Raw genomic sequence first — 72,089 nt, 5'->3', positions numbered from 1 at the left:
AAAAATCCTATAAAATCTATAGAAAAAAAACTATTAAAAATGCTCTGGACCCCCGACGAAATATTTCGGTACACCCAGCAAAATGTCAGGAAAGAACCTTTCTTTCATGTAGCCAAATTTCAGTCTTGCCGAAGGAGCTATTAGACTGTGGCAAACAAGCTCGCACTTTTTTGTGTTTGGCAGTTTGCCAAACACGCAAACTCGCAAACAAAGCCAAATGTAGGTATGCAGGCTGACGTTTCTGCGAACAAATGCAGTCAAACAAACAGAGCAGGCAAACAGCAAAACTGTCAAAAAGTTTTGTTGTTTGTGAGTTTATTTTTTTTTGTTTGTCATAGTCTAATACTTCCTTGAAGGAGCACACGACTTTGAATAACACTGTATCAATAACCACAAACGTGCATGGAGCGGCCGTGGCTGACTGGTTACGGTATTCGCTTTGTAAGCGAATGGTCCTGGGTTCGATTTCCATCTGCTCCCAACCTGAAAGTATAGGAAATATAAATCTTGAAACTCTGAACATGAATGAAAAATCAAAGTCACTCGAGTCGGGGTTCGATCCCCCATCCTTTGGATTGGAAAGCAAAAATGTTAACCACTAGGCCATCGCGACTTGGTGAGCCATGACTGGAATTAGGAATACTGTTACTATCAACTATATACGCGCTGGGTCCTTGTCCATAGGGACGTGGCGTTACATCGTGCTGCCACCTGGTTTTTTTAAGCGCAAGAGTGTAAATGTGCTGAGTCATCGTCTAAAAATAGACGGCGTCCTATCTCGCCCAGCAAAATGAAGTCGATAAAGTAGTCGGTTTCGATGAGAAAAAGTGGAAAACGTGGTCTAAAAATAGCGACGCCATCCCCCTATTTGACAAGGGTTCGGAAGTTCTAAATAACGTTTGAATCCGATTGGTGCAAACGTTCTTCAGGGCGGGGCTTGTCGATAAAGCCGAAGTACCTCGCGCTCGGCTAGCCAGCGTAGAAGTGGGTCACCGAAGCTCGGCAGAGCTAACACCTTCCAAATGCCTATGCGAGTTATTTGCATGTATAGAATGTAGATCTAAAAATACATGGAAACAACTCAATTTGTAAGAAGCGGCCGCGTGGTCCCGTTTGGTTGGTTGCACACACACACATCAATAACCACAAACGTGCACAGGGTGGGGAAACATGGTGCAGTTGCCCCACCATTCTCAGAAATTTGTTCTAAAGTGGCTTGGGGCCGCAATAAACGACTAAATTTTCAAAACGCTCATATTGTTGTCCCACCTTCCTTGAAAATCGTATCTGGGCACGCTAGTGTCAATAACAAAAGTGATGAAAAGCATATGGTATATTTATGCGAACATGGGCAGTATAGAGCATTTTACCAAAATTTTGTTGCATGTTTATTTTTAAATTCTGGCGTTTTTTTTTTTGAAAAGGTCCAATAAACCAAATTTTCAGTTTTTGGTTTTTGGGTGTTTTTAGAACCGCCTTGAGTCAGGGGTATTAAAAACACCAAAAAGCAAAAACTGAAAATTTGGTTTAGGCTGGTACAAATATTTTTAAAAGTTTTGTCCCCCCTTCAAAATTGGCCCGAAAAATCAGGGGGCAAAAAAATTTTACAATAAACTTCAAAATTTCAATGAAAATTCAAGTGCAACCAGCTGAAATCAAATTAAAATACATTCTTCTGCGTTTAAAATCATTTTTAGCATGTTTGGGTTTATTAAAAATCTTAAGATTTTTGAAAATTTTCGATGCAAAATCTTTTTTCGATACAATTTTTGTTTTTGTCAGATCTTAGATTTTTGAAAACTAATGATGGCAAAACAACTGAACTAGTGTAAAATGCATTTTAAAACACTTTTTTCATTTAAATGTGAAGACTATGGCTTGTTATTTAAATTTTTATATTTTTTTTATTTTTGCCCCCCCCCCCCCTTGACCTCGGCCAGGGCCGAGGGACAAAAACTTTTTTAAATATTTGCATCGGCCTTATTGGTTCTTTTTTTAAAAAAAACTCTAGAATTAAACTTTGTGTATCGATTCTTGTTGTCAAACGACTATTAGGAGTGGCAAGCAAAAATGCTTGTCACTTAACCGTGGAGAATTAGTAGCTTGAGGAGGACTGAGATCGATATAGTTGAATCCAAGAATCGTACTAAGAATCAAATTGAATGCAAGTTGAATATCAGAACCCAAACAAGATTGCATGCAAGATTGCAAGCGCAGTTGAAATTGAATCTAAAAATACCTCGCTAAAATAGCCTGGGCGACTGATAGAATTCATCCAATAAGAGATGAGAAGAATTGAAAGCTTTCCCATTATAAATGAGAACACACGAAGAATTCGAACAACAATGCAAAAACGGTCGTTACCACTCGCCTAGGGTGGCTCCTCAGACCATTCACCTTCCCAAAAACCGTCCAACTCCAAGCGAAACTTACTTGATACCGTGGAGATTTTCCCTTAATACTATGAAAAAAGTGGAGCATCCCAATTCTCGATTCCTAGGTAACTTGGGCTTAGACAATCATCACATCACATGGTGAAAATCCAGTCTGCAATCCGCTAAAATCACAAAAAGTGCTTTGAGAATATTCGGAAGCAGGAATAAAGATCATAATCCATGATCTGACTACAACTCATGTCAAACTTTCATAATTTGTGTAAAGTTTTGATAATTATCTCAGGTATAAAATTAAGTTTTGATGATCTGTGAAGGTAAAAAATTATGCTTAAAATACACGTGTGACAAGATAGCACAAGATAAATCGAGTAAAAACACTCAAATACACTAGATTCGCCACAAAACAAGAACAAAATAATTGTTATAAACTCTGTCAGTGATGTACAGTGCGTTTTTATTTCATTTTATAAATTGCGGTCGATACCATCCGGATAACTAAAGATATTGATTTGTTTCAACTGCGCCTTGTTGTAACACCCATCCCATCGAGTTCTAGTACCTACTGACTGTGTATAGCGTGCTAACTGCCAAAATGGTTTCAGGCTGCATTTGACGCCAAAATCCCAGTAAGTGAGCAACAAAAAAAAAGAACTAAGATGCTGTCGGTCACGCCTTGCTATCCAAACTATACCACTGCATTAAACTATTTTCTTGGCAACAGTCGCTCTAGAGCAGCATGATGGTCGTGGTTCCTGCATTTACTGCAGAAATCCAAAACATGTAATAACTTTTAAAATTGGAAGCGTTACAAAAATATTAAAATTACAATGCAGTACTTCTATGCTGACGTTTCATCTAATCAGAGTGGCGCAGGAAAAAAAACCCCGAGCACCTCGAGGGGATGAAAAAAAAGTGCTGTACATAAAAGTACACATACAGACATTGCCTGAATTACGCTGAAAGCCTTAAAACAAGTTGAAATTATATATCTTAGATTTTTACAGCCATCCAAGGTAGTAGAAAATATAATAAAAATACAAGTAAAAAAGTAGTTGCCGTAGTATGGGGCGCCGAGGATATTATTATCTGCTTATGTACAGAATGCAGAGGGAGCTCCTAGTTTATTTTAGATTTTATTTCGCTATTCCGCACAAAATTGAAAAAAAAACTTGAAAAGGACGAAATGAATATCGCGTGCGCTAACAAGTGGATGATGCGAAATCACGGGAAGCGAAAAGTGTGGTTTTTATTTTCCACATGCTTTACATCGCCCCCTCCTGAGCTGAACCCTGAATGCCGACCCAAAAGTACACGACGAAGTCGACGACGATGACGACGACTACGACAACGACGCCACCAGGAGATGCCTTTTCAATCCACCCACAATCCATCCCCCTTCGCGTTGGTCCGTGCAGCATCAGAACGTACCGACCGTACACGTGAGACTGCCGATGCTGGCGGCAAAACAGCGGTAATGGGATGTTCGTAAATGGTGTAGCAATTTGTGACGTTATTTGGTGAGGCGCTGGTTTATCAATCAGTGAGTTATGAGTTCAAATCCTGAGAAGGATTAAAGTATGCAATAGACAACAATTTTCGCATTGATCAGTTTGAAAATATCTCAATAAGACACACTTTACTGATCCAAAAATAATCGTCATCCTTAAATCGTTCCAACGTCATTCCTGAACGCACCATAAGGTCCTTTCCCGTTCCACCAAACTCACCACAAGAGCTAGCAAGGCGGCGGTGGTGGTTCAACGAGGGTGCCTTTTCCACCCAGCCAGCAGCTAGAGGATAATAACATTTAGATGTATTTGTGAACCACCTTACGCACTATCGCAAAAAAAACTCATCTTCTGCATTTCATGCGACGATTTTTCACGATGATCATTAAAATGATGTATATAGCGGGGTTGGAAGTACATAGGGTAGTGCGGGCAATTATCGTTTGCCGTGTTTTGGATTACGTAGAACATTTATGATATTATGAAAAACTTCAAAAGAAAGAACTGTTGATATTTTTGACTGTATCTTTTTTTTAGCTGAAGATGCAGTTTGGTTCTCCTTAAAAAAAAAATTCCAGTGTTTCGTTCCAGAATTTTTTCGAGAAAGCTTTTACAGATCAATTTAAAGCATTTTAATTTATTTTAAAATGACAGTTGTTGGGGCTACTTCCAGGAACGGTATTTTTAGAAACTAATTAGGGTTGGACAAGTAATGAAGCCGACAGCTCTAAAGTCAACTTCGTTTTTTAATATTTAATAGTTTAACTCCTAGAGTTTTTTTCAAGGGGTTAGACACTGAGTGATATTGTGAAATTTTGAATCAATTTGAGTAAAATTGAGCCACATTGAGTCACTCGCGTTTCTCAAAATTTCTCAATCTTCACAAATGACGCAACGAATTTTGACAGTATGACCTCGCACCGAGAACTGTCATATGCAACTGACAGTTCTAGCAAACAAATTAGGCGAGCAGTTTATTTTGAGGAAAATTTATTTTTCAATCAAAAAAGTTAGTTGAATACTAGCGAAATGGACTTAGGTACTAATCACATTAGCCTTGCCAGAACTCACTTTCCGAGAGTGGTGCTGAAGTTGCTAGGTAGTCGTCACGACGGAAAAAAATCTCTGCTTTCACGAAGCGCCTGTAGCACGATCAAGCGCAAGATCGCAATCTGTGGCGAGTTCGGAGAAGTTTCCGATTACGATTCCGGGTAAGCAGGATGTGGAGCAGCGGCTAAGAGATCCAGCAGGTTGGTCATTCCGGAACGGGACGGTTGGATACGGCGTGGGACAAGGAGGTGAATGAGGAGCAGCCGGAACTAAAAGTGACAGTGGTGGCGGCGCAGATCAAACAAGGCCACGGAAAGGCAAAGGCTGACGCGAAGAAAGCAGAAGAGGAAGTGGAAAAACCGTGGCGTCATTGGCATTGGACCATCAATCAACACGTTTTCCAATATTTTCTTTCAGATGCAGCTGAGGCTGTTTCAATGAGAGGGATTGAGATTGGGATGGAGATCGTGTTTGCGGACGAGAGAGGTTCTTGGAGGTTTCAAGGATTGCATCGACATCTCAGTTTGGACGATCAAAACTAGAACAAGTCGAACACGTCGCGGTTCAGTTCGCGGTTGAGACGACGAGCAAGAGCTACCTTCTGCATCAGTCGACGGGACTCAAACAGCACCATGTCGGCGATCCTGCTGCCTTGAGTATCTTTTCAATGGAACCGTAACCTCTTTTAGCAAGAATCGCTGCCATTCGAACTGCTGCCAGAGTACAGATCCTGCCGAGGTTGCTAGCCTCGGTGCGACGCATAAAAAGTGCCACATTGGAAACGACCTGCAGTCCAGCGTCAATCTCCAACCTTCAAGCGCTAACTCATCCAAACAGCGTCAAAGTCATCGGCGGCAAAACGCTGCGCAACCCGCAGATGGTGGCGGTGAAGACGAAGACGACGGAATCGACCGGCTTTGCGGAGGCGTTAGCAAGGACGAAAGTATCGGCGTCCTAGATCCACGTTATCGGCATCACCACCACCACCATGATCATCGACATCTCCCCGGTGGCAGCGCTGGCAGTCGACAAGTATCGCAGCAGTCGATGACGCAGGATGCGGACGACCCCGGCGCCAAATTAGATACGGACCTAGCGGTGGTGTCGCTGGATTTTCTGGTGTGGACGCAAACAACGATCGATCGCAGATACGGCACGACGCAGATAAAGCATTTTTCTAAAGCCTATGTAATTTTGCGAAAAACAGGGGGGATTTGGTTTTAAGGCTCTTGTTTGTTGTGTATAATTGATAAATATAATTTCAAAATATAAATAAAACAATGTTGAATCTATTTTTTCTGGTTGAATTTAAAGCTACAGTCGGAACGCGCCCCGTAATGCTGCGCCGTGGCCAATTTCGCTTGCTCCGGGAACAATATCTCTAACGGATTCGAAAACTCCGTCTTGAGGTGGCGCCAATTGCTTCTTTGAAACGCCCTCCGATGACACCAATTTTGGCCTCCAAACAATGTCACGGAGCCACCCATCCACATTGTTTAGAACCTGTTGCAAGGTTGGACGTCAGCCTGACTGACAGCCTCATCAAGTTGTTTCCGCAAAAGTTCGCCGCCGCTGAGGGTGAGGAGCCTGCTGCAGTGATTGTTCGGGTGGCTGTGGCCGAGATGCCGGCTGCTGAAGATCATGCTATAGGTGGCCATGTTGCACAAGCTAGGACACCATCCGGGTCGGTTGGCCCCACAGTCCGTGTCCAACCAAGAGAATCAGGAGTTTCCAAAGAAGTCTGCCGATGACGGCAGACACGGATGACTAGTCAGCCGTGGAAATCGCAGCGATTGTGTAGCGATCCCGTGAATTGAGGTCAGCGGCCGGATGTCCTGGTAATAATTTCCAGAATTTCTTTCAAGTAGGTAGTTTTCGTTTGTAAACATAAACATCTTTCGAAACGAAAAAAAAACAACCATTCAAATATTCCGTAACCTGGCTTCGAATTACTCAGGAGAAAAAAAGAGTAACATTGAGTGAGATTGAGTAACTTTGAGAAAATGAGTCACTCAGTTTTTCTCTGTCCTACCCCTTGGTTTTTTTTTTGTAAAGGTTTAATGAACTTTTTTTATTTTTTGCTTTTTGGGTCTTTTTAAAACCGCCTTGATTCGGGGACACGTTGCTCCAAGTTCCAACTAATTTGGTTACACCAGTTAAAAGATACAGTAAATTATGTTAACAAAAATCTGAAAATCACGTGTCACAAGTGTGTTTCGAAAGTAAAATTGTACTAAGTGTCACAACTGTGCACTGAAATCCCATACACACTAAAAAAAGGCCTAAATCAATAGTTCAACCGACTTAATCAGTGTATTTTCAAAAACAAAAGATTGCATTGCCTTTAGAAAGTGTGTAACTGCATAAATTTGTGAAAAAGTGTAGTGTTTGTTAAGTATAGCAAAACGTCATCATTAACTCGTTATCGACCAAAATGGTCTATGTCACAATATAGCACACAGCAGACGATATGTACCCAGTTTGGTGTTATTTTTGAAATTGCAAGTTTTTTTTGTATTGCATACAAAATCGAAGTTGACTTTATAGCTGTCAGCCATCATTGCTAGTACCAACCACTAGTTTCTTCCTTTTAACTACAAGGACTTCGCCGCCCTGGGCTCCTAAGTGTTTGAGTATGGCACGGAGCGACGGCGCTGGATACACATATTTACACTTAGAATTTTGAGAGCGCCCGCCGCGGGATTCGAACCAGCAACCTATGGATTGTGAGTTCAGTGCGCGGTCCGATTGATCCACACGGGCGGGATGGCATATGCCAGAGGTAAAATAACACCTTATCAGAGGTAAAATTAAAGTTTTTTTTTTCTGGCTTAAAAGATGTACTCCTTTAAAGATGTTATATTACCATGATTTTTTTTACTGTGTTTATAAAACCTTTGTTAAAACCCAGTCAGGAGTTACGGAAAAATGAGAATTATACGTCTTCAAACGTCTTATGCCAAATAGGTTTTATTCTGGCAAAAAATAAGTCATCGTCTTGCCAAATGATATAATGGAGATGGTTTGCAAAAATGGCGATGATAAAATAATATGTTTTGGAGGTAATTAAAATAATACGAAAGATTATTTTTCGCAGTTGATGGTTTAATTTCAGCTGCGGTTAAAATTGTATCGATAAATGTGGAGAATCACATTATTTAAATTTTTAATTAAAAAAATACGATTTTTGCATTTTTTAAGAAAAACAATTTTAATATATTTTTAAACTTCGATAGTTATGCTAGTTATGTTAGAAATTCACCAATAATGTGTGTTTTCTTGAAATTTTAATCAAAATTATTTGTTTTTCTATCAAGATGGCGGCCAATCACATTCAATCAGACCACGCGTTTAGCGCCATATTTATGCATTGGCCACGTTAAATGCTATTTTAATGAGCTTATGGTTTTAAGTAAGCTTTTAGTATGCCTAATGGCACTTGACAGCTAAAACAATGTTGGTTTTCAAGAAGCATGCAATAAAACCGTTTGGCATGATATTGCCATCGGGTTTTCGAGACTCTCTTAAAACTTTCATTAAACCTTATTGAAAGCCATTTGGTTTTTATTGGCACCAGGTTCGAGGCATACAACCTTCTTACCAGCATAAAACATATCAGCAATCAAGATGCTATAATAAATTCTCAATAAAACTAGATGGTTGCTAGTTGTTTTAAAATTGTTACTTGGGTTTTCAACCAAGTTTATACACTTAAAAAAATATATCAACATATATCATTGTCGTACATCGATACTTTCGACTATGCTTTGAACACCTTAACTGTGACCCTCAAGGTCGTACAACAAATTTAGAGATTGTTTTGAAAAGGTCCTACAAGCTATGGAATTCCTTATGTTTATAGGTCATTTTCAAATAATATTTTAGAAGTGGTCTTAGACTTCAAAATCCAGTCCCATTCATTCGCCAATATTCATAATGAATGAAAGGCAATGCAGCTTCCCCTTTCACAAACCGATCTGATCTGTGTAGTGCGGCAATTTCCGTCCGCACCCTAATACGTGTAAAAGTGTCTTTTTTCCTCGCATCAGCAGCCGTTCGCTATTCAATTTCAAAAGGGAAAACAGTGTAATAGGATGAAAAGCGCTCACTCGCTGGCGCTGGATGGTGGTAAGCAAGGGTGATACAATTTTAAATAGTGGGATGATGATGCTGCTACCACGGTAAGGAAGGACGCGCGCGAGCTTATGAACGCGCGAAACAGAGTGAGTGAGAGAGCTATAGAGAGAAAAGGAAAGGGGAAGAGTAAAAAAAAATAAAAAGAGTGAGCAGCAAATAGCAGCATAAAATAAAAAAGGACCCACTTTGCGAGTGCGGTAAGGTGGGATGAGCCACGTGCGCGGCGCGCGGGGTGGTTTCGTGAAAATTATGTGTATAGTTACTAAATATTAACAATAATATGAATTTACGAACACAGAGAGGAAAAAAGCACTGCTCTGTTGCTGTAATGTTCTATCGCTCTATTTTTTTTTAGAAGAAGAAAGGGGGGCGCTCGGGAAAGGAGTATGTATACGATCAAATGTAAAATTGCGAATAATGCAGGGGTTGTTTTTTTGTGTGTTTGAAAAATATTAAAATGTAGGTAAGAGTTATGACGCGATGGGTGGGTGGTTGAATGGGTGGAATGGTATAGGCTGATGGTTGAGGTGGAACGCTTTTTCTATACACATTCAAGGCACATATAAACCATAAAAAATCCGCGCACCGAGAAAGTTTTACAGGACTTCTTGTTCGCGTGTAGGCGGTGTTAGAAATAATAGCGAGCGTCTCTCTAATGTACAAGGCACTAATACTTCCGTTACTAGCAGCGCAGCGACCATACACACAGTCACTTGTACGTACACGTACATTGTTTTAGGGGTCATCCATAAACCAGGTGGTCCCAAAGGGGGTGGTGAGGAGAAGAAGGAGTTAGCCTTAAGGTAACAAATAACCACTAGCGTGCCCAGAGAGTTGGGGCAACTATATGTATGAGCATTTTGAAAATTCCATCGTTTATGGACACCCCCTGACCAATTTTAGAACAAATCTCTGATGATAGTGCAAATAACCCAAAGTGGCAGGAGGTAATTTTATAGTAAATGTTTAGGATTTTTGTAATTTTCTATCTTGCAAAATAAGCAAGTAAGGGACCATCCATAAACCACGTGGTCACTTTTTTCCTGATCTCAGACCTCGTGAACAATTATCCATACAAAAAAAAGTTTTCTTATGGAACGTGGAAAATAATGGATCCGAACATTGTTTACATACAGATCAGTAAGATCCGACTTAAAGAAAAATACATAATTACAGCTTAAAAGCGAGTCCACGAACAGGGCATACCCCTTCGTATGGAACGTCGTTTGGACCTCACCAATCTGCCGGAAATTTGCAGGGGTTGTTTGTACATATAAAATATCAACTCGATTCGACTAGCAGCTTGAAGGCTTATCGAGTCAAGCTGCGCTTTAAAAAAATAAATTTGAAAAAAAACCTTCGAATCACAAATATTGAAAATCAAGTTTGTTTCCAAGGATACTAGATGTCTCCAGAAAAAAACAGCTTCCTATTTTTTTTAACTTTTTTTAAAGGGTTAAAATTGATCAAAATAAACATGTTTATGCATGTTTCTATTGTGAAATTGACTCAGGAACACGAATATCCCCGAGCAAAAATTTACATCCAAAAATCACTAAAAGAAAAAGTGTCTATTTAATATGTGAAGCTGCCTTACTCAAAGCGTTCTCAGTCTCAGATGGTAGTCCCAGATGTCCCCTGCAAGCTGCAGGTCGAATCGAATTGATATCTGGATGGAAGTTTTTTTATTTGAGTTTGAAAATTGTGCTGTTTATTCACTAAAATGCCAATATTCATCCCGCATTTTGTTGCATTTTTTAAGCCCTATCAGATGCATTTTGAGTTTTGAAATTTAATTGATTTTTGACTAATTTTCAACATTTTTAAGATTTTTGACGTTTTTGAACCATAAAACATTGTGTCTCAATTTGTCCCATTTCCCGTTGACTTAGAGTGCTCATATTTTGGCCAGTTGCTAGTTTTATATGTTCAAACAACCCCTGAAAATTTCAGGCAGATTGGTAAGGTCGATACGAGATGGGTCGTGGACTCGCTCTTAAGTGGTCATTACATTAGCCAGGGTTTATTATCTTCAAGAAAATATTAGCGATCTATCGGACACCACACCGGATCGAATAAAACCTCCTGATCTTAAAGCGGACCTCGGAGTGCTGAAAAAACTTGACAAGAATTTTGAGCTCCATGAAAATCCACACGCGCCTGTACACTAGTGTGCTCAGAAAAAATGATCTCCTGCTCCACAACCGTAAAACGGTTTTTTGGGTTATTTTAAGCATCTGTGCAAATTTTGAGCGAAATTGGTTGAGATTAACCCGAGCCTGAAGTTGATTTTTCATGCAAAAATGTCATTTTTGAATCGCTTATAACTTTTCATAATCGAGTTTTACAGCTTTGGTATGTTCTACAAAAGCTGTAGAGCCTTAAATTTTCAATGAGAATCTCACTTTTTGGTATATTCGGATGGAAATAGCGCTCTGTGCAGACCAAACAGTAAGACTTCTCCCATACAAACTTTACCCTCAAACTGTAAATGTTGACTGATTTTGCTCATAATTGGGCCAGAGTCCCAAAACAGCTCAAGGAACAATAATCAGTTTGTGGAGCGAGATTTTGAAAAAAAAGTCATATATTCTGGGCACCCTAATGTACACACACATACAGTATGTAAGAAAGTATTTACAACCCTTGGGCTCTATGCACATTTTGTGAAGAATCATGCAAACAATTCATAGTTTGACAGAAACCTAGTACTTTGTTTAGTTCAAAAACTCATGCCGAACCTTTTGCTATAAAAAGCTCACGAAATGATGATTTCTATAATTTCTATAACAAATACTATTTAAAAATAAAAAAGACGAACAAAAAAGTTTGTACACCTTTTGAAATATTAACATGAATCAAGTTATTTGTTGATAAATCCAGTAGTGTCCCAACTCCAAATAGGCATCATTGACTAATTAAAAAAATAATTTGGATTGAATGCAAAGTTTTTATAATTGCTTAGTATAATAGTATGTATATAAAACTCTGGAAATTCTATATAAAACATATTTAAACTTAATTTTGCAAACTTTTAATCCAACTAACTGTCTATTTACTATCATAGAATTGCTAAATAAACATTTTAGAGTGGATAAAACACCGTTTTGAGGATTTTTGTACCAATATAATTGATTTTTCATTCGAATTATACAGAATTTCCAGAGTTATATTATTATTTTTTTTTTGTAATAAGTAAATTGAATATATCCAAATTATTTTTTAATCAATCAAGAACGCCTATTTGGGGTTTTGGGCACTGGATTGTGGTGATAATAAATTATTTCAATTGATCGATGCCTCTGTGCTCTCTTGTACTAAAATTGCTGGTTTTCTTATCTTGTTAGCATAAGAGAGCACAGAGGCATCGTAATATGACCTCCAGGCCGATCAAAATCTACAAAACCTGCCTCTTAAGCAAACAAGTGTTTTGATAGTGGAAAATTACAAAAATGATGAAAATTGACCGGAAAGCTTAGTTTAACGAAAATGGTTACATTTCCCCTAGTTTACTTTGTTGCAGTCTTTTTTGGGTGCAGAATAATGTAATTGTTTGACTATAGGGAAATAAATTAAAAATAATATAATTGATTGAATTTGATTCAATATTCATTTGAATAATTGTTATGGGTCCTTTAGAACAAACCTAAATTTCAATATTTCGAAGCACCCAGTCATCCATACAAACGTCTGTAAAGTGCTACTCGGCTACTTGAAAACAAAATGAGGTGATTCTAGGGCCCCCAAATCACATGTTTCCTCATGACTCACACAATGTTGCCTATTTGTTGCAAGGTGTAACAATAGGCTAAAGGAACAAAAAGGAACGATGCTGTTGTAAATTTACCGCGCTGTTTACGGACAACCCCTTTGGACCGCTGATGGTGGTGTTGTTGATGAGGTAAAGAGAGGGAAAAGCAGCGATGAGCAAATAAAAAGAAGAAGAAGGAGAGTCGCATCTAACTAGGCGCATGATGTCCTTACAGTTGTAAAACGATTCCACAACAGGGGACAAGACTGGAATAAAAAGAGGCTAGAGATCACTGAGCTGGGGTTAGCCTACTCTAATCCGATGCTATTCGGGTAAAGACTGCGTGCGTGCATCAAAACAATAGCTAACGGTTAGAGGAGAGGGGTAGGGGGAGGTTGCACCCTTTGGATGATCCTTGTTGCTTCTCCTCACCGCCAACTTTGTGCTCGCTGCAAGGACCATCGCGACCGCGACTGCTGAACTGCTCCGCGACATCTAAGATGTATTCGTGGGGGGCTGTTTAGTGATGAAAGATCCGAAAAAATATAATTTTTGATACATATAGAGAGGCATCACCCACCACCCTCCTAACCCGAGCCGAGGCCGCGACGCCCGCGTCTCACACCATTGTCATCATCGTCGTCGACGTCGTCGTCGTCGTCGTGTTTGCTATTTGGAATCCACTCCATTTATTCGCACAGCAGAGCACCAGAAGCCGAATGCTGTGTATCTGTGTGACTCTTTTTTTTCTCCCGCTATGTTCGTATTTTTATTTTTATTTTTCGTCGTTGTAGAAAAACTGGGTGGATTTGTATTAGTGCCTGGTGTAAGGTCGGATGTTGATGGTTTGGGAAAAACATTGGGAAAAGCGGAAAGGAAAAGAAGTAGATTTTTTATGTAGCTCCGCGCGCGCTGATGTTGGTGGTGGGTTTCCCTCGCTCCTCGCTCGCGCGGATGCTGCTACTCTCCGGTACTTCGGGGGAAAACTGAGCCTTGCCTGCCTGTATATAGAGCACACACAGCGATATTAGTAATAATGTATATACATAAGGAAAAACAACACATTATTATATACAATTTTCGTTTTTCCAATAGAGAAAAAATTGGTGTAGCAAATCAGCAAAAGATTTCTAACCGCCAAACTGAACATACACGCAATTACATCCGCGGTCTTAGTTCGTTAAGTTTTTAGTTCTTCGGCAACAGTTTCCTTAGAAAAATTCGCCAAGTTCTCGGAAAACTTCCCCAAAAAAACGCATCTTACAAAATTTACGGATTATCAAGATTGGGGCTCAAAACAAGAAAAAAGCAAGGAATTTTCGGTTAAAAATCACATTTCATTCGATGTGCGACTAATCTAACCAACTACAAGTATCAGTGCAATCGACGTGGCCATGCCAAATTCAAATTCTTCAAAGTGTGTGCTGCGGGAATCGTACTAGAGTCAATGGCGACTAGGATCGCGCTAGTCTAAGCGCGAACGCGCAAATATTGATAACGACGAGGAAAAAAATTAAAGTAATTAGCTGGGCGCGCGCTCTCTCACCGAAAAATTTCGGCAAAGAGAATCATCAGAGCTGTTTATATATGTGATATTTCCCCGAGAGGAGACGACGGTGGTAAACGCGAAAAAAACTATATACATTAAAAAGGCAACTACACCATTCGCAAAATGTGAAAAAGTAAAAACGATTTTTTCGTCTTGACTGTGTGAACGTTTTCTATCCTTTTTTATTACTGCAGTACATGCTCTATTTTTCGCATTTTCGTACCACACTGGTTACAATATTTAGTTTGTGCTCTACTGTGTGTCGGCATCAGCAGGCCGAAGAGTTGATGCAAGAAGGAAAAATGGCACTCCGTAATACCTCATTTTCTGCATTTTCAAGTGACTGTGTTAATTTTCAGAGCAATTGATTTTCTTCAAACTATAATAAGTGATACTATTGGTTAGTTTTCGTGTGTGATAAGAAGAAGAAAATAGTTAAAACAAAAAATCAAGCAGGCAAATTTCCACAAATAAAAAAAAAGAAAAAATACAAACGTGCTCAAAATGATTCGCCAACATGAATTCAAATCGGTTCGTGCCATCGTGGATGGGCTCTTAAAACATTGTTGAAAAGTTTTGAAAACATTACAAAGCCGAATTTTCTACAAAGTGTGCCATGCAAGTGCCAAACGTTGCCGTTGTATAACGACCATCAACCCGTTGGATATTACGCGAAAAACTTGCCCCGATAAACGCCAATCTTTGGAGTACGATAATTCCGTACTTCACAGGTAAGAGCGCGCCTGACTAGCATGTGGTCGTTATCTGTTCAAGCTGTATTTTTTTTCTTCTGGTATAGTTTGCTTGTCCCTATTTTGCTCAGCCCCGAAACTGCGATACTGCGCTCTTTATCATGGTTCCTTATCATTTTCGGCAATGTATGGTGTATTGTGTGTGTGAACCCGGGCAAAAAATGTTCGGCAACTATGTACATACAACTGTTCTTCAATGGCACCCGACACACATTCAGAACAAATGCATGAAAGTTATTGTACTCTCGTCAGAGCTTGTGTCTGATAATTTAGGTGCCTCATTTCCGAACCAATTTGATTACCTATTACCAACAAAGCGCAACACAACAACTCTGGATTAAAGTTGTGTCTGTTGTCGTTGTTCTGTATATGTTTTCTTTTGCCAAAGTGCACTTTAAACAAAAATTTCGGGCCCTGTTATCAGGGCCCCTAAAAACGATGGTGATTAAGTGAGGCATCAAAAGGCGGTACGTACACTATAGTACATTGCCAAAACTGATAAGATTAAAACCGTTTGTGCTTCAAAATGTAGAAACTTTGCCAAAGAAGTTGCCAAAAAGTCTAACTACAAACTAAATGACTTTGTGGAATGTTGAATCAAATTCGGTTCGCAATTTCTATTTGAAATTATAAATCTTGTATACGTAGTTTGCTGATATTTCAAAATTGTACAGTATGTAAAAAAAGTATTTACACCCCTTGGGCACTATGCACATTTTGTGATGAAACATGTAAAAAATTTAAAGTTTGACAGGAACCTAGTACTACGTTTTGTTCAGAAACTCATGCCAAACATTTTGCTACAAAAAGCTCATGAAAAGATGATTTCTATAAAAAGTTATATAACGAATACTATTACGAAAATAAAAAAGGTGCAAAAAAAGTATGTACACCTTTCGTAAAATTAACATAAATAATGTTATTTGTTGACAAATCACCATAAATCCAGTCTCCCAACTCCAAATAGGCATCCTTGACTGATTAAAAAAAGAATTTGGATTGAATATAAAGTTTACTAACTATACCTGGGCAAAAAGTAAGTTTGATCCACGAGAACAAAAATTACAAAATTCCATACATTTTTGGCAGGTTGCTCAAACGAAACCATAACAACGTTTTTGCTTAGGTATTTAAAAACGTAGGTTTTAAAGAAAACCTAGATGTTTGGGTATCAAAAGATCGGAAATTTTATGCCCTTTCCGATTCCACATAGGTTGACTTGTGAATCGTGGACCGGTTCGGATGCCGGCGGATTTTCCTACGACGTAATTCCGGGTTGGTACGAAATTTCAACGAAAAATCTATTCTATCGATACAAATACCCCCAAAACGGTGTTATACCCACTCCAAAATGTTTATTTAGCAATTATATGGTAATATATTGACATTTAGTTGAATTAAAAGTTTGCAAAATTAAGTTTAGATAAGTTTTATATAGAATTTCCAGAGTTATATAAACTTTTATACTAAGTAGTTAGTAAACTTTATATTCAATCCAAATTCTTTTTTTAATCAGTCAAGGATGCCTATTTGGAGTTGGGAGACTGGATTCATGGTGATTTGTCAACAAATAACATTATTTATGTTAATTTTTCGAAAGGTGTACAAACTTTTTTTGCACCTTTTTTATTTTCGTAATAGTATATGTTATATAACTTTTTATAGAAATCATCTTTTCATGAGCTTTTTGTAGCAAAATGTTTGGCATGAGTTTCTGAACAAAACGTAGTACTAGGTTCCTGTCAAACTTTAAATTTTTTACATGTTTCATCACAAAATGTGCATAGTGCCCAAGGGGTGTAAATACTTTTTTTACATACTGTATAACGGAAATTTGACGATTACGCATTTTAGTATTTTGAGTATTGAGTATTTTTACATCAAAGTTTGACTATTTTTAAGATTTGATTGTTGCAGGTCCGTAAGTTTACCAATTTCATGAAAAGAATACAACTTCCTAGTTTGCTGTGCACCCAAGGCATTTTTTTTCATGCGGTTACGTGTATTTTTTTTCGCGAAAACCCTAGATTTCTTCCAGTTGAGTACTGCATTTTTTCATTTGAGTGAAAGTAACATTGTATAGAATTGATTAATTAAATCAAAAGTGATGAAAATGCATATATGACCTTTATGCAACCATGAGCAAAAAGAAATACTCAAAAAGTATGCTAGATGTATGGTTATCTCTCAACGAATTATGTGTAAGTGTTGTTAGTGAGCAACAAACTAAGACAGATATTGTCGTTTTCATGTAAGAACTTATATCGAATTCTTCATAGTATTTTTTCGTTTATTCAGTGACAAATGCCAAATTTAATAAGATGTTATCAATACCTACCCCATTTTATTTTTAGTTTTTTAAGCTTGTTACTGGAATTGAATTTACTAGGCAGGATTTTCTTAAAGTTTCGTGCTACCGTCAGTGGAGGTGACATTTGGTCTGGGGGGTAGGATTGGGCCATTGTTTGGGTTGGGTGATTTTTCACGGCTTTTAACATTTCTCAGGTTCTTCTCAATTACACTGAATTCTGTTAAAATGGTTGTGTAGGGGACATCTTAAGATGACTTAGCTGAAAAAATCTTGTTCCTAGAACAAATCCCGTCATTTTGACACCTGTCTAAAATTGAGGTAGGTTTTTGGCCAAAAAATATCTCTCGAAAAATCATCTTTTTTTACATTTTTGCTGAAATTGCTCGAAAAATACCCAAATGTTTGAAAATCTCTACTCAAATTTCTTTTTGATCTAATGCCACCCCCTCTAAAGGGTGAGATTGGGACAATTTTCGAACAATTACCATTTAAGGGAGAGTTCATCGAATTCCACTATATTTTGGAAAAATGTCAGTAAACTATCTAAGAACAATTCTACGTTGTAAGATTTTTAATTTTATTTAAATTGTTTTTGTTATTGCTCATTCATAAATTACGAGAGATGTATCGTTTTTTCACCCATAGTCACCCCACTGATGGTAGTTGTTGTTGTTGTTAATTCATTTATTTCTGACAGCTTTAACCTTCCCAACCTTTATTCGCTGTAGTAATTACATTGCTCTACACTGCCCCTGATCGCATAAATGTCCAATATGCATTTTCATCGTTTTTGAGTTATTAATGCAGTTTGGTTTAAAATCGTGTGTTCTTTCAGAAAAGCCCACAAAATCCAGTACTTTGTTCTAGAAATCAGAGTTTATTTGCGAAAATCCAGTTTATTTGCGAATACTTAACTCGTGTGTGTGACAAACTTCGAATGCGTTTTTCTCAGTGTGCTGTTTTTGCATATGGGACATTTATGCGAACATGTGCAGTATAGAACATGTGCAATCGAGACTCGACTATCCGAGGTGACGATTGTACAAAGGTTCTAATAGAACTTCGTATAATCGAATCGGGAGAATCACTGAAGTGAGAGGCAATCACGCTTACCACTACACTACTGGAATTTTTCGAAAACTGGAATGCAAAAATGGAAGGCATCTTTTTTTTAATTTAAATGAATTCAAATTGAATTCAGTTTATTTAATTAAAATTGGTATTTATTTCAATTGGAATAAAAAAAATTAAAGGCATAGAGTATCGATTTTTTTTCAAATAAATTATTGTGTGCTTTCTTTAATAATTGTGATAAGAGTCCCTGCAAACATAATACATAGCCACTGCCGCCCCCTTTGATTCTGGATTCTGTGCAGAATTGCAAAATTCTGCGGTACGGGAATAGACCTATTGTTTTTTTTTTAATTCTGTAAAAAATCTTACTTTCCTGCCCTTCTGGAGTGTATTATCGTGTTAGAAATTTTTTGATTACGGTATTTGTAAATGACCCCCACATTTTACAGCGCTGTGTGATAAATTTAATCTAAATTCCTTTCGGCATTATAAGCATTTATAAAACTTATGTAAATGTTACGCTAAATGGCTCAATGTAAAAAGGGAAAAGTCATCGAAATTTCTACAATGTTTACTTATATTTGTTACGGAATCAGCAATCCGTTGTTGAACATAATCATAGCATTTTCCATTTTACTAACGTGTTTTTTTAAGGAATTTACGCACAACAACAAAAACTTCACAGAATTTTTACATTTATTTTTTAAAGCTCCAAAGTTTTTTATTGTTGAAAAAATAAACAAACAAAAATCATGGGAATGCATTGCAAACAGATTTTTAATAAGATTTTACAATATAAAAATCGCAAACAAAAATATTATTATTAAGGATGCAAAAAAAATAGGTAAATTTCAGAGCATGATCCTCTGGGTGTACTGAGCTCGAATCCCATATATGAGCTTGATTGGTCATGACAGGACCTGGCACTTCGACTTTGAAGTTTAAATGAGATTTGACCTGCAACCCTTAACCATTATTGCATTTTTCAAAACCCTCATGAGCTCATAGTTTGTGTTCCAGGGAAGAACTCCGTGAATGATTCGTCAAATATCAAAATGTTACAGAATTGATAACACCGCCGCAACTTTTTCTTCACTTTTCTGGCACTACTTTTAAAATCTCTGTAGAAACTTAAAATATGCGCAATGAAAATAAAGCACCCGATAAACACGAAAACCGTAGAAACCCCTAAAATTTCGTCCTCGTGCTGAATTTTATCACAAATCGTTCTGAATTACAACCCTTATCCATATCCAATATTTGAGGGGGAATTTTAAATTTTCTTGTCTATTTCTGGGAATTGAAAGGACTTGAAAAAGTAATTTAAACATATTAATATTCGGTTTTAGTAACAATAGTAAAATTGTAGTTTATTCAACAAGTAACAAACGTTTGTTTCCCAAATTGAAAGTTATTTGCCGTCAAGATTAATGTAATACTTTTCGATACAAGTTGCTGCAAAGTTCCATTTGAGTGCTGAAAAGTACTTTGAAGCACTGTTATTTTTGGTGATGAAAAGCAGGCTGTTTTGTCATTCGAACATGACAGGAAAACAACGTCCTCAAAATATTTGAACTTGCAGAACCACGACTCAGACGGAAAAAAAAGGAAAATCTAATGCGCGATGCAGATTTCAGTCATGGCACGCAACCAAGTCCACACTAAGTCTTTAGTCGCATCATCTACAGTCGTAGTACACACACTTGGCATCTAGGAGCTCAGCACAGACGGACGGAATGCAAATAACCAAACCCGTGTGTGTAGTACCAGCCAGTGTAGTGAGTGAACTAGAGAGAGAGTCGATGTGTATATATAAAATACCGTCTGCATGCATATGTGAAAAAAAAGAAAAGGCAATCGACCGTTTGTCCGACACTGTCACTGGGTTAAGGTGAAGGTCACATAGTCTCTCTATGCTTGTTAGCAGCGCGTTCTTGCTTGCTTCTAGCGCTGAACCAAGCTGAGCCGAGCTTGAGCTTATTCTGTTCTGTTGGTGTGCCTCTGTTAGAGGCAGACGAGGACTATGTATGTTTTTGCTATTTTGATTTGAGCAGAATTTGTTGTGTGCATGCACCACACTCTGGAACCGTCGTCACATCGTGGAGCATAGAATAGACACAACGCAAACAGCATATGTATGTTATAGTTTTTTTTTTGTATATATGAGCTGCAAAGTAGTATCTACTAGAGCACGTTGTACTTGGAGCATAGTAGTTTTTAATATACGCAATGTTTACATCATCGCAAGATCGGTTCAACTGTACAATATTTTAAACTTTAAGCAAATAATGCTTTGGAAAATATGATTCAATCGATAACTAGTCCAACGATTATTTTCTATGACAAACCGATACTAATGGCGGAAGTTTGATGTTGATGTGAAAAACGCGCAATCATACATTGGCAGCATTCTTCTTGGCACTATTACAATGCAATGATCTTTTAAAAATTACCAATATTGCGTGGCCGGCTCGAAGGGGCAACATAACAACCGCACTGGCAGGTAGGCAGGCAGGCAAGCAAGCACGCACTTGCATTTAAATATTATTTTTTCTAGGTAGTCCCTTAGAGCCGTCTGCGCAGAATTGGTCATTTTCAGAAGCTAATAACTTTTCAGCGAAATATCCGGAAAATGTGGTGTCTTTGGGAAAGTTGTTCTCAATTTAATGAAGGTTCTACATCTGAGAATTGATAAAGATTGACGACTATTGCGCCCTCCACAGCCAAAAACTGAAACAGTTGCTTTTCTCCATACATTTTGACGATTTTTCCCATATAAACTTCAAGCGATTAGAAGGAGGGGTTCCCGTGGTCAGAATGAGCTGAAATTTGGAATTTAGCATAGTGATGGGTCAATCATTGATTTCAAGGGGTAGCCCCGAGAAAGTCCGTATTTGGACCACCCTATTGTCCATGGCTGAAATGAACTTTCCTTCAAAATATCGACTATAATTAGCATTCAAAACTGTGCTTACAAATTTATTGATTTTCACTAAAAACCAAAGATGCATTTTGAAAATTTTACGAATTCTTTTGCATTTGTGCTTCATAGCCCTTCGACCAAATCCCAGGTCGTCCTTTGGAGCCCAGCAGCGACCAAAGAAGTCGGTGAACCGCGTGCACTCATAGATCGAGAGAGACCATTGCAACAAGCATGTGCTGCTATATATACAGCCAGCAACGATAGCAAACGATGAAGGCAAAAAGCTCGTATGCTTGCCTGCCACTTTGGGACTCATTCGTCGTTGGAGGGAAAAGAGGGGAGGGGGGGGGGGGGGTGTGAGGTTGGAAAAGCTCTCTCGCTCACATATGTTGGTCGTCCTCAGACGGCATGTTTGCTTCCTGTGCACTGTGCATTGGCACACACCACACAAAGAGCGAACCTCGGAGAAGGATATTCATGCATACACAAAACATACACATGAGCCAAGCCAGCACAAGTCGGTCGGTCCGGGTATGTGCTATGATTATTTTGCATCACACATCAAACCACCAACCACCACCACCCTCGGGGCACAAACTAACACTAGAACACACGCTGAGAAATAGTTTTCACTTTCTACTTGTTGACTTGTTGTTGTCGGTCACCGGCACACGAACCAACCAACCGCCCGGCCAAGCCCAGACCGGCAGCCGGTGTTGGGGGTGTGTGTGTGTGTTTGTAGGAATGTTTTCACTTTCCATTTCAATTCTTGCCTTCAATTTTCCGCTTTCTGAAGTTTACGGGTATTTCTGAATTTATAAATAGATCCTCCTCTATTTTTGCGCGCACGCTTTAAGCTGGTTAGAATGGTTTCACTTGTGGGATAGATGTAGAGGATGCACTTTGCTTTTAATACTACTTCGCTCTCGTTCAAGGTCTCATCACACTTTCAAGGTGCTTCCGATGAGTGTAGGTTTTGATGGTTGTAGCGATCAAGAAAACAGAACACATGTTTTGGGCTGTAGACAAAAATGACTGGAGCTCTTCATTCAAATAAAAACTACTGACCGAAAATGTTCGGTTTCATTCAGTAAAAAATAAGCTAACATGCGTCTGCATCAATTCATTGCAATACTTCATCAGTCTCTGATTTTAAGAAACTCTTATGACATATTTTGTAGCATTATACGTTACACACAGTAAAAAATTTCTGTGTAAAATCGCATGCAAAAGCATGCACATCACCTTTGTGAGCAAAAGCATGTAATATTGTATGAGAAAACGTGTACACAAAAAGCATGTACAAAAGAAAAATAAATAAATTTTGCAAACCCAAAAAATAACATCAATCTGTTGAGAGTAATATCCAGATTACCAAGTCCGCGCCCCAACCATCTCGGCTATCTCGCCGCTGTGCTTTTAGCTGGATCAACACCGATGTAGCTGTACGTTCCCCATAAATCGTATACAGTTAATTCAGTATACGACGTACGGGAAACCAACTGGTACATCGGCGTTGGACACAACATTTACAAGACGGTGAGATAGCCAGGACGGTTAAGGCGCGGACTTGGTAATCAGGATATGGCTCTCAACAGATTGTTGTTAGTTTTGGGGTGTGCAAAATTTATTTATTTTTCTTTTGTACGTGCTTTTTGTGCACACGTTTTCTCATACAATATTATATGCTTTTGCTCACAAAGGTGATGTGCATGCTTTTGCATGCGATTTTACCATCGGATTTTTTGCTGTGCAGAAATCTCTAATGCTAACTAAATATGAAAACCACCAAGCATAGTGGAAGAGAGCACAGAGGCATCGAAATATTAAAAGAAACTTGAAACGTAAAACATGACAAAAATTTGGCATTATGATGCTACGATTACACAGAAAAAAATAATGTAAATTTGGAAGCTTTAATTTTGGAAGGTTGAATATTACCTCTTTTATGATGTAATTTTACCTCAATTTAGACTGAAAAAGTGACATTATACCAGAAAAGTGGTAAAATTACACATTTCCAGAGGTAAAATTACACCTTTTTTCTGACATAAAAGATGTACCCCTTCCCAGATGTAATATTACCATGATTTTTTTTCTGTGTACTTTTGATACTTTTTGCCTTCCTTACCTTACTGAGGAAATGCTATAAAATCACTCGAAAAATGAGCTTCTGGATTGGACTTCTTAGATTCACCTTCACATACACATATCAACTCAGTATCAAAAACTGAACAAATGTCTGTGTGTGTGTGTTCGAATGTGGATGTGTGCACTGGCAAATTGTCACTCAGTTTTCTCGGCACTGCACAGAAAAAAATAATGTAAATTTGGAAGCTTTAATTTTGGAAGGTTGAATATTACCTCTTTTATGATATAATTTTACCTCAATTTAGACTGAAAAAATGACATTACAACAGAAAAGTGGTAAAATTACACATTTCCAGATGTAAAATTACACCTTTTTTCTGACATAAAAGATGTACCCCTTCCCAGATGTAATATTACAATGATTTTTTTTTTCTGTGTGGCTGATCCAATTTTGGCTTTGGTTCGTTTTAGGGTCCCATAAACCCCAATTTAATTTTATGAAGTTTAGTTAATTACTTCAAAAGTTATGCTAAATAAACCATTTTGAGTAAAGTCCGTAAGATTGTAAAAAGAGTGGTTTTGTAAGACAGATCTGATAACCCTATCAGCTATGAGCACTTAAGTGCTATAAAAAAGTTCTCAGATTACGGCAAACCGAGGCTCCCCTTGTAAAGAATACTCGTAGGGACTCTCATGCTAAATACCAGCGCATTTGGTTTAGGATTGGTGTTTCCCCGGCGAGTTGAAATTTACATGGAAATTACTATGGGATTTTTTTTTAGATTATCGTTATTATACACTTTTTTGAGGTCCGATCTCAGATATTCTGATGAAAATGACGTCCGAATCCATCATGCAACCTTCCGTTGGATGGGTAATCAAAACACCTTTCCAACGAGTTCAATGATTGAAGTTCTGACAACCCTATCGATAGTTATGGCTACAAGATGTTATATTTAAAGAACATTTCGTCACTGTCGTGCTATCTTGTCGCAAGTTTGAGTTAACTACACCGTGCAGCTCACAATACCTCAACATTTAACCTTCACCAATCCCCACAATTCGATTTTAATCCTTGACACAACTCCGTGCGTTTTTGTCACTTTTCACTATGAAAGAAGTTTTAACCTTAGCGTTAAAATGTTTTGAAGCTTTCTCGACAACAGAAAAGATGTATTGAACGAAATAAAAATAATTCTGATCGTAATTCCAATGCATATACAGCCCCTGTTCACATAAACGTTTGATATGCATTTTCATCACTTTTGAGATGATGATGCATTTTGGTTCAAAATCCAGATTTTTTTTTTTTATTTTAAACCGGCATTTTCAAAATGTTGGGGGTAATTTGATCCCCCTTTCAACATTTTGAAGAAATCTTAAGCAAAATGCTTCTTATTAATCCAAACTTTTAATTTTCTATAAGATACAGCAATTTCACATTAAACCTGTACGTTTGTGTTAAAAATATAACAAGTTTAGCATGTAAAATATTTAAAAACTTAAAATTTTCTTTTTTAGACCAAAATTGAGCATGTATATAAAAGCTGGTAATTTTTGTATACAAAACTTTTGAAAAATGGTTCAAACTGCAGTAAGTTATGTACAACTATACTAAAGGAAACTACGTACGAAAACCCAGCCAAATTATTTAATCTTGAGGCTGATTCCAGTGATTGTAAAAATGCAGGGATCAAGTCTCCCTAAACGCACTTTTTTAAACAATTGATTGTAAAAATAGTATGACGATAAATTTAACGTCAAATGTGTAAGGGTTTTGGAGTTCATATGTTTATCAAACAATTCATGTATAAAAAATATTTTTTTGAATAATTTTTGAGTGGTTACTATATCAAAACAAAGAAAAAAGATCTCTTGGAAGTTTTTTGCAGCACTTCTTCGAAAAATGTGTGTAACTCAATCTAAACATTTTTAATTTTGTTTTCTTTGTTTTCTACAATGAGTTTTAGTCAATTTCGCACAACTTTCTAGAACAAAGCTAATTGTTTTACCCACATGCTGACGAGATACAGGCTTGGGATCAAGTCTCCCCACTCTCCCCTAAGGGAACAGTACTTAACTCCATCCTGCCTCTAATGTTGCCATATCAGCACTTTGACGTTCTATTACAGCTTATAATAAGCTTTTTTGAAATCGAGTGATAAATAGCTCAAACGGAAGTGAGCAAGCAATGTTCTATCAACGGTTTCACAAAATAGGTTGTTTAAGTAGTGAAAATCAGCATATTGGATGGATGGAGTTAGGAGCGAGTCTTTAACCTGCCAAACATACGAGAATTTCCCCTAGCTTTATGTCTGGGACAAACTTCCCTTGCGTTTTTATATAGAGACTTATGAAAAAAGCCCATATGATTAAAGGGACTTCAAAATTTTATGAATACTTCTGGTTAACTCATAGATAGAGTATTTTTTTTAGTTCTTTTGATATGTTCACATTTTTCTGCGTTGCTCAACTTTTTTTTTCAATTCCGTTTGTAAATACTTAATTTTCGTGTCATTTTAAGGTGGCGAAATGGCCTTCTTAACGACAAAAATAACAGTACATTAGGCTGGTACAAATTTTATTCAAAGTTTTTGTCACCCACACCTCCCTGAAAAATAATGACCTGTTTTGCATTTTGAGATGACCAAAAACACGGATGCCAAACTGAAATAGGGAGTTAGTTTTCCACTATCGAATTGTTGGTTATTATAAATTAGGAGCTAACAATAAATATTTTATTTATTTGTAATCCCAAGTACAATAACATTTCAATTATACTAACATCCAACTGATTCCTTCTCTTCCTCTGCGTAGGACTGTAGCACAGCTGAAAGCATTCCGACGGTGACGGTGAGGTTCGGAAAATAACCTGCACGATGGTGGACACACAGCACTTTTGCCTGCGATGGAACAACTATCAAAGCAGTATCACCTCTGCTTTTGAAAATTTGCGCGACGACGAAGACTTTGTCGACGTGACGCTGGCCTGCGATGGGCGAAGCCTGAAGGCTCATCGCGTCGTCCTGTCCGCGTGCAGTCCCTACTTCCGGGAACTGTTGAAGGTGCGTATTTTGAAGAGTTATTTTGATTGTCGGTTGAAGTTCACAGTACTGCAGCGGAAACCGATATAGATGATTTTTTTTTTGTAATTGAAAGATGCACCTTTTTGTACCCAAAAAAGTAAGGTCATCGCTGATTTTTTTCAATTATCGCAGTTTTAGTGAAAAAAGTAGTTTATGCAACAAGTTGCAAAAAGAGGATTTTTTCAGCACGAGTCGTACATTTATCCAACGAGGTTCACCGAGTTGGATAAATACGAAGAGTGCTGAAAAAATCAAGTTTTGCAACTTGTTGCAGAAACTACTTTTTTCACTAAAACTGCGATAATTTAAAAATTTCAGCGATGACCTATACTTTTTTGGGTACAAAAATGTGCGTCTTTCAATTACAAAAAAAAATCATCTATATCGGTCGGAAAACCATTGATTTGAGCTTATTTTAGTTTATATGGGAATTCTGTGCACACTTGTGACACGTAGTACAATTTTACTTTCGAAACACACTTGTGACACGTGATTTTCCGATTTTTGTTTACATTATTTACTGTATCTTTTAACTGGTGTAACCAAGTTAGTTGAAACTCGGAGCGTTTGTTAAGCGATAGAATACGAACCGATTGCTTCAAAAAGTTTGGCTCTATCATTCATAGTTTTGAAATTATTTACCAACAAACTTTAAAAATCGATTTTCTCGAAAAGTACTAAATGGTCGTTGTCACAAGATAGCACACAACTGACGGTTTTCAGACATAGGCTTTTCGGTCCAGACACTGTCGAAACGGAATTTTAAAGTTTCATGTGACCTTTTCAAATGTTAAGCAAAATTTTTGAAACTATAAGCTATTTTCCATTGCAAATGGATTGTTATGCAACCATACCATACGTAGCTTGATAAAAAAATGATCAAAGAACCTCATGAAGTAGTTTTCAACACATTTTCAAATGATTTAAAAGTTAGTTAACTGTAGGTAATGGAATAATTAAAAAAAACACATCTAATTACATTTCTTGCCTCTAATGTTGGCATATCAGTACTTTGACAGCCCATAAAATGCGTTTTAATCTGAAATCAAGTGGTGAATAGCTCAACAGGAAGTGAGCAAGCAAGTTTCCATTAAAAGTTTTACAAAATAATTAGTGTCAAACAAAATGGAAGGAGTAAGGAAACAGTACTTTACCTGCCAAACATATGAGAATTTCCCATACTTTCAAAGTGTCATGTTTTTCTCAATCAACTTGAGTTCAAATCGAAAAACGGATTGCATTATCGGATTCTTTTACACTAAGAACAGTAAAAATTAGTTTCAATGTTAAAAGTATTAAATGTTTTTGAAACAGAATTCAAAAATATAATTAGAATTATAGGGTTACTTTTAATAAATTTCCCCCCTGGGGAGGAATTTGGCCATTCTTGGGGGGGGGGAATGATGCTGCACTAAATATTCAATGTTTTGGACGTTTTTGAAAAAATATATAATAATTTTTAAAGCTAACAAATTCAAAAAAAATGGGCAGATTTGTCGAATAACGTATAAAAAACGAATTGGAGAGAACACAAGTTTTTAAATTATTTGAATCATAGCTAAATCTTTAAAAATCAAAAGGTTTTCAAATTATATTTTTCTTTTCAAGTTTTTGGCACTTATCTCTTAAAGATATAACATTAAAAAAATGTGGGTTTTTGCATCCTCTCAAAAAATGGGTTTTCTTAAATCAAATTCTGTTGATTTTCAACATTGTTCAAAACTTGAGCTGTTAAAAATATAGTTTTTATAAGTTTTAAAAATGAGTTGTATCGAAAAAAGAAACAAAATTCTTATTAGTTTCCACTGAGAGTATAAAAAAGAAACATTGAGTCTTCTGATTTTTTGTCAGATTTTTATATTCTTTCTTTTGATTATCATTTATTATTTGAGCTTATTAGCTTCAGCTTTTCAAACACTAAAAAAATTTTAAAAAATAAATCAAACTAGAATTTTTTTAAACCGGAGCAACTTGAACATTCATTCACCTTGATAAAATTGTCTACATAAATTTCTGGGAGTTTTTTTATGTTTTAAAGCCTCAATAGAACTTTGAGAAACAATAGAGTTATCATATAAATATGACTTCTTTAATAAATTGTTTTATTGATGTATGTGACCGCTAAAAAAATAAAAATGTGGGTGTTTGCATTTGCGACAAGCAGAAACAGATTGAAATGATAAATGAACAAATATCAAATGAAATTACATAAAATAAGAGCAGTTTATTAGAAATGCTTGAAAAAAATACTATAAGTATTGCTAAATTGTTACGAGCATATAAAAACAAATAATGTTGGCAAAAATGTAATCATTCTACGAACAATAAAGCCAAAATTATTGCATTTGTAAAATGAAACAAATAAATTGAAAATTTTAAGGGTTAGAGGGGGGGGGGGAGAAACGTAAATTATCCAAGAGGGTAAAAAGGTTGAGAAACACTGACTTAGAACCTTCCTTCGGGATTCAAACTCAAGACAGTTACACAGCAAATAAAGTAGTAACCCAGCTGCGTGTAAAAGGCCTCGGTGTAAAATAAATGTTGCATTATTTTATGAAATTCTGTGTAATATTACACCCTGAAATATGTAGCCCATCAGTATGGGAAACCTACTTGACCGAAATGTCAAGCTCATATATGCGTTTATCCTTACAACTTTTCATCGGTCTGATGGCCGAGTGAGCTAAGGCGCCAGTCCTTACTGTTTGGTGCTGGGTTTGAATCCCGTCGGTTGCAACTATTTTTTGTGTTTGCAAAAGTTGTAGGGGAGAGTGGGGAGACTTGATCCCCTTTTTTTGTATCGCACATAACTCTGTCAATTTCTCACAAAACTATGATCTTTTTGCATGAATTGAAAGCTTAAACATTCAACTATGTTTGGCTGATAAGGGTCTTTCATCAGATAAACTCTTCGAATCATGCCAAGCGTTTTAAAAAAATATTTTGAACCGGCATTTTCAAAATGTTGGGGGTAATTTGATCCCCCTTTTAACATTTTGAAGAAATCTTAAGCAAAATGTTTCTTATTCATCTAAATTTTTAATTTTCTATAAGTTACAGCAATTTCACATCAAACCTGTACGTTTGTGTTCAAGATATAACAAGTTTAGCATGCAAAATATGTAAAAACATAAAATTTTCTTTTTTAGACCAAAATTGAGCATGTTTACAAAAGCTGGTAATTTTTGTTTACAAAACTTTTGAAAAATGGTTCAAACTGCAGTAAGTTATGTACAACTATACTAAAGGAAACTATGTACGAAAACCCAGCCCAATTATTTTATCTTGAGGCTGATTCCAGTGACTGTAAAAATGCAGGGATCAAGTTTCCTATACTTATCAAAACAAAGAAAAAAGATCTCTTGGAAGTTTTTTGCAGCACTTCTTAGAAAAATATGTGTAACTCAATCTAAACATTTTTTATTTTTTTTTCTTTGTTTTTAACACTGAGTTTTAGTCAATTTAGCACAACTTTCTAGAACAAAGCTAATTGTTTTACCCACATGCTGACGAGATACAGGCTTGGGATCAAGTCTCCCCGGGGACCAAGTCTCCCCACTCTCCCCTACATGCAGTGTGTAATATCAAGTGTTTATTTTGACGAAGGTGATGTGCATGCTTTTGCATGCGATTTTAACATCGGATTTTTTGCTGTGTAGATAACGAATCTGATTGACTACCATCTGATTCAGGCAGACAAAATGTTGAAATCGGTTGATCAAGGCTGTTGCAAATATTTTACAATGCTTTTGACGACCAACCCTCCCCTCCTTCATTATTAAAATATAGGTCAAAAAACCAGTAGCAAATTTTTTTCTCAAAAACTTCAAAAAATCAATCAGCTGATATCAAATAATTATGCATTCCTCTGCATTTAGAATCATTTGGCATGTTCCGTTTTATTAACATTAATTTGAATTTAAGTGAATTTTTGATAAAAAAAACTTTTCTCCTAAAATAATACGCTTAATTTAAAGATAAGATTACGCCACTACATAAATTTTTCAGTTAACATGTACAATCAGCAAAAAACTTTTTTCAAATACCTGTAACAATAAAATAAACAATACAGATAGAAAACTGCCATTTTGTATTTTCTATTATTTGCAAGTAAGGAAAATGTTCAAAAAATAAAAAAATTGAAAAAAATCAACTTATAGGAGTATTTTGCAGGCTTTTGAACAAAATAACATAATTTATTTTTTTCAAATAACCTGTTTTGTAAATTTGGCCCGCAAGCTCATTCAAGCTTTGAATTTGGCCCTGCCTCCAAAAACTTTGAGCACCCGTGGTTTAAAATCTAAATAGCCATATGTTCATGATTGTTTTAAACTTTATTGTTGTTATCATATTTCTTGGTATCAGAACCAAAACTTAAATAGAAAGTACAAACTACATCAACTTCGATTGTGAAATAATTAGTCGTTATTTTAGCGTTAAAATAAAACGAGTTCTACGTAAATTTTTCAGAGCATATTAACGTGTCCCAAAAATATACGCTGTCGATCTTTTTGTTTTTTTTTTTCGAAAAAATGAATAATTTTTTTATAAATTTGGATTATTTTAGTTCTTCCTCGACTAATTAAAACTAGTAGGTACTAAAACCCTGTTTTAAATCGCTCCAGTCAATCCCAAATGCATTTTCGATCACCACTATTGAGCACCCAGCAGTAAGAGTGAACGGCAATCATTTAGATGCAGTTGCAGTACCAGTTTATTTAGGCAAAGGCTATTGCGCGACCCGAAAATCTTGAAAGCGTTCATTTTCGTCGTCGCCGTCGTTGTCGTTGATTTTGCCAAAAAGCCACGTTTTGCCTTTTGATATTTGAAGGCAGTATAACGACCACCCCAAAAAAGAGAAAAAAAAAGTAAAACAACAGCTATGTGGAAGCTTCCCTTTGCTGCGCCGTGTCTTGGTGTTATTTAAAGGCATCTGTTTTTTTTTTTTTTTTTGCTCGTTGCATCTATACTCTTGCTATACACCCATACACACACACACACGACGTAACGCTGCAACGACTCAGCCCAAGACCCAAAGTTGACTTGAAAGTAGGACATGCTGTAAACTGCAATCAAACCAATAAGCAAAAAAAAACAATAATTTGAGAAAGTGTCCTTCAAAGTGCTTAAAATAAGATTCCACGTTACTCAACCAAGCTGCAGTGCCGCAGCAGCAGCAATGAATGCATTTCAGACTTCATCATCATCATCATCATCATCGTCGTCGTCGTCGTCGTCATCACGTGGAGGGTGGTGTGGTGATGCATGGAGTGCGAGAGATTTCGCCGAAATATTTACTCTGCCCCGGTTGCATCTGAATCTCCTATGTGTGATGGTGCACCCCCGATGCACTTTTTTGTCGTTGTTTCCTTTGGCCACACGGTAACGCGACTCGGGGAAAGAAAAGGAAAGTTTGCCTAAAATTGTTTGGGCGACGACGCGGACTTTACGTAAAATCTCATTAACACCCCCCTTTGTTTGCACTCAAAAGGAGTTAACGGTAAACGAGATGACGCGAGGGGAGGGACATATTTGTTATAGACACAACATTTATCATACTCAAGGATAGCACGGAGGACTTACAAACAGTTCGTCAATTGTTATGCAAACTTTCTTTTCGACAGTACTCAGACAGCAAGAAAGCAAAATTAAACCATAAATGAAAGAAATTTGAAATAATTTCTCTTATTCATCTTCTCTCTCCCTCTTTTTCACAGAGCACACCCTGCAAGCATCCAGTGATCGTACTCCAGGATGTGGCATTCACAGATCTCCACGCACTGGTCGAGTTCATCTACCACGGTGAAGTGAACGTGCACCAGCGATCTCTCAGCTCCTTTCTGAAAACGGCTGAGGTGCTGAGAGTGTCCGGACTGACGCAACAGCAAGCCGACGAAACACACAATGTTAGTATCGATTGTTCGGTTTAAATCATCGACTCTCCTTCGAATCATGTGTCCTATTAAACTTAAGTTTGCACACAGTTCTGCTAATTTATGTGACTTCCTGAAAAGGTTATCTTTGGCAGGATTTTAACCTAATTCCAACATATTTGCCAATTTGTTCACTATTTTAACAATTCAGTTTGCGAAACTTTTGATTGATTTATTACTCGACTGCAATAGAAAACTTGTTTAAAAAGACGTCATTGAATATCAAAGTGTCGATGAGTCAACATGAAGATTCCAATTGAAAGACAAAATGTTCAGTTGTACAAGCTATTTCCCAATTAAAAATGGATACATGGGTCATACATGGGCACCTAGCCTACCCCCCCCCCCATCCATAAACCACGTGGTCACTTTTTTGAACATCAACCACAACCCCCTACTCCCTCGTGGACAATTTCCATACAAAAGAAAAACTTTTGTATGGAGCGTGGATCCCCCTGAAGTGTTCACGCTCCCGCCTAGTAAGCGGCAGATTGGGGTTCAAATCCCGGCTCGGACCAACACAACTGGTGATCGTTTCTCTTCTGGATTCGATTGCTTAGTAAAGGAAAAGTGGGAAACTGGACCTTATCACGACACCTTAGGGAGGCGAGCTATGGAATGTTAACATTAACTTTAACATATTAACATTAAGTTGCGGATGAAAATTGCCACTGAAACCGCTTTGTAAATGCCGACACCTATACTCTTCAAGGGTGTTCACTGAGAAAGATTTACTTTTACCTTTAAAATGTAATAAAAATAAATAAACAATGTGTTTTTCAAGAAGTTTTGTTCAAACTTGTTCAATTAAATAACAATTTTATAGAAATAGTTGTTCACAAAAAGTTCATAAAATGTCTTATCAAAACACTTTAAAATATATTTTAACCAATTTTATAATATAAACTTACTTAAACAAAGTGTTCAAATTGTTCAAAATTGTGACAAGTTATCTTGAGGGCAATTATTTGACCTCATTTTTAACTCCTTCAGTAAGGTCGATGCAAAGATTTTTCAAAGCTTCCCTCGGATCTGGTCTAAACAGGGGGGAAGGGGTGGGACAAAAAATGTTATAGCAAGCCATAGTCTCTACATTTTAATGAAAAAATAAAACGATAATAAATTTTACATAAATATTTTTTTTGTTTTGCAATCAGGCCGATGCAAATATTTTTCAAAGTGTTTGTCCCTCTGCTCTGGCTGGGGTCGAGGGGGTCAACAAATAAAATAAATATATATATATATATATATATATATACAGCAATTCCATTTGAAAAGAGCCTAAACCAAAAAAAAAGTTCTCCGATCGGGCTCAAAATTTTTCTGGGGTTCCTTGGCCAAAATAATTAGACCCGTATTTTTTGTTTGGCCATTAGGTGGCCTACATCGTGCTAGGGTGGTTCAAAAATGGCAATTTTCGTCATTTTTCGCAAAAACCACTTTTTCTAAAATCATATCTCCGCGCCATTTCATCCGATTTTAGCTGTCTTAGACGCAAAAGAAAGGTGATGAGTTTGGCTATTTGGGAAAAATAGTAAAAGTTCCAAAATCTAGCTTAACTATTGAAAAGTCGTATGAAAACTTAAAATGGCGTTTTGACCGTGTCTGGACCAAAGAGCCTATGTCTGAAAATATTTTTATCGGATTCCTCGGAAAATTTCACATAACATATCAAAAAATTGGCGATGTCGAACCGTACGTTTTGGAGATACGATTTTTTGAAAATAGCGATGACCTATAGATGTTATGGTACCAAAAGTTGCGTCTCTCAATTACGAAAATTTTGGTACCCAGACATGTATAGGTCATCGCTGAAATTTTAAAGTTATCGCAGTTTTAGTGAAAAAAGTTGATTTTTTGCCGATTTCGTCATTTTCCCGTTTTTGCGCGTGGCGCGTCGAAAAACGCAGTTTTTATTTTCAAAAAATCGTATCTCCAAAACGTACGGTTCGACATCGCCAATTTTTTGATATGTTATGTGAAATTTTCCGAGGAATCCGATAAAAATATTTTCAGACATAGGCTCTTTGGTCCAGACACGGTCAAAACGCCATTTTAAGTTTTCATACGACTTTTTCAATAGTTAAGCTAGATTTTGGAACTTTTTACTATTTTTCCCAAATAGCCAAACTCATCACCTTTCTTTGCGTCTAAGACAGCTAAAATCGGATGAAATGGCGCGGAGATATGATTTTTAGAAAAAGTGGTTTTTGCGAAAATGACGAAAATTGCCATTTTTTGAACCACCCTAGCACGATGTAGGCCACCCTAATGGCCAAACAAAAAAATACGGGTCTAATTATTTTGGCCAAGGAACCCCCAGAAAAATTTTGAGCCCGATCGGAGAACTTTTTTTTTGGTTTAGGCTCTTTTCAAATGGAATTGCTGTATATATATATTGAAATAACAAGTCAAATTTTCAACATTTCAACATGCAAAAAGTGTTTTAAAATGCATTTTACACTAGTTTTCAAAAAAAAGGTTTGACAAAAACAATAATTTTAGCGAAAAAAAACTTGAATATAAAAAAAATGATTTTTAAATCAACCCAAACATGCTAAAATAAGTCTAATCGTAAGGGAATGCATTTAACATTTATTTCAGCTGATTGCACTTATAAATTTCAAAAAAAAATATTTGTCTGAACATCTATCTTCTTATATTATATATATAAAAAATTTCGACGGTTTTGTTCGAACGCAAATCAATTCAACCCGGAACGTCGGATCGAGGTGCTCTTTGTTGCGTTGGGTTTGTATAAGTCCAAGGAAGCTTTATATGCTAAAAAATTGCCACTTTGGCCACTCTGGGCCGACTCCGAAACATCTGCAGATTGTATGGGAAAAGTTGCTTAAAATCAAATTTTGATCACAGGAGGTTGAATAAGCAAACATGCTATACGTCAACAAACAAAAAATGACAAGACGAAGTTTGTCGGGTAAGACTTATTTTTTTATATTTTTGAAGAATATGTTTTTTTTCCAAATTCAATGACAGGATCTTGAATAAGACAGTCTGTTGCTTTGATAGAAGTATAAAAGTTGGTACTTTAGTCGAGTTATATATACTTTCTCATAAAAAAAGTTTCCGTACAGGGAGGTACGGACAAATATTTGACTCACTGTAGTTTGGGAAACAGTGCCGTACAATATTATCAAGTTCTATTTTTGCGTTAAATACCGCAAGTTAAGGCAAATAATTTGATTTCAAATTGTCCATGTCAATCTTATCTAAAACTCACCATTACGAAGCTCAGGTAGGAAAACAAACCATTTACGTACGGATTACTATTTACAGCTAGCACAAGTACAAACATCTACCGGCTCTGGCAACCGGACGCCGGTCGGTCACCACCATCCCAGCTACGCGGATAAGCTGGTAGAGGACGCACTGTTTGCGCAAGGTGTCCAAGTTCCGGCCTCCCACCTGAACAGCCTGCACCACAGTCCGGCAGCTCACGGTGGTTCCACGGTAAATCAGCTGCTGAGAAGGGCTGCGGCCGCCGCCGCCCTCCGGCGCGAACGCAACAATTCCAACCAGTCCGATGAGCTTTCGCTGAAGCGTCATCGAATGTCGACAGACAACAACATTCTCGGCAATAACAACAACCTAGACGTGGTGAGTCACATGCCGCAAATAACTGCGACCGACTTCTCAACGAGCATGAAAACAAACAGCAGCGCTCCTCAATCCCCTCACATTAAGGAGCAACATCGGCATGATAGCAATAAAACACCCAACGGTAAGTCACTTTGAGCCATCAAACCTGCTTAGGATGTCAAGTTCTCATGCATCAACAAAAAAAAACATTGCATACTTACAGGCAACAACAACAACAGCATCAATATCAACAACAACACAAACAATTTAAACAACAACAACAATAACAACAACAACAATCTGAACGCCCACAGTAAGGACATTTCCAATGTGGGTGGTGATCAATCCTGCGGAAACATGACCGGCAGCATAGCGACGAACGGGGGCAGTGGCGGCGGCGGTGGAGGGGGCAGTATGGGCTCCAACACTGACAAGGAAAGCCTCACACCCTCCCCGTCCGTGCGCTCCAACGACGACGTCAAGTCGGAACCGATGGAACTGGTGTGCAGTAACGTTGAACATGACAACAGCTCCGACTCGATCGTTGACGAGCAGCACGACATGCAGCACCCTGTGGACATGAAGGGACCCATCAAGTAAACTCACCTAATATCAAGTGAAAAATTTGTAATTTATAAATTATTCTCTGTTGCAGTTCGCCGCGTGAGGACGACATGGATAGCAGCATACATTCCCACACGGCGCCTCCGTTCCTTATCTCGCCCGGAGATAGCAAGTTGTTTGCGCCGCCCGGGTCATTCAACTTCTCCATGGCTGCCTTGGCGGCTGATCCTGCTGCACTTGCAGGTTAGAAAATGGCACAAATGACCAATCGTTAGATTTGAAAAAGCCATGGACATAGATAACAGACATTCTGGCTTGTGTTCAAATATGCAATCGGTATCCGAGCTTCTCTTAATTGTTTACACTACATATTTGAATCAAAAAACAAATTTTGAGGATATTCTTGTATGTCTGTTATCTCTGCTGAAAACCCCTTTTTCGCATTTCATACTAATCGCTCTGTTGTTGCGTCCTTTAGGTTTCAACTCACAAGCGCTACAAGCTGCAGAACTTGCTGGTTCACCGCAAGGTAAGTCCGTACTTGTGATTTATTGATTTCACTATTTGATTGTGGATTCTATCTCTCACATATTTATTTACCTGTTGATTTATTTACCAAAACAAAACATAATGAGCCCAAAAAAATATATATTTTCCATTTTCCAATTTCAAATCCAAACATAAAACTAATACCGATAACAGTTAATCAAACAGACATGCGTCATTGTTAGTTTAAAAAATAAAAATCAGCTAAGAAAATATGGATTTACATTACCATTAAAACCTCGCTTCAACTCACTTCCATTTTCTGATTTCAATTTTCTTCGTCTCTTTTTTAATAAATAAAAAACTATACAAAAAATAAAACAAAGAAACCAGTTTAGTTACTATTTTTCCATATTTTCTTCAATGATTAAAACTAATACGACTACCAAGTGAAGGCAAGGTGAAGTGTTTATAAACAAAACTAAATGATAAAATGACGATTTGTTACCTAATTTGTGTACATATTACATATTTCAACTATTTTAACGCCGGTAAACAATAGTTTAAGATGGTTGACGGTTAAAAGACGTCCTTGTAACTATCAATGTGAAATAGGCGAAATTAAATATTTTAATAGTGTTAAATATCGGTGAAAGGTTTTTTGTTTACCCCTTCTCTCAACAGTCCTTAACGAAAGAATGGTCTCAACATGACTAGTTTTATTTTTCGAAATTTATTTTCCTCACAAAAAAAAAAACATTTTCATTTTCAATCTTAATAATCGTGAGGTAACAAAATTTTGCGTCCGAAACTATTCAAAATTTTCACTAACATCCCAACTAACTGTTCTATTCATTTTCTAACTACTAACGGCTTCTCTATGATTTCTCAATCCGTGATTCAAAACTCCCCCCTCAATAAAAAAGAAGACAAACCAATATCAATCAAAATCAGCCTATATCGTTCAAATTTCTGTTTCGTAATCTTTTAATTTATTCGCTCATTGTTTTCATTTGTGTGCTACATTCGTTTCTCTTTATTTACGATCAGTGTTTTTGAGTATTGTATAATTGTTCTTTGGAATTCCTGATATTTCGTGTTATGGTCGTGTTCATTATTAAACGTCGTGTTTGTGTGTTTTACTCATGAATATTAATATGTACTACAAAAACTATATGTGTTTTAATTTTGTTTTCATTTATTAATTGCTGCATTTAATTAATAATGTTCAAGTCTAGCAATTGCCCAATTGGTAAATATGAACGAATGAGATGTCATTGTGTTTTAAGTTTTTTTTTCTTTCTTTCTTATACCGTGGTAACCTTACACACAAATGCAAACGCGCACGCAGCTTTTTGCAAAAAAAAAAGAATTCAATGTGAACCCTCATTACATAGTTCGTAACAAATAACTGATTGATACTAATTCGAGTGTGGAAAGCTAAATTATTCATACTTTATTGAGAAACATAATGCTACAAAATCGATTTTGTTAGTGATAGAATGTTTGATTATTTTTCCAAATTATGTATTACAATAATCTCACTTAACAAATCTGGAATCTCGTGGAAAATTTAAACTAATAATTAAACGGCGACGACGTTGCACAAGCAATAAAGACTCCCAAAATCTTGTACATACATACCTAAACATAATTGGCGATAAGAATAAGTAACGTGGAATCTGTATATATAATTAAAAAAAGGCATAATCATGCGGAAATTGGAAATGGAGATTCAATCGTGTAGGCTTAACGAGAGTGTACCTCCATTCATTGCTCTAATTGATTGATTACGAAAAAAGCTTGCAAAACAAAAAAAACTCAATGGATGGAGGCACAAGCATATCTAAATTGTAGTTAGGTAAACAAGAAATGTTTGATTAAAGACAAAACGAGCAAACGCTTTATATACTTATAATTTTAGGTTTATTTAATTTACTAATGGTTGAAGGGATTGGAATCGTTTTACAGATTTTAGATTTTTTATAATAGTTTTTGTAGAATTTTTAACGCAATGCAGGCTGTAAAAAATAAATTAAATTTTGATATTCAGAATCAAATGTAAAGTTCACAATTGGTGAAGGATGTGATTTTATTTGTTAGAAACAAATTGAAAGTAATTCACAATCTAGATACTTTGAAGTAATTTTGGGCTAATATGCGTCGTCTTTTATGACTTCTTCTGTCGTCAGGTCGACTGACGACGAACCCAAAATACAACGAAAAACCGACCAACTTCTACAATGCACCTCCTTCGTCGTGCTCCTCACTTCTACCACCAACATCAATGGCCAACACCAACCCGATGCTTCATTCCGCGATATCGCTGAACCAACCAGGCGAGGACTTTCGGTGCGATCCGTGCAATAAGAACCTGTCGTCGCTGACGCGTCTTAAACGCCACATTCAGAATGTCCACATGCGGCCAACAAAAGAACCCATTTGTAACATTTGCAAGCGGGTGTACAGCTCGTTGAATAGCTTAAGAAACCACAAAAGTATCTACCACAGGAACATGAAGCCACCGAAAGAGGAATCTATTGGCATGTCACCCAATTCTGCTGGCCCAAATGTGGTGCCTCAACAGCAGCAACAACAACAGCAACAGCAATCGACTCTCGCCAGCATGACTAGTGCCGTGGATCAGAAACATCAGTATTTTTCCCTAAACCATCACACCACAACTTAAAACAATCCAGTTCTTCCAACACGCCTTGCATCACACAGATATAGCATAGTAACGCTTAAATGTTATTGTTTTTTTATATATACACAAATATTATTTTTATTGCGATTGCTCATATTATAAAACAAAAAATCTAATTAAAACCAGAATCCATTATTTGTCGTCATTTGACCAAATGCCGTGAACAAACAATTCTTAGTAGCTAAATGTATTTGTTTGTTTTTTTTTAGAAATTACGCTTACAACTAAAGTACATTAATATCAAACAAGCATGATCCGAATCGTTCGTTTGAAAACAAATATGTAGTAGATTTAATAGAATACAATGCATTATATAGTATACGTTTAGAAAAAAAAAACAGCAAACGCGTTATATTAGGCAAATTCTAAATTACTCTTATGACCAAACCACAAAATTTCCTAGACAAATTAAGCACAATTGGAAAACAAAAATTGAGACATTAGTGACTTCTAAACCAAATCAGGCTTAACAAACGAAATCAAACTTTGAACATTAAAAATGTTACTTTTTTCAAAACAACAACCAATCGCGCACAAACAACAGCTGTACAGTTTTTGGCCGCTTGTGATCTATCCCTTTTAGCTTTGCTCCGGGCAGCTAAAACAGTTAAACTACTCTTACGAAAAAAAAAGAAAGCGGGAAGAGATAAGCGAACGTCAAAAATACTCAAAGCTGTAAGAATTTCTACTACCGTATCTCGTTGGTTGGTTCGTCAAATGATCAAGCCTACTTTGTCGTGTTTTCAAATGATCAGTACACTAAGCGGATAGTTTACCTCTCACTCTCTCACTCCCACCAAATCGGTAACTGTTTTTATCAATGGAATCGAGACGTGTGTTTATAATATCTCTTACCCCGCTTACACTTAATTCATCAATATATCGTAGGTGTTATGTCATTCATGTTGTTTTTTTGCTGGCAGGAATAATTTGAAAAATGGAAAATATAATATAACATTTATCATTTTTTTCTACACAAAGAAGTTTTGATTTTCGTTTCGATTTGACCCAAAAAAAACAAAAAATGCTTATCAAAATTAAAAAGTAACTAAAATATGCCTGAAATTAGAAGAAACAAAACAAAAAAAATAAAAAAAACCACACAGAAATAGTAAGTCACTATTGTCTCTCTTTTCTTTTCCCGGTGATGCTGCTTATCAATCCGTTGTGAATCGCTCGAACACGCGATACCAATTGCACTCTTCTCATTCAAAAACAATGCGGTACGCGGATGGTTGGGACTCACACTCACGCGTGAACGCACATACACACCTCCCCCCCTCACCAAACCCCAACTTCTCTGTGATGATGACGCTCGATCGATCGTGGGGGTGGTGAAAAATGGCAGGTATGGCAGGCACGGGACGACCTTCATCACCATCGGACGTGAGCCATCATGCCGGTGTCATCGGTGGCGGTGGCGGAGTGAACCGGTTGAGTCTACCGCTACCGCTAACGGCCTGTCATCGGTGTGATGTTTGCGGTAAATTGTTAAGTACAAAACTCACCCTCAAACGACACAAGGAACAGCAGCACCTGCAGCCGCTGAACAATGCCGTCTGCAATCTCTGCCACAAGGTTTTCCGCACACTCAATAGTCTCAATAATCACAAAAGCATTTACCATCGCAGACAGAAGCTACTCCACCATGGTGGCCATCATGGTCATGGCCAGCACCCGTTTGCATCCGTTAGCAGCGTTAGCCCGTTGCACCACCCATCGCAGCATGCGCTACTTAGCGAGGCTTCCGGTGCTGGCTGTGATCTGAAGCATAATATTGCAAAGTTGGAGTTTCTCTAAACTCACGCCTACTACCACTCATTGATTGGACGCCGATTGCAAATGTTTAACAGGGACGGCACATAAATGGAAAATCCCCTTTCAGTGTACACTGCTGAACTAAAAGAAAACAAATTTGGACCCTTTTTTGGCTAAATTTCAAAAATATAGGCGATACATGCACCCAAATACTCACATGCACAACAATTTGATGGAAAACTTGAAGCCTGAAAAATTCAAGTCTAATACAAAGCAAAGACAGTGGTCAATTTTGGTTTAAAGATTGCTGAATGAAAAATGCGATGATTTTAAGAATTACTACTCTGCCCCTAGACGACTGATCGACGTTGGAGACAGATTTTTTTTCAGCAGAGCGATTTCCCTAAAGTTTGATGTTTGGAATTAATTCAATTGCTTTCCAACATTCTGATCATTACATATTGTTTAAAACTGGTGCTACAACATTGTTTGGGTCAAAGTTTAGAAGAAAAACCCAACGGTGTTAACGTCACGATTCTTAGAGAAACGCTAAATTGTTATTCATAGCGTTCATCCATTACACTAGCTACAAAAATTTGAAAAAAATGACTGCGCAGGTTCAACTCGAGGTGAAGCATGAAACACGTAAGTGATGCACCATAATGGGTTTCCTTTTGTTTTTGCTAAAGTGATTTAGATTAATTTTCAATGTTGTTCACTTGGGAATTAGTGGCTTGCTTAAAACTAACTTAACCTATCACGGATTTTTTTGCGGAACACGTCCGTATTTGATAACGAAACCCCCGAGGGTTTTCATTTATTCTGCTGCGGTTGAGCATCGGAGCAGAGTTGTGGACATCTCATGGAAAATCCTTAGTAGTTCATTCATGGTGTAGAGCCGCTGCGACGAACACGCGGTTGCTCCACCCTCTGCGTTTTGGTTGACTGAGTCAGCTCCTCTTGGTGTTGGTGTCGGTTTTGGCCGCTCGGGAATGGGGCCTGTTGGCACTGGCTGTGGAGGAAATTCGGGACTGGCTGGACATTCCACTGTTTCTTCGGGCCGGAAGCTTTCTTCCGGATTTCGATGAATCCATTCCTTGCTGGACACTTTGCGTCGGTGCCGGGGTGGCAGTCCTCCGCAGTTACCACACTTCGTTTCAGCTGCGCAAGCGTTGTTCTCGTGTCGACCCCCACCGTTGGAACACCGTCATGCAGCAGTTCCGAGTGCCATGACCAAAACGAAGGCACTTCTGGCATTGTGTTACGGACTTGTTCGTCCTCCTGTAGGGTTCCCACCGAATCGTCCGTATTTCCTTCAGCTGGTTCAGGGTGACCCTTTTTCGAGGTGCACTAGAAACAAGTAGTCCCGGTAGTTTTTCTCCATTTGATCCTTGCGGGTCATCTTCAAGACTTCAGTGGCCGAAGATCCAGCCGCTCCAGTTCCGATTGGACGCTTTCCACAGTACAGTCTGGGAGGCCGCGAATGACCTTGAATAGACGAGACCCAAGGAGGTCATGGGTGTAAAGTTCGTAGAACCTCCGTCGGAGATGTTGGCCCACTTGTTTGAAATCCTCCAGTTTGTAGCAGAAGATTTTGGTCCCCTCGCTGCAGAGCTTGAATTCGGCCACCGCCTAAGTTTTTGCTCGTTGTGAAAATCGGTGGAAATTTCTCCTTCCTCGCCTTCTTCACCGGGTTCCCGTCTTCATCAACAAGTGAAGCGAACTTGTTGTTGTTGAGCAACGCCGAATCGGTGGCGTCTCCTGGCTTGGCCCTCTTGGATCCTGCTCCTCCGCCTTCTGTCATTGTCTTCTTCCAAGCTTCCTCAAGCAGCTGCTGGAGTGGTCTTTCTATTACTTCCAGATGAGCGACGAAAAAATTGACGTGTTGCTTCGTCGACAGTCTGAACGAGAGTCATCACAATACGTGGGAGTAGCGAACAGCACTAATTCTCCATACAAACTTTGGAGACAAACCATTCGGCCCTGTCTAAATATTTTTGAAAAATTCAAAGTACACGTGTTTCTGAGGACCTCAAACTACATGCTTCCCCCCGAGTTGAGACTGCTCAGAAATGTTGTTGGTCGGTGTTATAAACCACCTAATGCACAGTTTTAGCGGTTTTGACCAACATGCTAATAAAACAAATAAAACAACAAATTACATAAACTTGAAAATAATTAGATCTGCAGTTGATGTTTTTCCCTATTTAATAAAGATTCACGCAAAAATTGGCACAAATATGTATGCTTTTTCTAAAGACTATTTCTACCTTAAGAAAACGTAAATGATACAAGTTTTATATCAGTAAGAAAGAACTTATTTGAGTTTACAGAAGATTTTTGTATTAGTTTTCACTAGAAATGAACGCGCTAAGCTGTTTACGTATTGGACACTTTATTCACTCAATACAAAAACTCTGAATTGTTGTATTTTACGTGGATTAGTCGTCTGATATCAGTACTTAAAAGCTTAGTATTTTTCCAGATTTGATTTCCGTACCGTCATCAGGGGTGACATTGGGTCTGGAGGGTGAGATTGGGTCATATAAAAATGCTGAAATTTGTATGACCTAATTTCACCCCACAGACCCAATGTCACCCGTGATAACGGTGCTAAAATAAAATCGAATTGATATGAATTATTTAAAGTAACGCAGGCAATTTTGGGTCTTTAAAAATCATAAGCTTCCATTCAGTTCACCTGTAAATTATAAATTTAATTCTAAATAAGATCGCTGGGTTCACTCTGTACACTGAAACAAAAGCCATTCGCATGATGCCCGTCTTCGTCAATTAAATCAAAACCAAGTTAATATTTGACACACTAAAATTCAAAACAAAACTAGACGAAATTACGTTAAGAAATCATTCAACACTAAAAATGTTTAAAGTAATTGTGATTCAATTTTATTTCTTAACATAGCCGGTAATACTCATGTTCAGTGGAAGAATGCAAACGCAAACAAAAACATAAAAAGATTCAAACGAAATGTATGTCAAAATCGAATATACATTATAATTATCGTGATCAAAAGTTCTTTAAAGCCTCTGACAAGTTAGTTTGCTGCCTTTATTTTTACGTCGTTAGTGAGCTCATAAATTGTTGAAATTTTTTTAAATTCATCATATTTATTTATTAGCAATTTCACAAAACGCTAGATTCAAAATATTATTTTTACTCTTCATTACTTTTTTTACATTTATCAGCAAATCTTTCCTAAAATGGTTATAGGTGTTATACAGCTGAATAGAGTTCTTTATTTTTAACATATTATACACATATATTATATACATTTTTTTTTAACACAGCTACTCGTTACTTTCACATTTTCGTACGCGACAGCTCTGTATTTCATTGTTTCACTAATCCAGAGGTACTCTTCAAAATCGAGCTTAGACAATATCGGAGATGACAAAAGCGAAAGAAAGAACAAAGATCGTTAAAACAAGCCAATACATGTTTCTGTTTTAAAAGCAAATATTAAAAATACAACCACAACAAACTGATGCTTTAAAAACAACTCTCGTGTCAAGAGCATCTCGAGAGCATTGTACTTAGACGTACATACTTAACCAAATTGTAGATGCATCGGAACATCTGAATGCGGACAACTTACTTAAATTCTTCTCTAAAATTTCGTTGCTGGCAAATTTTGTGTTGAAAAACAGCATAGAGCAATTGTCATTTTGTAAAATGATGTGCAATATTGAAAGTTTGCATTTCACTTTTGACAGTTTTTTTTATATATAACTTTAGTCTAGGATGTACGGGGCTAATTTGGTATTTCATTCTATAACAACAACGAATTAGACCGTACAAGTTGATCAAAGCAGAGTTTTATGTTTGAAAATGTATGCAAAACACTTTGTAAAAAATATCAGTTCAATGAAACGTTAGTAAAGGTTAACGGTATCTAATTGAATTTCTTTTAATTTTTTCTTTTTTTTTGCCACTTTTTTCATACTTTTTTTTTCAACACGTTATAACAAAAAATGGAAGAATTTTTTTTATACAATATGAAGTTCTTGCAGTTCAATGTAAATTTTTGATTCTATAGCAAAATTAACTATTTTGTAGAACCTTAGACAACCTTGATCTAACAAATTCATTCAGCTGTAACAAAGCATTCTTATCAGAATCATCCGTTGTTCTACTAGGTGCGTCAAACGAAAAGAAATTAAAAGAATAAAATTGCGGTAAACCAAGATTTTACCTGGCATCTTACACAAAAAACAGCATTTAGCAAAAAGAGTTTATAAGTTGTTCGACGACTGACTAGATTTAAAACGCAGCGCAAAAACAAAAGATGAAGAAAAAACAAATAAAATATTTAACAGAGCAAGTAAATCGCTAGAGCGGAGCAAGAAAAGACATTCAAAATTTTGTAGTTACCACGTATAAACTAGTATTAAACACAATGAGGGATTTTTAACGAAGCGACGTAATGAAAAACGAAATCTTGCTCCTATGCTTTTACTCGCGGGTGCGTCAAAGTAAACACTAAAGAAGCAACAACTATACAATTTAACGTGAATTGGAATGTGATTTATTTCGAAATTGACGTTTATACAAAATTCGGAATTCAAAATTGTTATTAAATATATTATTTATGCAAAAAAAGTTTGTGATTGTCTACAAGACTGAAAAATTAAAAATATATTTTTTAAACGTAAATTATCGGATTGGGCTAAAATTCATAAGGAAAAAGTGTAATTTAAAGTAATCAAACAAAAGTCTGATTTTGATAATTCGATACCAAAATTATTATAATTAAAGAAAAATATATTTATGAAATCAATCTAAATCTGGCAATTTTTAGAAGACTTTAAATTAATTTTATTTATATTTTTTGTTATTTATGTTATGCTAATTTATTATTCTCGACAATATACAGAAAAAAAAAAACAAAATCGGAATAAACACAAAAATTTAAAATCTCATTTCCTCTTCTTTGCAAAAAAAAGTAAACATAGATACAGTCCCTCCGCATATGTTAGCTGTTTTAAAGAACAAAATACAAACTTTGAAAAATACACACACCCACACAATTATAGAGAAAGGAACGCATTGTATATAATTAAACTATTCTACACGTTGTATCAAACACACACACAAACAGATTTACTAAAAATGACTGCAAATAGCTTAATCTAACTACTTACACACATATTGAAGACTCCGCTGATTATCCCAAAATTGATTTGTTGCGAAGAAGAATAGTTCTCGTTCTGTTCAATCTCTAATGCCGGAAACGCATTAAAATCTTATCGCTAATCATAATGAGAAAAAAAAACATGCGAACAACAGCTACAACAAACATATATAAGCAGAACATTTATTCAACAACTATCCATTAGCTCCTTAATGCAAGTACAGAACTCAAAAACACACACACATAATTACAGAGAGAACGCGCTAATTTGAATTGAACTGCAAAAACGAAGTTAACTTTATAGCTGTCGGCCACCATTGCTAGTACCAACCACTAGTGTCTTCCTTTTAACTACAAGGACTTCACCGCCCTGGGCTCCTAAGTGTTTGAGTACGGCACGGAGCGACGGCGCCGGATACCCATATTTACACTTAGAATTTTTAGAGCGCCCGCCGCGGGGTTCGAACTGTTGGAACCACTGACAGCTGTTAAAAGCACGTGACCACGTCAATCGTCAATTTGACAGCTAATTTTAGGAGTTTTACGTTCGATTTAGTGAGATCCAAATTAGCGCATTCGCTCTGTATAATATAGCTACATTTGATTTGTTCAACGTCTACAAGCAAGTAATAGAAATATAATAAAGATTTTAAGGATACACTCACACACCCACACTTATGTATGAAGAATACAAAAGGAGGTTTAATTTTTACAATTATCACATTGAATAGCTCATTATAGAATATTTTTTTGTACGTTTAATGCTAATTTCATATCACTATATAGTTAATTGTTCAATAGTAAGGAACACAGTAGAGAACAGGTATATGTTGAAGCATTTTAATCCAATTCCAAGTTACTGAATTTTGGCATTTATATAAGCACAGGTGAAGTGAATGTTTCGTTTCTATAGACATTACGAAAAGTTCCGTTCTTACAACAACAACAACAACAACAACAGAAACAAAAACAGAAGAAATTGATAAGCTGTAGCATTTTAGAAGGTAGAATTAGTATGATATAAACACGATCTGAATCTATTTTCCGGCGTTCTAAATAACTGTTACGCATCGGCAAGTATAAAAACAAAACCACAAAACAGTGAATCGAAGGATATATTTATTTACATGATCACACAAGCGAATTAAGAAGAAATCTGTATGAATCCGCAAAATTATTAATTAATAAACAAACAAACAAACAATATATTTCTTCTTAGAATTACCGTTGAATAAGCATTTAATTTATGTTTGTTTCAGTGAAAAAACATCCAGAATACTAACACATGATCAATATTTTTTAAAAATATACGATAAAATGTAAAAATCCAAAGGCTTACCTTCATTCATACCAATGACAGCAATGGACTATTGATGAATATAGGTTATATCCCTAAACAACAATCTAACGAGACCAAACACTTTTTCGCAATTTGCCAACGTTGTTGGATATCTTATCGAAACGCGCGTGGCAAATTCTCAACATTCTCAACACCTTCAGCAGTCTCCTCCAAACCAAACTACCTACTATCTACTATCTCTTGACGAAATCTGTACCTGTCTGTCTCTTTCTGTCTATCTGTCGCTATAAATCTGAAGGCGCGCATTCCCGATCTCTGTCTTCATATCCTCTCACAGTAGCTTAACAATAAAAATTATAAAACAAATTGCAACTGCAAAAAACCATTCCAAAATCGATCAAATAAATAAACGGGTAGTTTTTGGAATATTTTTTCGTATGTCTTGTTCCAGGCTGCTCACCTAAGAAACTGTTTTCATGTCAGCTGTGTGGTAAAGTATTATGCTCGAAAGCCTCGTTGAAACGACATATCGCTGATAAGCACGCGGAAAGACAGGAAGAGTATCGTTGCATCATTTGTGAGCGAGTCTATTGCTCGCGGAACTCCCTGATGACGCACATCTACACCTACCACAAGTCTCGTCCAGGGGAAATGGAGATGAAGGATATTAAGTTCTTCTAATACCAGCAGCAGGCGCCCTTGCTTTTTTAATTGAATAACAAACAAGACACAGAATTGCCGAATCGAAGATTGGAGCGAAAGAGCAAGTGAAAAAAAAGCTTTGAAGCAAATGAAAATTACAACCCAGTTATGCAAATACAATAGAGGTAGATCTACATAAAGATAGTACATAAGTGGTGATTTCGTCATTTACTACTACTAATTCTACAACTGCTGCTGCTGCATCTACCGCAACTAAATCAACAACAACAACAACTTTGCTACTTCAACAACTTTATCGGCCAAAGCAGGGGACGCTCATCGAAAACGTAACGCACTCTAACGAGAACATAAAGAAAGTACAAGAACACAAAGCAAGAAACAGACAAAATAGAAGAAATGCCCAAATCGCCCAGCAGAAGAGAGTGCACACAAGTGATAATTCCATTCGTCAAGGTTAGAACCGATACTTTTAGCTACCAACAAACTACACCCAGATTCTATATCAAATATTTTCTTCACATTTATAATATATACTTCATACGGCTAGTACTCTTGCTAGAATAAAAAGCTATTTTACTTGCATTTCAAGCGTTTCGAGGTAAAATAGATAGATAAAACTAAACCGGTCGAAATCCCGACAACAATAACAACAAAACTATAATTGAACGCCATACCAAATTTGAAACATGCTAACATTGGACTCTTTCCTTCTTACGTTTCTTCGTTCCTATTGCTACATTGCACACAAAAGTTTTCCTATCGAAATGGTTCATCTCTCGATACCGACTACCTTTAAGATTTAGTATACACAATAGTAGCCTATATACATCTCTACTATTAGATTCGAGTACCAACTTTCCTATCGAACTTTTATACGCCTTTTATACCACATACTACTCTACCTACTTCAAGCTCTTCGTCAAACCAGAACCCAGCAACAAAAGCAACGATTCAAATCATTACTTGTGAGGCAATAGGCCCCCGTCCACTATCGTTTTGAACAGAACTAAATTCTTGAACATATTGCAATAGATGCAGCAAAAATATCCGTGATGCGATCCCTTTTACACTGTACTGCGCGACACGCTGCGACTACCAAGGTTTAGACATTTTCTTGAAGAATCTTCAAATGTCACACACAAGAATGTCACAGTGTTAAGAACCATCAGCTACTTATAAAAAAACAACTGAAAGAAATGATTAAAGTTTGGTACTCGTAGGTAAATCGTGTATTACCATTAAAACCGTGTAAACTGGGGTCGACCTTTGCCTAACCCGGATAAACGATATTTGTATGAGTCTAATCTATATAAGTGTTTTCAGTAACAATAGTCAACTTGTGTCATGTGTTTTATTTTCTGTGTTATGTGTTCTGTGTTCATCTAGCATGCCTTTGCTGTGTATATCCTACATGTATAACCCTCTCTGTGTACTACATATATCACTGTCGCACTACGAACTATTCTCTGGAACAACATCAACTACTTCTACTACACCAAAAAAACAAACGTGACGTTCAACTATTGTTGAAAAGAAAAAAAAGAAAGTAAATGGCTTGGGCGCAACCGTTCCTATTCCGGTTGATCATGGCGTGGTAGGTATAGTCAAGCTGAGCTGATATATTCAGAAGGGACATGAGTCGACGAGGATCAATTTTATCTATCTGTTTTATTGGGAAAAAAACGTGCACCTTTTGCATCTTCTAGTATCATATCATAATACTCACACGCACACACCTGTCAAGCATGAACGTCCTAGAAACAGATGATTAAATGAACGATTCCCTGCATATTATTATAAATAATCTCACTATTTTATCAAACTGTTTTGCTTTGTAATCCAAATTATCAAAACATTCATAAGATTGCACAAATTCGATAACTTTAAAAATATCAATGATCTTTATTTTTAATAAATTATTAAATCCCATTACTTTACAATGTGTTAAAAAAATGGTTACTGAGAATCCTGACCAGTAGGTAATCGACTAGCAGCGTACTCGATTTCCAATTCAGAGGTCGTGAGTTCGATTTTCGTACCGGGATGAGGACAAAAAAATCTTCTAGCTAATTCATTTTATTGCCATTGAAGGAGATGGAAGTAAGAAGAAGGATATATCGCATAACTTATTTTAATAATCGTAAATGAACACCGAAAATTCGGTTTAAAGTTGATGTGAACATAAAAAGCTATAAATCGTTTTATTTTATCTGCTTTTTAACAAAAAGCCGTTCAGTTAAACCGTTTAATGAGCCATAAACTTGTGTTTAGCTCCAAAACAGTTTTCAGGTTAAACATATTTTTGTTGCTAAACTGCCTTTGCCTAATTTGTGTTCACCAATATCAGTATCTTGGGTTTGTTAACCTTTTATGGCCTATCTACAATCACTTTACTTTGAAAATTGCACTTAGTTTGGGAATTTGAATTAATGGAAATGAATCTGATCTTCTACAATAGAAAAGTAATCAAATTAGAAACTTGAAGTATGGTTTGCAAAATTTCAAGTGCAAGTCCACGAACAGGGCATACCCCTTTGTATGGGCCGTCGTTTGGACCTCACCAATCTGCCTGAAATTTTGAGCACTCTAGGTCAACAAGAAGTGAGGCAAATCGGGACACAAAGTTTGAAGATTCAAAAACGCCAAAAACCTTAAAAAGGCTATAACTTAGGCAAAATTCAAATTTATTTCAAAATGCAAAATGCACCCGAATGGGCTTAAAAATGCAACAAAATGCAGGGAGAAGCATCCCAATTGGTTAAACTTAAAGGGAGTTATTGGCATTTTAGTGAAAAAATATCATAATTTTCAAACACAATTAAAAAAGTGTTCCATCCAGATGTCAACTCGCTTCGACATGCAGCTTGTAGGGGTCATCTGGGAATACCATCTGAGACTAAGAACGCTTTGGGTAAGGCCGTATAACATATTTAGTAGATACTTTTACTTATAGTGTTTTTTTTTGGTTGTAAATTTTTGCTCGGGGACCCTTTAGATCCCATTTTCATGGGGATAATTACATCATATTCGTGCTCATGAGACAATTTCACAATAGAAACATGCATACAAATTTTTAACTTCATCAATTTTTAACCGTTTAAAACAGGAAAGTTAAAAAAAAAATTAGAAGCTGCTTTTTTCTGGTGTTATCTAGTATCCTTGGAAACGAACTTGATTTTCAATAAATGTGAATAGAAGAGTTTTTTTTTTAACTTTTATTTGTTAAAGGGTTTAAATGGATCAAAATAAACATTTTTATGTTTGTTTTTGTTGTGAAATTGTCTCAGGAACACGAATATGATAAAATTATCCCCAGAAAATGCGATCTAAGGGGTCAAACAACCAAAAAATTCACTAAAAGTATTTAATATGTTAAACTGCCTTACCCAAAGCGTTCTTAGTATCAAATGGTATTCTCAGATGTCCACTATAAGCTGCAGGTCGAACCGAGTTGATATCTGGATGGAACACTTTTTTATTTGAGTTTAAAAATTATGCTATTTTCTCACTAAAATGCCAATAACTCCCTTTAAACTTAACCAATTGGGATGCTTCTTTCTGAATTTGGTTGCATTTTCTAAGCCCTTTCGGGTGCATTTAGAATTTTGAAATTTAATTGAATTTTGCCTAAGTTATACCTTTTTTGATTTTTTTGACATTTTTGAATCTTCAAACGTTGCGTCCCGTTTTGCACCACTTCCCGTTGATCTAGAGTGCTCATATTTTGGCCAGATGCTACAAAAAACCCCTGAAAATTTCAGGCAGATTGGTGAGGTCGATGCAAGATGGGTATGCTTTGCTCGTGGACTCGCTCTCAAAATCTACCGTGAGTTAACTAGGAACCTATAAAGACCCATATAGGCTCTCTAGAGTTGACGAATCCATACAAAGGTAAACAAACAATTGCATAGCAACGTATATCAGCCCAGCAAGTTTTCTAAGTTGATTGTAGATGACGACCCTAGGTGCGTACTCTTCTAAGTAACTTCGCTTTTTCGCTTTACTAAAAATGTCCAAACTAAGTGTAGATGTATTCGACCACTCGAAAAAAAACAGCTTTGAAGTTTGAGCAAATATTTATCATCAATTTTAAACATACAATCATGTCACTGCAAAATTATTGAACAAAGATCTTGCACATACTTTTCTTTATGCTTTTGATATGTTTGTATTGAAGTTTGATCTTCTTGATTTTAATCTTCCGATTTGAAAAAGTGCGCAGGATTAGTATGTTCGCATGCTAGCCTGATCAAAGCGTGCTACCAAAATAAAACCCAAATGTAAACAATTTTTTTAGTTGAAATTGGCGAAAACATTTTTTTTTTTATTTGAATAAACTAGATTTTGCGTCGTTAGAGTGCACTTCAAACAATTGAAAAAGATTAAGGATGCCGGAATTGATGAAACGCAACCATAATTCATAATTCGGCAAGCCATAAAGATGAGTTCAGTGATAAGTTATGCGGATTTAAGATTCCTCTCGTTCCATCCCTTGCCCGGATTTTAGTCTGGACCTAGCGAGAGATTAGCAACCACAACTCATTGGCTATTTAATGATTAACTTTTAATGAAACAAAATACTTTTGCAGCTAAATGTTGCAAATATATAAGCCCTGGTTAAAAAATAAATAAAAATGCTTAAATCAAAAATTGTATAAGATTGCCCGAAAGAGTACTAAAAATAGGGGCTCCAGCCCAAATTTGAAAATTGGCTTGCCTTGAGCAAGAACAAGTCTTAAAGGGAATTACCACGTAATACTTGAGCACAGTGTTCCCACGAGCCTAAGCCATCGGCTAGGCTAGGTTCATTTTTCTGGTTCAGGTTCACACCACACGTCGGCAAGCATCGTCGGCTCAGGCTCACTGAGTGCCGTGAGCCATGGTTCATTTGGTTCAAACCAGGCGAGGCTAGCCAAAATGAACCATTGGCTTGAACCAGGCTTGAACCTGGTTTGAACCTGATCAAAGAATGTTAGGCTAAACGGCAAGCTTTGTTACACCGTAGTATGCTCAAACCGTAAAATTGTTACACCGTAACATTTTTAAACCGTAATATTGTTACACCGTAACAGTATTACACCGTAACATTATTACGGTGTAATGATAGCTACGATGCAACGAATGTTGTGGTGTAACCATGTTACGGTGTAATAATGTTACGGTGTAACAATGTTACGGTGTAATGTTACGGTGTAATGAATGTTACGGTGTAACAATGTTACGGTGTAGCAATGTTACGGTGTAACAATGTTACGGTGTAACAATGTTACGGTGTAACAATGTTACAGTGTAACAATGTTACGGTGTAACAATGTTACGGTGTAACAATGTTACGGTGTAACAATGTTACGGTGTAACAATGTTACGGTGTAACAATGTTACGGTGTAACAATGTTACGGTGTAACGAATGTTACGGTGTAACGAATGTTACGGTGTAACGAATGTTACGGTGTAACGAATGTTACGGTGTAACGAATGTTACGGTGTAACGAATGTTACGGTGTAACGAATGTTACGGTGTAACGAATGTTACGGTGTAACGAATGTTACGGTGTAACGAATGTTACGGTGTAACGAATGTTACGGTGTAACGAATGTTACGGTGTAACGAATGTTACGGTGTAACGAATGTTACGGTGTAACGAATGTTACGGTGTAACGAATGTTATGGTGTAACAATGTTACGGTGTAACAATGTTACGGTGTAACAATGTTACGGTGTAACAATGTTACGGTGTAACAATGTTACGGTGTAATAATGTTACGGTGTAACAATGTTACGGTGTAACAATGTTACGGTGTAACAATGTTACGATGTAACAATGTTACGATGTAACAATGTTACGGTGTATCAATGTTACGGTGTAACCATATTACGGTGTAATAAATGTTGCGGTGTAACAATGTTACGGTGTAAAGAATTTTGTAGTGCAACAATGTTACGGTGTAATCATAATACGGTGTAACAATGTTTCGGTGTATTGAATGTTACGGTGTAACGAATGATGCGGTGTAACGAATGTTACGGTGTAATAAATGTTACATTGTAACATTGCTACTCTATAAGATTTGTTACACATTGCATTATTCCTATGGTTTTTATTAGCCTGGTTAGCCTGGCTTAAGCCATGGTTCATGGTTCACTGAACCAGGATTGAACCACAAAGGGAGGCTTAAGCCGAACCAAGTTTATAGGTGAACCTAGCCTAACCGGTTCATTTGGGAACTCTGCTTGAGCATTTAGGTAAATCGCTCTGTACAAGTCTACCGCTAATACAATCCCTCTGAAGGGTGCAAGATGATCCGAGGGCTCTGTTCTAGCCTAGAAGTAGATTTATTCCGGCGTCACCGAAATTCCCATGCTCCTACAAAATGTATGGGGAAAAATCAAAGCACACTAAGAAGACTGTCTCGATCAGAGAACGCCACATGTCAATCAGCCACCACGTGGCATGTGGATTTGTCAATACTATAAAATTTTATTTAGTCAGATACATGTGCAAAAACACTTTATAAATGTCAAATAGCATTTAGAACCTAAATTTCCAGATTCTCCTTTGCCACGTGGTGACTGATTGACATCCTGCGTTCTACGCATAATTGTCCCATGTCATTTTTGGACGATTCTGACCTTTTATCATTTTTATGCTTAGTTTTACGTATACTTTCAGCAAAACACATAAAATCTAGTACTTTGTAAAGGATATCAATGAACACAACACCAAGTCTGTTTGTCCCATCGTTTAACTCCTACGCATAATTGTCCCACCAAGTATTTTCTATCACGAAATCATTAGTTTTACAAAGCATTTTATCTTGTTCACCTATATACCTGCAAGAGGATTATAAATAAGGGTGATAAAATGTAAACCGGGGTGATTTGGGACATATAGGGCGAATAGGGACTCACGGAACAATTACGAATCTGCTTCTAGGCAAGACCAGAGCCCTCGGATCATCTTGCACCCTTCAGAAGTATTGTTCCCAAGACTATCCCTTTGGACCCCATGATATGCAAAAATCGTCATTTATTAGCGGCAGACTTGTACAGAGCAATTTACCTAAATGCTCAAGTTTTACGGGTTAATTCCCATTTAAAGTTGTTCCTGTTCAAGGCTATCCAGTTTTCAACCAAATGGGCTGACATTTGGGCTGGAGACCCCATTTTGAGTATTATTTTGGGCAATCTCATATAATTTTTGATTTAAGCATTTTTACTATTTTGACCCGGGCTAAAATATATACTTACATTTCCTGTCATTCTCAAAATGGAAAAATCGAATTCCTAATCGAGGACCAAATTCACTATTTAGGACACAGTTTCACGAAAATCGAAGAGGGATCCGAACAGTTTTGAATGATAAATTTCTTTTATTCTACTTTGGCACCCATTTTAAAGTCATGGGGAAAATACGTTGCTAAAAGCTCATGTCCAATCGTAATTGTAACCTTTGAAAATGCGGAATACAATGCAAAACGGTTTTTTTCATGACAATACAAATTCAACTGGTTTTAGGGCGTTCTACAATGCAATGAATCGAAAAATAAATCATAAACAAATCCAACTGAAAAGAGCGTTCTTAGCATTGAATGTACTAGTTGAAACAATTGCATCACATGTCGACAATGCTTTCGCTACCTATTATCAGCTTAATGCATTATGGTAACCTTTGTCGTTTTATTTTTTACATTTTTGCTCGGATCATACAGGAAACGAATGGTAAGGCGCTCCGTATGATCCTTAGCCACTGGCAATAACTAAAAAAGTTTCTATTCGTAATGCAACGATCCATTCGTTTCCTCGCTCTCGTTGTTGTTTGCTACAGAGTTGTTTTCTGCATGACCGCGTCGTGAATACAAAACGCCTTTATCACTTCAGATGGATGTTGCTTCTTTTTTATTTTTCGTTTGTTTGCCTCTTTTTACCTGTTGCTCGATAATCACAGCATGTAAGTTAAATTTGCTCTTTCTCTTGTTTATCCATTTTTGTTTCTTCATATTTGTTTAGTTTTGTTTTCTCGTTCACACGAAAAATGGTTTCGTTTTTGTTCTAATTCAATGAGATGAAAAAAAAACTATTTCCCATTATTTTCCTATTCCTTTTTCGAAAAAAAAAGAATAATTCAAAAAAACAGTATGTTAGTGCAACTTTCAAACTTTACTAGAGAACCAAAAGCACGTGTGCGCATTCTGGCTAATCGTCGAGATCTGACCCAAACTTTCCGTTTGTTCCTCTTCTCCTTTTGCTTCTTCTTGCTACTGGTTGACGCACAACGCAGGACAACAGGGTAACGTATCAGGAGCAGTCTCCGGAGTACCATTACGCATGCCACCACCCACCAGTGGCGGGATCAACGAGCCCCAGGAATGTCCCTACTGTCGACGAACGTTTTCCTGCTACTACTCACTCAAACGACACTTTCAAGACAAACACGAGCAGAGTGATACTTTGTACGTGTGCGAATTTTGTCACCGCCGCTACCGGACCAAAAACTCCTTGACGACGCACAAGAGCCTGCAGCACCGGGGCTCCAGTGGAATGCTGAAAAGACTCCTCAAGACATCCGCCATCAAGAACGTTCTCGGTGGGGCAGGGGCGGTCGGCGTGGGTCCGAACAATAACTCAGGTATTCATCACGGAGCTAGCCATCCGCGGCCACACCTATTTGACTTTGCCGCCGAGCTCGGTCAGCCACCACCAGGTATCCAGTAATTTCCCTACACAGGATCTCTCGAACATCTTCTTCGAGTAAGATCCTTCTCTTCTGATCCTGCTCAAGCTAATACCAGCCAGCTAGCGTCATCAACAGATAGAGAGAAACAAACAAAACAAAAACAAACGCATATGCAGCTAAGTCATCCATTTTAGTGTATACAATTTTAGCATAAGTAACTGGCAGTTTGTCAATGTCTAATAGTTGTCAAGTCTCACACACATACAAACTCACACACATCAAACACGTGCGGGATCGTGATCCCACGCAAGTGGTCCACCAGCATATCTATATGGGTTTAATTTCTTGCTTTGGTTTCATCTTAAGCGGAATGAGTTGAAATTATTCGACACCTGTGTGAAATGAAAAATGTGCAATATAATTAATTGATGAAATCAAAACTCCATTTTAAGTTTTATCAAAATTTGGTCCGTAGGATATTTTATTATTGTTTTTTAATTATTTTTTCCAGACCGAAATCTTTCTCAATAATTTTTCTTCCTCAAGCCCCAGGGGTTCTGACCTAATTTGAAATATCATCTACTAGCGTTTTGTAAAGATCGATTATCCGTTAAAATTTTTGAAAGTTCGATTTCCGATAATGTATCAGCTGGATTTATTATATTTTAAATAGTAGTTTATGCAACAAGTTGAAAAATAAAAGATTTTTTCCCCACAAGTCGTACATTTATCCAACGAGGTTTATCGAGTGAAACGTTTTATCCCCGCTTGAATGTTTTTTGATGTCAAGATAAGTATCGGACTCCAAAACAGTATCGAAAAAAATAAAGCCACCCTATCTATCTTCATAAAAGGTAAAAAATCGTGCACTTTAAAAAAGCCATAGCCATTCATTTTCTAAAACATCCATCAATTAATATTTAAAAAAAATAGCTAGACAAAAACTAACATACGGGACAAACGATCTTTGCAAACTGCTGGTAAAAAGGCAACTCCTGAGAGAGAAAAAAAAACAACAACAACAAAAAACTATTAAAACATTCACTGGCTTTCTGTAAACCGTACTTAGCAGCAGGCATTCGTAAAACGCAGTATGCTTTGCGTGTGTTGTTTCACCATAAGCAAAAGCTGTGAACAATTGAACCTTTTTCCAGGGCTAGTACAGGCTTATCCAAGCAACCTGGCTTACCACGAAAGGACTGCATTGTTTAATTTCACAGTTTAGTTTCGAAACAGCACACCACACGAACCGGCATTTCGTCGTTTTGGTCAAGCTGAGTGTCACACTTTCAAAACCTGTGTGCAAGCAACATATCAATTGATTAAGTTTGTTATAAACACTCTCTAATGCTGGTTCTCGGATTGAAGTTACAGAACGACCTTGTTTACTTTCAACCGATTCAAATACACGTTTTAAATTAAGAATTCTTAAAAGAAATGAAACTGTGATTTGTACATTTTAACAAAAAAAAGATAATTTTTAATATTACTTATTTTGTCTATCCCGACTGTAGATGAAAGTAATAGAAAAAACTATAAAATTATTAAACTGAAAAGAACTGATTAGATCATTATTAACTAAATTTTTAAAAGCAAGCGAAATGGGTAGAAAACTTTTAAAGAAAAACAAATCGGAAATACTGTAAGTGATTTTGGCTGCCAAAGATACTTCTCGTTTGAAAAAAAAGTCACACTTTAGCACTTTCTTTTCGGAATTAGACAAAAAATAACACACCTGCACCCTCACAGAGCCAGAAAAGCCACAAACAAGTAAGTTGAACAGTCAAACGGCATCGTGGAAACTCACAAAACAACTTTACACAGAATGTGCCATTCAAATAGATATTATACAGAACCAATCCCAAATTTGAAACATTTTCTTCCCAATTGTTTCCAGACACTGAATGGACTCATAATCATGGAAAACGCTTGCAGAATCTTGTCATGCATGTGTAACATCAGAAAAGAAGTTTTGAAATTAGGCTACACGTTACTAACCAAATTTCAATTAAATCACATTATAATTTTTTTTTATGCAAAAACTATAGAACAGCAATTTTTAAAAAGTTTTTGCGAGCGTTTTCATGAAGTGTCTTCTGACACCTGCAGTTTCACAGCAAGGATTTAAATGATTACGCCTCAACCTTATCGAAATCATCCAGTTTAAAAAGATCGGATCTAATGTGCCAAAACGCGATGGTTGAAATCTAACGAGATTTGTAGGTAGAAATCTTTAAAACTCTCCTGCGGTGAAACAATCCATTTATGTATGCCAATAAATCAGTTACTTCTCATCTACAATAAGAAACATCCAGCAACAAAAACAACAGCAAACGTGTATACAAACATACAATAGGTCCACTGCAAACGAGCACTATTGTCACTAAATGTTGTACTACGAAAGAGAATCATACATCATCAAAATTAATGAAAATATCTTTCAAAACATATCTCGGCTCAACTTTTACATTTTTTACAAAACAAAGAAATCATATTTTAATAAAAGGTAATAAAATTTAAATAAAACTCAGTATTATAACTTTTAAACTAATGTTTTACATTTAAAAGATTTAAAGTGAATCAAACAAATTTAAATATAAAGTGTCATTTAATTTGATAAATAGAACTAAGCAAAATACGAATTTATAAATGTAAAAATAATTAAGAAAAAAAAAGAATTATTTAAAGACAGAAAATTCATATGCTGATAGTTTGTAGCTCTGTAAGACTCTGTTAATTTTACAAGTTATATAGATAAAAACACAGAAAGATACGAATCAATACAGAATTGACAAAAAACATTGTGTCAAAGGACCGGTAAGCAAAATTCAACAACAAACACACAAACTAGCTCAATACATTGTTTTCATGATAACACGAAGGGAGACAATTTGTTTCTAATCAATCTTACGGCCGCTTGAGATCCGTGGGTAACTGAACCTTTTCAAGATTTATTCTGGTATAATACGCAATTGTATTCCAGCCAGTGAAACACACACTCACACATGTATTACACAGCCATTGCGTGATTCTCTTTATGTAAACCAGTGTAAATGCGTTCAATGTGTCACAATGGAAGAGATTCGTAAAGATAAGCATAGAAATAAGAGTGAGACGAATTGAAGGTTTAATTATAATGGAGCAATCTTATTGTTAAGATCATATTGTAAACAAAATGTCGAAAACGAATAATTTGGAGCAAACACACACATACACACACAAGGATCATGTATTTGTTTTAGTCAAGATCCATGTTACATTACACTTGAACACTTCCCAACTTATTTCATAAAAGATTAATTTTAATTTCGTAAACGGGTTATCAAATTTAAACATTACCGTTGCCAAGCAACAAGCCCTATTGTATTTCCAGGTAGTGAGTACACATTGTTCTCATTTCATATCACAAAGAACATGAGCATACAAAACAAAAAGATAACAACGCCCAGTGTATATAAGATTCTATTCATTTGGAACTCAGTCCTCCATCAATGTAAAGTGCACAATGTGAATAAGGTGAGACAAATTTATCCACACCAAACAAACAAACAAAAAAAAACAAACAAAAAATACTATGCCTATTTGAATTGACGGGTTCTTGCCATTTTTAAGCATTATGAGTCAGACCTTTGCATTGGTTTTAAAACACTTTTTTTTTGTTTCGCTTATTATCATTTTGGCTTTGATTTGATAATTCAAGTTTATGTCACCATTTTAAATAAACATTGGTTCATATATGTTTGTTTATAGAATTTTACGGGAATCAAGCAAGCTGTATGTGATTTGAAGCATATGTTTTAATCATTTCTCATTTTTACTCTTAAATTGACTATAGTTAGAAGTAACTCTTTTCATTTCGGTTAAGATTCCGTCAAAGTTCACGTACAGAACAAGCTACAAAGTTAAAACAATTATCAGTTCAAATGCAACCGAGCTGCCTTTCAGACAGTACAAGAAAACAAAGAAGAAAATAGAAGAAAACATATTTTAAGCATGGAAATTTAAACATGTCATAGATATTAAACATGCTCTTTGTCTGATTTAGGTAATGAAATTTCCATTAATATTTAAAAAAAAAAAAAGAAAACAGTAAACAAAACATAGAAATATGCAACAGAAATGACGATATACCTCAGGTTTTAGAAAGAGTAAAACAAAATTTTAACACAAGAAACGCATTTTTACAGTTAGTTGAATGAGCATTTTGAACTGGGCGGAAAAAAAAAACAAAAAAAAAAGCAACACAATCAACACATCACTTATACTCACTTGATTCAAGTCGGGACGTCGCCACGTTAATGAAAAAGGAATAGTTCAATAAAACGGCAATTACATTGTACCAAAATGCCCCGACGACAACAAACAAAAAACAAATCTGCATAGCTTCAAAAGCTCGGCTCAAGAGAAAAAAAAACAAATCAAACATAAGGATGAAAGTTGTTCAGTTTCAGGTGACAAATAAATCATAGTGAAATACGACGAAGGCGAATTTGAAACAAAAAAAATAGTGGAACACAGTACGAGTTCCGTGCAAAACTTGTCAGCTAAATCACATTATGTGCTCTCAACCTTTAAACTTTTAAGTGAACATATATAAAAACAAACACACACACACATGTTTAAATGCAAATACATATGTAAGTTATTCGAGAAAATCAAATTGTGAACATATAACTAAAATTTTTATCGGATAATGTTTAATTATCATGTAATTATTATCAATGTAAGAAAACAATAATTACTCAATAAAATTTAATTCTGCAAACTCAGCATACAATATTTGTCTTGAAAGAAATCCTCAGGGTTGCAAATGGGCGAGCACTCACGGAAGGAGTGCTCGCTCCAGCTGGAGCGTGAGTTTTTATCAGGTAGCTCGTGCTCGCTCACGCTCACCGGAACGTTTTGCGCTCACGTGAGCAGGTGAGCCAAAGTAGGTAGTTGTTTTTCCCTGTTGTAGCATCTGCCTGTTTGAAACGAAGTTTCTAGAACTATCTCAGCACAGGCAGCAAAAAAAAAACCAGAAAGTGGTCAAACAAACAAAAGTAAGCAAAAGAAATATACGAACTAGCCAAGGGGCAGAATGATTCACTCTTGATTAAGCTAACAAAGAGCTAACTCATTCTTAATGCAAAAAATCATTGACGTGAAGAGATGCACTGATATGTACAAACAATTTAATTGATTGACAAATTATTTATGTTTTAAGTTTTTAGAATCCAGACTCAAAGCGGTTTTAAAAACACCAAAAAAGCAAAAAAATAACATTTGTGCATGTCCAACTTACACGGACACAACTTACTGCTTAAATTTGTTTACAATTGAGTTTGTGTCGCGCATATATTTTTCACCAATTTATACATGTAAAATTAAGTTTTTGTCCCATTTATGTTATTTTTGTTGTTCCTGGGAGAATTTTCTGCGACGATTTGTTGGATTTCAGTGCATTGGTTGATTGTTATACCTGTTTTACTGCGGCTGTGAGACACCTGTAAGCCCGACCCGTACAAGATGGCCACCGAGTGCAAGACCTGCGAAGTGGAGATCACTGGGATCGAGAAGATGGTCTGCCGTAGCTGTGCTTCGGCCTTTCACAGATCGTGCATTGACGGTCTCAACCGTACTGCCTTCGAGGCCATCGGCAAGTTCCAGAAAAATTGCTACTGGCTTTGCGACGTTTGTGCTGGTCGTTTCGATCAATGTGTACAGTCGATGGATGTTGATGACTGTAGAAAAACTTAGCGGAATCGTGAACGAGCTCTCCGGTCAGATGAAGGAAAAGAGCTCGAAAAAAAGTTTCGCTGATGTTGTCTTCCCTGGTTCGAAACGCGAACGAGAAGACGACGTAAACAATGAACCTCCAGCGAAGATCAAAACAGTTTGTGGTACGCGCACCATCCAGCACAAGATCAAGACGGTGGTCAATGAAAGGGAGTTGTTTTGGGTTTACCTTGGCCGATTTGATCCCTGTCCCTTCTCCTCCGGGATCAGCGAAATGTTCAGCAAGAACAACTTTCTGAGTTGGCGGCGTGCCCTTGACCTTCCCCACCGATTCACGAGCAACTTGACCGTACTGCGAATCTCCTCCGCGATCGATGCGCACACTCCGCTGATCAACCAAAAATCCTAAAATCTTCAAGAATTAACCTGCCAACATACCAGCCTGACCAGCGCCGCAGGATTATCTGCATCTAGCCGAGCATTTCCGGCTTGGTGAAACGCAGGGAGTTATTTACCACATTCTCGGAGTCCGACTGACACAGGAAGAGTCAAGGAAGTTTTGCAGGGTGCCTGAATCAAAACGATTGAATGATGAACCCGTCCCGGTTACCACTGAAGAAGACAGCATGCGACTAGAGGACAGCATGTGGATGGAGTTGGCGCAGAACGGACGAAGAAGTAACCGACTTGCTCGCGATGATCAGGTTAAGTCTTCTCCGACGATCTTCGAAACAGGTCAAAACAGCTGCTCGCGATTAGTTCATTTTCCTTGATGAAATTTACTGTCCTCCAACTACTCGGCCAGCAGGTGCTCGAACCGCTGCAGATGACCGTTCCGGAAGACATACCGCTGCACCGCTTTCAGGGCCTCATCGTAAAACTGGACCATGTTTTGAGTCCTTCCTGGCTTTTTCCGTTCGAGAAAACTTCGTAAACACGGTAAACATTCTTCGATTTTGACATTTCAAAATGAAGTGGTACCAGTTTGGCAGAGAAAATTCTATGACAGTTCCGCGCGTCAATTGAGTGCGCGCACACCGCCAGCACCATCGCGCACCCAATCGCACCCTAAACACAAACGCTTGTTCAGAAAACCGTGTAGAGAGTCTAACCCCTTGGATTTACCCTTCTCTGTGCCAGATAATGACAGATTTAGCCAGATTTTTCACTCATACCCATTTTTTTCATTTTTTTATTAAAATGAACGAATTTAGTTGCAAACCAAAAATTATATTATGTATTTTTTAAAGCAAAAGCAAATTCAACATTGTTGAGGCCATAAAATCAGTTAAAGCATCTGGATTCTACAATTTTTTGAATTTATTTATTTCCTCCTTCCCCTTCACCATTCAGAATTCTTAGATTTTTGTATGCCAGATTTTCCAGATTTTTAATCGATACATTGACAGATTTTTCAAATTTTGACCTGGTAACCCTGGTGACAACGCACATCGCGGGTTTGGTTTGCTAGCTTCGGTACGAGCGTTTTTGTGTTAGTATTTTGGTTCATCGTACCAGCGCACCAAGCCACGTGTCGGCTTGCGGCAATGAACCCAACGTATGAGCCAAGGTGGTTCATTCGGTACGTTTGCGTTTGTCGTAGTGAAGTTTCACCGAGCGCTCAGTCGCAGTATGCTTCCCAATCCCAAAAACGCCTAAAGGCACTACATAATTTTCTGGCTTGCTTATTCAAAGCTCACAATTTTGACTAACGCCTAAATGTCAGTTTAGTGAAATCCAGTAGGCGTTTCAAAGCTTTCAAGATATTTTAAGCAGCTTTATATTACCGTTACATCGTTTACAACACGGCAAATTCTCGGGTGTGGAAACACTTTCTGCTAGTCATTTTGTAACCACTTTAACGCATTGGAGTAAGACGGAATTATTTTGTTTTCTCGTTAATTCTTGATATTTTGAAAAGTGCAAAAAACACTCAGAGAATACTAACAATTTAGCGATAGGCAGAAAACATTACGAACATCGCAAATTGTGAGCTAATTCTCTGCCTCAAAAATAATTTGTTTTGATTTTAAAAATCGAAAATGCTTGTGTGCGAGCACAGCTTACACCCGGCCATGGCAAATGGGGCAAAAACCAGCGCTTTTCAGTTTTATGAAAAAAAATCATGTTGAGTTTTGAATTGATTAATGAATGGACCATTCTCGCAGGCCAAGGATTGATACCTAAGAGCATGCAATGGCACTGACCTTGTTGCGTGCTCTTCGGTTGACGTCCACGTAAGGAACATCCTGGAAGGAACGTAACTAACTACGTCCGTAGTTCTGTTAGATCATCCGAATTATCTTGATCAGAACAGTATAGCTCTGGTTCCTTGCGAGTGTCCTATTTTCTTACCTCCACGTTGGCTTGGTTTTCATGATGACCTAGCTGGTGGCCTGTGGAAACGGATCGTAAACCTTTGACCACCGCGGGTCAGAGTCGAGACGGCTAAAAGAAAGGGGCGCGACAATGTGGGAAAGGGAAGTAATTTGTGATTGTAGACGGTATTGTTTTGATTCGCAGTATGTTGAGTCAACTGCTGTGGATGTACCTGAAACATCGCACAACGGAGTTTCTCTTCTCTTCATTCTCAGCTACCACCTATCTCCTATTTTTATTTTGCGCTTCTGATTCCCAATTCTTTACTGATTCTTCTATTTAATATCCAACATTTGATTTTAATTTTACTAACTTTTGATTCTCTTATCTCTCAAAGCTTTTCCACTCTTTTCTATCAATTGATACTGCTGTAACAAACTTTGTTTTGTTTTTTTTTTTTTCCTTAAAAATATACTTTTCCTTAATGTACTAGTAATATCAAGTCTATTTATCATTCGCCTAATCTTTTTTGATTTTATTGCGAATTTATTTATTTGAATAATTCTTTATCTGTCCTATAAATTATCATTACTATAATCTAAGCTTGTTTTGTATCTCTTTTTATCAACTATTGTCTAATTTTACATCTAATACATCTAGCTTCTCATTTTTATTCTTCAAAATACGCTCATCATTCTCTTACTGTTGATACTTGATTTTTATAAAATAAATTTTCTTTTACTGTCAATTGTTTTCAATCTTCACCCTTTTTTTCAAACATGTGAGGTTTGAGCCCTTACTCAATTTATGGAATGGTTAAAGGATTAACACAAATATTACTATTGTATTTTTGGTAAACTTTTATAACATGCTTAGGACCAACAATTGTAACAAAACACCGCGACAAAAGAAATAGCCACAGATAAACAGACAAAACAATACACAGTAAATAACAATAAGTTTTTGAATTCAAACTAATAATAAAACAGTTTTTGCTTTAATGAAAGTTGATAGGCACACTATAAATGGTTAGGCGCTTTTACTTACATCAAACCCTACTTAATGTACCACCCCCGGCCGAGTTAAAATGCGTAACCGGAAAAGAAGGTGTGCATGCCTGGTAAAATTAGTAAAATTAGATTTTAAGTATATTTTTGGAAAACATTAAAACGCATCCGGATATATTGAATACAGTCGAATATACTTTATTCTAATAGATTAAAAAATCAAAAAACAATAAACTTCTAGTTTTGTCCACCATGGTTCCGTTGTCACCTTTTCATTGATGAGCGTTTCTATGTGCACGATGAGTGCATAGTCCATGGCTGGGATTAGCGTACACGTTCTACAACAGTTAATATCGAAACTTATTACTTCTATTGAACAAAGTTTTAATGCAGAAAAAAACAAACTTGCCATTGTGCCAATTCACATTCCATCCCGCCGTTCGTTGTTTTGTGCTTCATTGTTGGCATTGTTTTCCACTTCTCGTCCCCAGTTGAAGCCGCCCGGGCGGTCTTCCGGCAGAGCTGTGTAATCGGCGTCCTCAATCGGTTCGTCGAACATGTTTTTCCTAAAAGGTGGGAGATTTTTTTTTAGCGATCGAAAAGGGTTGGAGGAGAACTTACAAAAACTGGGGCGTTTTTATGACATGGAATCCATTGATTTGATCTGGAAACACGTCTTCCAAGAAATAATAAATGTGTCCGACTACTATTCCCATTAAGTCTACCCAGATTGTGTTGCCAATAAGTACGGAGAATCCTAGCAGCACCCACGGTAGATATGGAGCCTGGAAATAAAGTTTTAATACAAATGTAGAGTAAAATTTATTATTCTAAATACCTGGAAGTTTAAGATCCCGAAAAAGTTCATGCGAATGAACGGATTCCTTCGCGACCAGACGTATACCAACATGATTGTAAATGCTTGTCCTAAGAATAAAAGGTTAACGAAGAATGCAAATATCTATCGAATATGTAGTTAAGGAAAATTACAAAATGTATACAATTATACTGCCGCTTGAAGCTAGTCCGTCCCATATGTAATTTCGTCACTTTTGAGGTAATAATACAGTTTGGTTCAAAATCATGTAAACTATCAGAAAAACCAATAAAATTTAGTACTTTCTTCTAGAAATCCGGAGAAAATCCACTTTTTCGTGAAATTCTAACACGTAACCTTATGGGCGGGACAACTTTGACACGCGTTTTTCTCGGCTTGCTGTTTTTACATATGGGACGGACACGATTAGAGCGGCAGTATAGGACTGATATCCCAACTATCGTTATCTAATTATGTTAAGTGAAAAGGATACAATCATAAGGATGCCACCGAAGAAAAACATCATTATAAAATCTGCACTTCTTCCCCGGAAGGACCCTTCCTCTAGCATTCGGCAGTACCTAGAATGGACGGCATGAAGTTTGAATTGAATTGAGTGAAAATTTAAGCAATGTCACCTGTATGTGAAGATCATGTTGAAAAGGAAGTTAAACCCGAATGTGCCAAAAAACAGGAACGTGGTGCCCAGTCGCCATAGCTGGTAGTGTTCTAATATAAGTGTGGGGTTGAAGTACAGCTGGAAGGGCGTTACGATCTCCAGATGCTGCGAACGAAATAAAACTTAATGTTGTTAAATCTTTATCAGAGCGTTTGTTTATTGTAAAGCCACGTCATTTATTTGTAAGGCATATCAAATGATGATGAATGAAGACTTTCGGCTCAATTGACTTATACATGATGAAACTATTTATAAAACGTAAATATTAATTATTATCATTTGGATAAACAGAAGAACAATAGAGAAACAATTTTATTTGCAACTTACTACAGATAATGTTGTTATAACACATGCCGTAGTGTAAGCCCGTGTTACAACCGGAATCTGGAAGTATTCTTGCCGCAGCGTTTGGTATGCCATCGAGGAATTTTGAGATGTTTCAATCACTGCCAAGTGTTACCAAGTAAATATGATTGCACCGATTGAAATGCAGTAAAATATTACAAATATTTGCTTTGCGAGGACCAAATTCTATTCAGTGTAAAATAAGAGACATTGTGACAGTTCTCTGATGTTGCCTCTTCCTTCGACACGCTAAACAAGAAAAACATGAAAACTGTGTAAGCAGATAGGGAGCGTTCTTTTATTACGTAACGCAGTTGGGTGGGAGGGGGTAGGAGGTCGTGTTACGCTCCATACAAAATTTTTAAAATTTGTATGAATATTTTGTTACGAGGGGAGGAGGGGGTCCTAAAATCATTTTTTTGCGTTACGTATTAAAAGACGCTCCCATATGCGTTCGTATAAACCGTAACGACGCCAAATTGGAAATTGTTTTGCGGGGATAACGACGCGTAATGAAACAGGCAAAAGGCGAAGAAAAATATCACACCTAGAGTTTTTGACGAAGAACTTCGTCTTAGGGCTCTATACAGGGTAGCAATCCAAAATTTCGCGGAGCGAAATGTAACGAAAAGAAATTAATCGCGACTGCAAGATTTGTAACATTAATATCTCAGTTCCTGTTCAACACACGTAAAAGTGGTACCCACCAAACGAAAGGGGAGATTTCACGCATTCTTACTATACCTAATTAATGGCCATGAAATTTAGCTGAAGCACTTAAAAACTGAGTTTAAATTAATAAAACTGCTTCCACACAGCAAGCAAGCACGCACACAACACACACACGCGCACACTCTCTCTCTTGACTCCGCCCCCAAAGCCTTGTCTGCGTTTGGCCTTGACACAATTTGGCGATTTATTCCTTTTGTGCTGCTGCTTCGTCAAACGCCAAAACGATTTGATATAAAAGGAGGTGCCGATACAAAATCAAGTCAAATCAATTTTGGACGCCGACCTGGAAGGAGCTCCTGCTGCTGCTGATTCGGGACCTGCTGCTGCTGATTGCGGGACGGAACCAAGGAAGGACGCGCGGGGTGACGGATTTCACAGCTCGGCGAGCTGCCTTCACCCCGCTCTCCCAAACCGGTGACGCACCCGGACGGAGCTCCTGATGCAGCAGCAGCAGCAGCAGCAGAGAACAAGAAATGCACTCGGTGCAGCGGAGGAAGAAGCGGCCAAAGGATGAAAATCTGCGGGAGGAGAGGACGAATCTGCGGGAGGAGACCACTTGTGCTTGCCGTAATGGCCTACCACCAACCAACGGCCCTTTTCAGGGCCAATAATACCCTCACGAAAGAGTTATTCTCGAATATTCAAAAATCCTGGTAATGTGGGAAAAGTAAAATGAAGCACCCAGAATAGTGGTTCAAAATGAATTAATTTTGATTTTTCAAAATGAATTAACTTGGATGGGTTCCCTCTCTCTCTTTCTCTCTCTCTCTCTCTCTCTCTCTCTCTCTCTCATACACACACACACGCACACACACATACACACCGTCTGAAATATATATACAGGGAAATTTGAAGAACTTTAGCTGTGGCAAAAATTTTGCTTGCTAGCAGCAGCAGCACCAGCAGAGGAGAGCAGTAGAGAAGAAGAGCAACACCAGCAGAGGAGAGAAGAAGAGCAGCTTCAAGTGTTCTTTTCTTCACTCTCGTTCGGGCCAACAAGGAGCGTGCTTCGGTGCGGCGGAGGAATAAAAAGTAAAAGCTGCGGAAGGAGAAAGACCATCAGGCCATGCAGGCAGTCAGAACCACGCTGGAAATCAGCCGGAACTGTCCCGGATCAGTCGCGGATTGCATTGTAAATCCGCCGGCATACCGCTTATGAAATCGAACGGCCCTTTTCAGGGCCAACAAAACAATCACGAAAGAGTAATTCTTCAATTTCAAGTACTGTGGGAAGGGAGGGAGGTTAAGGAAGGGGCCATCTGCTGGGTGGTCAAGTAAAAAAGTAAAAAAATTGACGTGGCCACGACTTCGATTCGGTGGGCTTGGGCCGCGACGGAGTGTGTGTTCGTATGCACACGTCGCGGCCTCCAAATGTGATGCTATATTTCGTGCGCCGCGTTGAGCTTCCCGGTGAAGTTAAAACAGCCAGATCTGCTTAAAATGGCACTTTGCTGGCAGAAATCCACAACGAAGAGTTCCGTAGTAACAGTTCAATAGGGCGAATCTGCGTTTGTAAACAAGCAGTCTATCCCCCTCTTACTTAACGTGATCTGTCACTTGAGCATAAGGGATAGACTGCTTGTTTACAAACGCAGATTCGCCCTATTGAACTGTTACTACGGAGTTATTTCTTGAAATTGAAAAAAAATCAGCTTGCATTTCCGCGAAAGTAGTAAATGCTCGTCCTCACACACATACACACTCCCCGTTTGATGGTACACGCTGATTGGGTTCTACGCGTCGAGTTTCCCTTCCGCGGACGTTCGATTCAAGTACCTAAAATCGTCTCGGACTTAGCAAAGTTTAATCAACCCCGAGACCACTAAATCGACCAAAGCGCGCTTAAAATGGACGTCGGGCTGCCTCGGCAGCAGATGTAGCCAGTTTTGGGACTTCGGATAGTCCTTTCCACAAAAGAGCAATCAATTAGCGTTCAGAATGCGCGTGCACACACAAACACACACCTGTTCGTTGGTACACGCTAAATGGAACTTAACAACTGAGCTTCCCCTCCACGGACGGGACATTCAAGTACCTAAATAGCCCTCAAATTCTTTCTTAAAGATATCGTCCACCGTCGAATGAGCGTTTGCAGAAGCAGCGGTCACCACCAGGGGACCTCAAATCTGCGACGGTCAAAAATTCAAGCAGCCCGATTTCAAACCTGCGACGCTAGGCGTCATAATGCTTCATAATAGAGTTATCTAAGCCCGCTCTCACGCACACTAGCACGCCATTTGTTTTGCTGGACGGTACAAAATTTAACCTCACTTTTTTTCGTGTACGTACACGCAATACATGCGCACGTAGATAACTCTATTTAAGCGTTCTGCAGAGCAGAAGTGAAAGTACAGTCGACTCTCTGGTTGTCAATATCCAAGGGACCGTTGAGGAAGAGAATCATCAGTTTACAGAACGACCCAGCTATGGGAGAGAAACATGGCAACGTCCATCAAACAAAAACAAACTAATGTCAAATGCCCTTCAAAGCTTCGTTTCGCCAAGAAAAATGTCTATGCAAGCCATGAGAAAGTGAAATTATTGACAACCGGAAGAGATTTTTAATGCAAACAGAATCCAAGGGACCGTCGAGGAAGAGATCCTTCGAGCAAGGAAAAATATCGAGGAATGAAGATAATTGAAGTATGCAGATTGAAGGGACTGAAGAATTCATCGATAGATGGAGAATTATTGATATCGAGAAGATCGACAGCCAGAGAGTCGACTGCAAGTGGTTGCCGTGGTTTTTTAAATGTTGTAAATATAATGATTAGGCTCAGTGAAAATTTACGCATAATAAATAATGTTAACCTTAATTTAGAATTGACAAGAATAACTCTTTCGTGAATATTTTTATGGCCCTGAAAAGGGCCGTTTGATTTTATATAATTGAAGGAAACGGAAATATTAATCTCCAGCACATTTAATCCGATCACCGCAGTTGTGCGGTCGGATGAAAACGAATGGAATTCTGGGGGAAATTAACATTTCCGTCCGAGGGTCA

General features: G+C 37.3%; 3 protein-coding genes across 6 annotated transcripts; 2 read left to right on the top strand and 1 right to left on the bottom strand.

Moving 5' to 3' along the window:
* The first annotated feature begins 13,958 nt into the window (after window positions 1–13,958).
* On the top strand, window positions 13,959–48,064 carry LOC6034716 (broad-complex core protein). Of its 3 annotated transcripts, none has more exons than XM_038250028.1 (8): window positions 13,959–15,122; window positions 26,360–26,607; window positions 32,346–32,534; window positions 35,859–36,303; window positions 36,385–36,757; window positions 36,817–36,968; window positions 37,204–37,254; window positions 41,267–48,064. In XM_038250028.1, the coding sequence occupies exons 2-8, from the start codon at window positions 26,422–26,424 to the stop codon at window positions 41,716–41,718; spliced, it is 1,848 nt and encodes a 615-aa protein (XP_038105956.1). In that variant the 5' UTR covers window positions 13,959–15,122; window positions 26,360–26,421; the 3' UTR covers window positions 41,719–48,064. The 3 variants fall into 3 exon arrangements, with proteins under 3 accessions (XP_038105956.1, XP_038105966.1, XP_038105946.1); XM_038250038.1 differs by lacking the exon at window positions 41,267–48,064 and adding an exon at window positions 39,551–41,137; XM_038250018.1 differs by lacking the exon at window positions 41,267–48,064 and adding an exon at window positions 39,404–41,137.
* Window positions 48,065–54,744: 6,680 nt separating this feature from the next.
* Window positions 54,745–61,882, top strand: LOC6034713. Its single transcript, XM_038250046.1, has 2 exons — window positions 54,745–56,513; window positions 57,073–61,882. Exons 1-2 carry the CDS (start codon window positions 56,411–56,413, stop codon window positions 57,504–57,506), a joined length of 537 nt encoding a protein of 178 aa, XP_038105974.1. The 5' UTR covers window positions 54,745–56,410; the 3' UTR covers window positions 57,507–61,882.
* Window positions 61,883–66,685: 4,803 nt separating this feature from the next.
* Window positions 66,686–68,589, bottom strand: LOC6034715 (derlin-2). Of its 2 annotated transcripts, none has more exons than XM_038249401.1 (7): window positions 68,336–68,589; window positions 67,968–68,113; window positions 67,823–67,910; window positions 67,351–67,473; window positions 67,134–67,297; window positions 66,918–67,078; window positions 66,686–66,850 (listed from the first exon to the last, which is right to left on the bottom strand). In XM_038249401.1, exons 1-6 carry the CDS (start codon window positions 68,426–68,428, stop codon window positions 66,934–66,936), a joined length of 759 nt encoding a protein of 252 aa, XP_038105329.1. In that variant the 5' UTR covers window positions 68,429–68,589; the 3' UTR covers window positions 66,686–66,850; window positions 66,918–66,933. The 2 variants fall into 2 exon arrangements, with proteins under 2 accessions (XP_038105329.1, XP_038105328.1); XM_038249400.1 differs by having other exon boundaries at window positions 66,922–67,078; window positions 68,336–68,588.
* Between the last annotated feature and the right edge of the window lie 3,500 nt (window positions 68,590–72,089).

This window comes from Culex quinquefasciatus, chromosome 1 (genome assembly GCF_015732765.1).
Source record: "Culex quinquefasciatus strain JHB chromosome 1, VPISU_Cqui_1.0_pri_paternal, whole genome shotgun sequence".
NCBI classification, from domain to species: domain Eukaryota; kingdom Metazoa; phylum Arthropoda; class Insecta; order Diptera; family Culicidae; genus Culex; species Culex quinquefasciatus.
Note: the sequence above shows the minus strand (reverse complement) of the source record. Positions and strands in the feature narration are given on the sequence as shown.

Excerpts from the sequence above, each read along its gene's own strand:
- LOC6034716 (XM_038250018.1), top strand. The coding sequence starts at position 26,422 with ATGGTGGACACACAGCACTTTTGCCTGCGATGGAACAACTATCAAAGC. Across the intron at positions 36,758-36,816 it reads GACATGAAGGGACCCATCAA|TTCGCCGCGTGAGGACGACA; the intron begins GTAAACTCACCT and ends TCTCTGTTGCAG. Across the intron at positions 36,969-37,203 it reads TGATCCTGCTGCACTTGCAG|GTTTCAACTCACAAGCGCTA; the intron begins GTTAGAAAATGG and ends TGCGTCCTTTAG.
- LOC6034713 (XM_038250046.1), top strand. The coding sequence starts at position 56,411 with ATGTCGACAATGCTTTCGCTACCTATTATCAGCTTAATGCATTATGGT. Across the intron at positions 56,514-57,072 it reads GATCATACAGGAAACGAATG|GACAACAGGGTAACGTATCA; the intron begins GTAAGGCGCTCC and ends CGCACAACGCAG.
- LOC6034715 (XM_038249401.1), bottom strand. The coding sequence starts at position 68,428 with ATGGCATACCAAACGCTGCGGCAAGAATACTTCCAGATTCCGGTTGTA. Across the intron at positions 68,114-68,335 it reads TTATAACAACATTATCTGTA|CATCTGGAGATCGTAACGCC; the intron begins GTAAGTTGCAAA and ends TTTCGTTCGCAG. Across the intron at positions 67,079-67,133 it reads ATAAAAACGCCCCAGTTTTT|GAAAAACATGTTCGACGAAC; the intron begins GTAAGTTCTCCT and ends CCCACCTTTTAG.